This window comes from Delphinapterus leucas, chromosome 7 (assembly GCF_059928025.1).
Source record: "Delphinapterus leucas isolate spDelLeu-1000000601 "Yukka" chromosome 7, BTC_Dleu_Yukka2, whole genome shotgun sequence".
NCBI classification, from domain to species: Eukaryota; Metazoa; Chordata; class Mammalia; order Artiodactyla; family Monodontidae; genus Delphinapterus; species Delphinapterus leucas.
Window position 1 is genome coordinate 47,090,216 of NC_143135.1, and position 72,089 is coordinate 47,162,304.

General features: G+C 42.7%; 3 protein-coding genes across 3 annotated transcripts; 2 read left to right on the top strand and 1 right to left on the bottom strand.

Annotated features, from left to right (window-relative positions):
• Positions 1–11,916: 11,916 nt before the first annotated feature.
• EIF3F (eukaryotic translation initiation factor 3 subunit F) lies at positions 11,917–19,334 on the bottom strand. Its single transcript, XM_022563189.3, has 8 exons — positions 18,926–19,334; positions 15,639–15,709; positions 15,319–15,398; positions 14,747–14,884; positions 13,324–13,415; positions 12,766–12,902; positions 12,524–12,637; positions 11,917–12,151 (listed from the first exon to the last, which is right to left on the bottom strand). Exons 1-8 carry the CDS (start codon positions 19,305–19,307, stop codon positions 12,074–12,076), a joined length of 1,092 nt encoding a protein of 363 aa, XP_022418897.1. The 5' UTR covers positions 19,308–19,334; the 3' UTR covers positions 11,917–12,073.
• A 2,416-nt stretch (positions 19,335–21,750) lies between these two features.
• Positions 21,751–24,903, top strand: NLRP10 (NLR family pyrin domain containing 10). The gene is given in 10 exon segments (XM_022563233.2): positions 21,751–21,954; positions 21,957–22,031; positions 22,034–22,153; positions 22,156–22,367; positions 22,370–22,542; positions 22,544–22,640; positions 22,642–22,831; positions 22,834–23,357; positions 23,359–23,423; positions 23,889–24,903. Coding segments are annotated over 10 exon segments (1,743 nt in total). The 5' UTR covers positions 21,751–21,815; the 3' UTR covers positions 24,037–24,903.
• A 13,100-nt stretch (positions 24,904–38,003) lies between these two features.
• Positions 38,004–39,779, top strand: LOC111169206 (olfactory receptor 10A3). Its single transcript, XM_022563232.2, is given in 2 exon segments — positions 38,004–38,435; positions 38,438–39,779. Coding segments are annotated over 2 exon segments (945 nt in total). The 5' UTR covers positions 38,004–38,132; the 3' UTR covers positions 39,080–39,779.
• The last annotated feature ends 32,310 nt before the right edge of the window (positions 39,780–72,089 follow it).

The window sequence follows — 72,089 nt, forward strand, 5'->3', positions numbered from 1 at the left end:
CTAGTTCAAGGTCTTCTTCCTGGTAAGAGACATAAAATCTTCTCTAGTTGCCCTGAAAGAAACTGTTATTTTGGGTTTCCCTGGTGGCGCAGTGGTTGAGAGTCCGCCTGCCGATGCAGGGGACACGGGTTCGTGCCCCGGCCCGGGAAGATCCCACATGCCGCGGAGCGGCTGGGCCCATGAACCATGACCGCTGAGCCTGCGCGTCCAGAGCCTGTGCTCCGCAACAGGAGGGGCCACAACAGTGAGAGGCCCGCATACCGCAAAAACAAAAACAACAAAAAAAAGAAACTGTTATTTTTTTGTAGCTTCAGGGCCAAGATTCCTGAAAACCAAACCCAAATCCAGAGACTAATCCCCTGGGTGGTTGAGAGTATAATGCAAATTATATTCTCAACCACTCAGAGTCTCGTTAAAGAGATGGGGGTTGGGGAGGACCTGAAAACTGGGATGAGGACACGTGAGCAGATTTTGATGAAGGTGGGGGCCTTGAACCCCTAAATTATGCTGAGGCTCCGTTGCTGGTAGAAAGAGCTCTCCCTCTCCTGATATGAATATGTTTGTGTATATATTAAGCGATATTTTTCCTTCACTTCTCCCATTCCCTTACCATCTAATACGAGACGTGTAAATAGTAATCTAATTTCAGGATTTAAGTTACATGATATCAAAAAGGGCATGTGACTCAGCTAGAAGGGATATCACTCAAAGATAGACAAAGGTCTCTGTCCTCTTTTGGAGAGTGGGTTCTCCTCTGCTTGAACGCTGTCTGATACACAGTTGTAGGCCCATGGAGAGCAAATGTGGAAGCAGAACTTGAGGCTGTTGGGCTAGGACTGGGGTGGGGAGAATTTACTGACCTGGGAGCACTCTCCCGTTTTTCGGGATTGAATGCTCAGGCAAGGGCAACGGGAACTGGTCTGACACATTTGCTGCGATCACTCCCTAAAGCTTGGATATGGTGATGGCCCTGCAGTGAGGTGTGTAGAGGACAACATTGGTGCTTTGCTCCGATCCTTTTGGGTCCCTTTTTCCTATTCCTCTGTGTGTCCTGCCCACCTTTCACTTTCACCGACAGCTTTTATGTACTCTTGCTTCTAAAATCTAAATCCTGCACCTCTTCCTCAGAGGGCTGCCTTCATACTATGAAGCTACACAAAGAGCCATAGGTACCTAGGAATTTACTTCCACCCTGGGTGGCCCTTGCCTAACACCTTTTAGGTGCAGGGGTATGAAAGTGCAGCATCCTTGCCTTGGGCACGTGCAACACGGAGGTGTAACTTGTACTCCGGAGCCTCCCTGTGGTCTCTGAGATCACATTCTTGCTTTACTTCCGTGTCCTCCTGCACCCACTCCTTTCCCTGTCTCCTGCAGAGGCATCTCAGCAGTGTGCTGGAGCTGACCAGAACCAGGAGCCAATTGTTAGCATCTCTTCTCAACTCCATGTTCAGAAACGTCCTGTTGGTAGCTTTAAATTGGCCATGGTGGGAGCATTCACCACAGAGTGTTCATGGAAATGGGCAAACGCTACAAATCAAGGCTTTCTTTCCAAAGAGCCAGTTGTTAATCATTTACCATCACACCACTAGGGCCCTTCCTTAACAAATCACTTGTACATAAGTATTCACTTCACAGTCTGGCTCTGGAGAACCCACCCTGAGAAAGGAACTACGTTGGCAGTTACTGAGTGTCGGGGGGCTCAGGGAGGTAGGTATGTTGGAATGGATTTATTACATGAGACCAGAGAACCTACTACCTCTTTTTAGTTCTAAAAGCAAGAAAGGCATCTTCAGCAGGTTCAAGCTGAGGTCCCAGCTGCCCTGACTCTCGAGTTCTATGACCTGAAAGTCCAACATTGCCAGAGGCCTCTGTGTTAGATGGGAACACTGTGTGGATGGAGTCTGCGGGAAGTTCCAAAAGGAGACCTTTCAGGTTTGAGAGCTAAGCCACGCCTTCTGCAGCACAGAGCTACTCATTTGAAAAAGCAGCTCATGGTGTGCCACCAGGCCCAAGTACAGCCTGCAAAGACCTGAAAATGGGACATCAAGACACTGTACGACTAGAAATGCCCACTGCAGTCTGGGCCACCAGTCATAAGTTGGCCCAGTCATGAACTGGGCGATTATGTTCACTAGTTCACCAGTCTTGAAAGGATGATTCATTGTATGATGACAATGGTACTTTTAGGTCAGGCTCAGAGGGCACAAGTAAGCTGCATGGAAAGGTGGCTTAGATTCCACGTCATATACCCCTGTTGCACCAACCTGCTCCCTCAGCTCACGTTCACGCATGTGGGGGGTTCCCGACCACGACAGCTGTAGGAGGAAAAGATCTGAACCTGGCATATGGACGGGTTGGCTTGACACAATGGGACAAACCAAAACTGAATTGCAGCCATACCGCACACCCACTTGGGACAAGTGCTAAAGGTGAGTGGGTGGTGACGGAAACCCTCCTCGTGGGCAGTACACTTGGCCATCAACTTTGCACGTAGGGAGGCGTGGCCTGAGGTGAGAATATACACGGACTTCTGAGCAGTGGAGAATAACTCAACTGGTTGGTCAGAGGCCTGGATGAAGGAAGTCTGGGGGAAAGGCGAGTGGATGGACTCATAGTAGAGGCGTCAGGTTGGGCAGATCTTTGTCTCCAGTCACTGCTCATCAGAAAGCACCTGCTGCTGGAGAGGAGGCCCTCAGCAACCAGGTACACAGAATGATGTGTTTGGTGGATACCAGTTGGTTTCTATCCTCAGCCAAGGAAGTGCTTGGGCCCACGAACAGAGGGGGAAGGTGGCAGAGATGGAAGCTCTGCATAGGCCCAATGACAGGGATTCCTCTCACCAAGGCTGATTTATGGATACCTACTGCTGCTACTGAACGCTCATCGCAGAGGCTGGATCCTCACTATGGTGTCATTCCTTGAGGAGACTACCCCAGCACTTGGCAAGTTGACTGCATCAGACTTCTTCTCCTTACTGGAACTCAAAGCTTTTCTGAATATGGATTTATCTTCCATGCTGTAGCGTTTCTCCAGTGACTTATAGAATGTCTCATTATCAACCTGGGATCCTGTAGAGTGAAATCTCAGCTGAAGGGTGTGTATTATGGTAAAGCACTGTGACAATGGTTCTGTAAAACAAGGGGTCTTACCATATACTTCATTACCCGGAAGCAGAAGGTAGAAAGTGGGAATGCCCTTTTAAAGGCTCAGCCAAGGAGCCAGCTTTAGGATGACACCCTGTGGATTAGGACACTATCCTCCAGGATGCAGTATATGCATTAAACTACCAGCCGATATATAGCGCTATGTCCCCGGTAGTTAGAATACACAGGGCCAAGAAGCCAAGGGGTCATCATCACCCCGGGGACCTCCTTGCAGAAACTGTTTGCCATTTCTGCGACTGGCTCTGTTATATTAGAGGACCTGACCCTGTGGGGGACATCTTCCACTGGTTAACATGGGAAGCTTTCCATTTTGGGTTCCTCGTGCCAGTGGACCATGAGGCAAAAAGAGAGTTATCATATTGGAGAGAGCAATCATCCCTGACTGTCCAGAAGAGATAAGGATACTCTGCATAATGGGGTCAGGGAGGATTCACCTGACACCTGGGTGCTGGAGTGGCTCTTGGTGCTTTCAGGCCTGGTGATGACAGTGACTAGGCAATCACAGCCAACAAAGCCTGATGACGGCAAAGAAGCCAACGGCTCAGACCCTCAGGACACGCAATCCAGACCAGCGTTGGTTGCTGGGTTTTGGGAAGGAGATGATGAATATTAATAGTGGCTTAGGAGCAACCACAGCGGGGGAACTATATTCCACTGACTCTCCTGTTGAAAGTTTTTTTTTTTTTTAAACACAGCTTGCAACTGACCACTGCCTTTAAGAGTCAATGACAGAGTGGACTTATTGTGGGTCATGAGCAGATCTGAGTGATACAAAGGGTGTAACTTCACAGACGCTTTTTGTTCCCTGTGCCATAGCCCATAACCTCCCCGACTTCAGCACAGCTGTGGTGGACAGCTCCTCGCACAGCGTTCACAGCCCACTGCAAGCTCTCCGTATCAGCTGGCGAAGTGCGCTCAGCCCACCTGTAGATGCAGCCTGTAAGTATGAGGAAGTTAACCTCCTAAGAAATTCTTCAACAAACAGGAGAACTGGTTAAATGTCCCAGCCTTCAAGTCTTTCAGCGGGAGAATTCTCAGGGGTATTTTACACAGCTCCTTAGAAGATTCTCAGTGGAATGGAAATGACCAGCTTAATACCATAGATTGTATGGCAGGCTTTCCTCCCTTCCTTGTCTCCATTCACTTCTGCTTCTTGGAGCATATTATGGGCTGATTGTGTCCCTCCCAAAAGACATGTTGAAATCCTAAGCCGTGGTATCTGGAAACGTGACCTTATTCGGCAATAGGATTCTGAAGATGTAAACAAATTAAGATGAGGTCAGTAGGGCGAGCCCTGATCCAATATGACTGGTGTCCTTACAAGAGGGATGTCTGGAAACAGACCACAAGGAGAATGCCAGATGACAACAGGGGCAGAGACTGAAGTGCTGCAGCTGCAAACCAAGGAACAGCTGGGGCTACCAGAAGCTGGGAAAGGCAAGGAAGGATCCTCCTCCAGAGGCTTCAGAGGGAGCATGACCCACAAACCCCTTGATTTCAGACTTCCAGCCTCCAGAACTGTGAGAGAATAAGTTTCTGTTGTCATGAGACACCAAGTTTGTGGTACTTTTTTATAACAACCCTAGGAATCTAATACAGATTGCCTTCCCCAACAACTACCTTCCCCACGAGTCCTTGTCACATGTTTTACTTTCAGGGGACCCAAACTATGTATGTCCCCTCTCCAGCTGCATTTTGGGGTTTCTCAGCTACCCCTTACCTCGATCCATCTCTTGCATCCCGATCAGCCAAGTAGTCTTACCTGGGACTGTTTGGACGTGATCCTGCCTTGTACCATTCTCTTTCTTCCAAGCTCCAGAGTTTGGTGAGGGTCCCTCACTCACCTGCCCAAAACTCTAGTAACATACAGAGACGCCAGGCTCTTTCATAGGGTGCCCAGGACTATATATGAGCTTTGGTACCACTCCTTCCCTGGCTGGAAAGCCCCAGAAACTTCATTTTGGTGGTCAGGGCCTGGGTTTCTCCTGGAAAGTGGAAGCTCCAGGACTTTTGTATAGAAGGGCTTGTAGATTACAATCTGATTGGAAGGAGAGCGGGCCCTAGAAGGTTTACTTAAAACTGTGTTTCCAAACCATGTTTTGAAAAGAAGTATGCTTATTTGGAGTGATATTGGGGTGGGCATAGAGTAAGACACTTGGGTGTCATCATTCTATGGCTCAAAGGTGACCAAGAGAAGACTCTCCAGCAGCTTCGGTCACTTGCTGTGTACCCATCTAGCCTCTCCAAAGCAGAAGGTGCTTTTTCTTTACCAGGCCCTTGGAAAACTACTCAGAAAAAGGAATGTAAACTGGCAACCAACAGACTTTAAGGAGCGCAAGGGCGCCCTCTGGTGGCCATGACTCAGAAAGCCTCAGACAGAGAGCAGTGCTCTCAGGGAACAAAGTGGCAGAGGGACCAACATAGTGGGACATGGAGACCATTATAAGACTGATGGCCATCATCATGAGACAGAGACATAAACACAGGACTGGCAACCCGAATAAGGTAGAAGATAGACCAGGAAGGATCAGACAGACCATCATGGAACAAACGGACTTAATCACAGCCTAGATCATCACCAAATGCAACTGTTTTCCCTTCTGGGAGACGTCACTGGGGAAAAGGGGGACATCTGAAATTTCGCTAACCCTGTTAGAGCTTGCACTACTCAAAGTGCATGTATTCCTAGACATTACAGTAAGTGTAAAGGCAACTCAGTTCCGGCAGTTGGGCCCTGTTTGAACATTCCTGGAAATGCTGACCATGGCTAGCACGTGGGAGAAATGCTAATTTCATCTACGCTTGGAACCTGATGTCACAGTCATACGCTGTGCCAAGCAAACTTGCAGTAAGAAAGGGCTCCTTGATTCTTCAAAGAGGCCTGAGTGAGACCTGCTGTGGAGTAGAGCCTGGCCATTGCTGGAAATTCTGTGGGTGCTGGAAGGTGAAATGGTCTCTCTGCCTAGAACGAGCTGAGCAGAAACAAGCAAGACGCCAATCCCCTGCTGAAGCCCTTGCCTCAGACTCCCTGCTTCAGCGGGTAGGACGGCTCAGTTTACCTGTTCCATCCTTCTTGACCAGAGCAAGAATCCAGTTAAGACCCCACACCTGCTGCCTTCAAGAGTCCACCAGTGGCTGTGGGCCATGTTCTTCACAGAATCCAGAGCTTCCTGCTCTTGCCAGAGACCTCTCCGTATCGGCCTCCCAGCAGTCTCCTGGCCCACCAGGGACAAAGCTCTAAAGTAATTCTCTCTCTTGGGACTCCAGCAGAGCCCCAGGCCTCTCTTGCGGCCAAGGAGCCCACAGGCTCAAGAGAGCAGATAGGCTGGAGTTAGGAACAGGGAACCGTGTCCAGATTTCCACGTCCCTAGACTCTCCCGTGCTCTCCAAGGCTACTTTGATTGAGTTCATTTTTACTGGGACTCTGGTTTGGGCTGATGGAGGAGAGTTTTATGGTGATTATGGACCCATGGAGGGCAGAGGGGGATCATATTGTGTCTGGTCCCCTCAGTTTCCCACTCCCTCCCTCCACAGTGGAGAGAGGGCAAGAGGAAGCTGTGATTTACTCTCACAAAGGTGTTCTTCACATGCAGAGGTTGGATGGCACTGTGTGGGCTTCCCAGGTGACAATGTGTGACACAAAGTAGGGGACACAGATGATCCCAAAGAAATGGAAAGCCAGACATTCATGTCTGCACACAGCTGGTCACCATGAAATGATGTTAGCACAAGACCGGAAACAACCCACAAGTCCAACACTAAAAAATTGTTTAGAGCTTGTCCACGTAATAGAAATTTATGAAACTATTCAAAATAAGGTTTTTGAAGGCTTAATGGCACGGATAATGAGTATTTTATACTGTTTATTTAAAAAATTATTTTATAAAATTTAGTTGAAATTTCAAAATACACAATCAACCCCAGGTTCAGAGAACTTGTTAAGACATGCCAGACATGCCTCCTGCTGGGGAGGATCTGAGGAAGCAGGTGACCCCACAGAGAAGGCAGGGCAACAGAAACTCTGTCGTGGCTGTTATCACAACTCAATTTTTACCTCTAGGTTGCTGTATCCTTGGAAACACAACTCCCTATAGACAGGCCATTGTAAAATTGAGTAATATTTTGATCTTCACCCCACTTTCTTCAAAGCTCTTCCTGTTTTGTGTCCAGTCAATTCCCAACGTCTTTCAAGACTGAATTCCCTCTCTAGCTCACAGGCAGATTTAAGCATGCCCTCTACTGTGCCTCCCCAAGATTTGTTCCTATTTCTTTTACAGCAATTATTCCATTTTGTCACAGTTGTTTATTTTTGTGCATCTCCACTCCAAGACTGAAACCCATAGGGGGCAGAGAGCACAGTTCATCTACTTCTGTATCCCCAGCGTCCTACACTAGGTCTGGCGTACACTAAATACTTGTAGGATAAATGAGTTAAACAAATGACCTGTCTGGCGTGCTCCTTCCATCCAGCCCCTCTCCAAAGGATCCCGGTGCCCCTGATGAACTTACTATGCCCAGAGTGTCTCGTGCTAATTATTCTACAAGCCATCCATTCATTTATTCACATCACATACATTTACTGAGAACCTAATCTGTATATGGGTTGTTCTGGGATCTAACAGCCAAAAGAACAGACAGTCCTTGCTCTCAGAGAGCTTGTGTTCTTACAGAGGATAAACAGACAAGTCCAAAATGGTGAGACAGATGCTAAGTAGGGGGAAGTTGTGTGATCGTGGTACAGGAGCATCTTCCAAGAGGAGGCAGCATCTAGACTAACCCTGAAGGAATAGTAGTACTAAGCCAGCTAAGGGGCTGTATTCTAGGCAGAGGGCAGAGCAAAGGCAGCCCAGGCTGTGAGTGTACGGGGCAGAGCTGGAGAGGCAGGCGAGGCCACGATGAGCCTACAGGTTGTGGTAGATGTCTGACTTCACCCTGGCAATAAGACACCCCTGAACTTCATCTGAGGTGTGTGCTGGTCGGATTTACAAGAGCCGTGCGCCTGCTGTGAGAATGGATGGAAGAGGGGGAATAGGGAACCTGTTTTCCTCTACTCCACGCTGACTACTCACATCAAACACTTCTGTGACCAGATATGCAGCTGATTTCCTCACACCAAGCAATGCCGACACTAGCTGAGCGTCCTCTGGTCTAACTCAGTTCTGACATCATCTACCTGGAGACAGCACCAGATCCTAAGGCTAAAGACTCAGTCCCACAAGACTGCTCCCCGCCCCCCGCCCCCCCATTAAGACGCCAGTCACAAGTCCAGGTTGGCACCAGTGCTTCTCATCCACCAGCTATAAACGCGAGGCTCCCAAAACGCCCTCCTCGGGTTTAATTAATTTGCCAGAGCAGCTCACAGAACTCAGGAGAAGTCTACTTACCATTTCTGCTTTGTTACAGGGTAACAAAGGGTATGACTGAACAGCAGGTGAAGAGGCACACAGGGTCCCAGGCACAAGAGCAACTGTCCCTGTGGAGTTTGGGGTACACTGTCTTCCTGGCACGTGTCTTGCTCCTGGACACATTCTCGTTCACCAACCCAGCTCTCCAAACTTTGTCCTTTTGGGCTTTTAATGGAGGCCCCATCACACAGGCGCAATTGATTAAACCTGTGGTCACTGTGATCCAACCTTCAGCCCCTCTCCCCACCCTGGGCTGAAAGTTCCAATCTCCAATCACATTGTCGGTTCACATGGCAACCAGCCCCCATCCTGCGGTTATCTAGGAGCTTTCCAAAAATCACGTCATTAACATAAACTCAGGTGTGGTTGAAAGAGGCTGGTTAGGAATAACAAGAGTCTCTTTACATCTTTGTCTGTCTTATCACTTACGAAATTCCAAAGAGTTTAAGAGCTGCATGCCAGGAACCTAGGAACGTGGATGAAAATATGTATTTCTTATTATATCACAGAGGGCAAGAGTGATGGCAGAGTTGTGATAAATTGGTTGAGGCATGATGGGGGCAGGGGGAATCAAGGATTCATCCAAGGTTTCTGGCTTTGACAACTGGGGACATGGTTGCATCATCACCTGAGAAAGTGATTTGTGGGTGAGGAAGAGACAATCAATTCAATATGAAAAGTGCTGAATTTAAGATGCTTCTGAGACATCCAGGTGAGAGATATGATGTTCATTTAACTAGTCTGGAATCAGGAAACCAGTTCTGAATTTGGGCCGGAGCTGGAACCTGGGGATCTTTAACGCACAGGCAGTAATCGGTCCCAGGCTTCCCTGAGCTCCTCCAGGCAGAGGACCCAGGCCGGAACCCTGGGGTATGGAACGGTTATGGGGGGGGCGATGTCAGAGGAGGAGGGACCAGTTAGTTACCAGATGTCGTGCCCAGACACACCCTGCAGTGTTCTCAGCACAGGCACAACCACATACAAAGAGAACGTGTGAACACACGTATCACAGGAAAGACAAACTTGTGCACATAGAAGCAAAGGCTGGGGGAAAAAGCCAGCATCCTTTTAGGCGCAGAGGAGTGTCTCTGACTTATGAACACCTCCATAGACGGGAGTGGGCAACGGTGAAGTGACACTGGTGACACTGAGCCTTTGCACACCCTATTTTCTGTGCATAGAATGCCTTATTTTCCTCTCTCTTCTTTTTCGGTCTCTTTTTCATTCTTCAAGTCCAGCTTAGATTTCACTCCCTAACTGGAAGCTTTCCACGACCTACACCTTGTGATTCCCAAGGTGACGGTCTCTTTGCTGTCTGTCCCTCCCATAGGTTCTAAGCAGGCATGACCTACAACACCTTGTGATTCCCAAGGTGACGGTCTCCTTGCTGTCTGTCCCTCCCATAGGTTCTAAGCAGGCATGACCTACAACACCTTGTGATTCCCAAGGTGACGGTCTCCTTGCTGTCTGTCCCTCCCATAGGTTCTAAGCAGGCATGACCTACAACACCTTGTGATTCCCAAGGTGATGGTCTCTTTGCTGTCTGTCCCTCCCATAGGTTCTAAGCAGGCATGACCTACAACACCTTGTGATTCCCAAGGTGACGGTCTTTGCTGTCTGTCCCTCCCATAGGTTCTAAGCACCAGGACCTTTTGCTTAGCACACTGATTAGCATTTGGTTAAATATTAACACAAGCAAACAGGTAACTTGAATTCTTCAGCCTTTCCTCAAAAGATATGGTGCGGTCCCACAGTTTACCAAATAAGCCACAATTATTTATTTGCATTTAAAACTTCATTTGGTAAGCGACCCCTGTAACCTTAACTCTGGACACACCTCTGCATCCTCAGCTCCCACCACGCTCGAGTAGCCAGGGTTTCCATACACCACTGCCCTTTCAATCACCTTTACCAGAAACCAGACAGCATCCTAGACTCGTCCCATCCCTCACCATCCAGGTGTCAACCAGACTCCAAGTCCCCCTGAATCCAAGTCTCCGTCACCATCCCCACTGCCCCTGCCTTAGTCTGGGCGCTCATCACCTCTCACCAATCACGGCGACTCTCTGTCTCCCTGCCTTCTGTTTCTCTCCCTTTCCCTCCTTCCTCTATACCAGGGCTTTCCCCCACGACTTCCAGGATAAAAATCCAACCTCCACAGGCTGACGGCCTTACGGTCTGGCTCCTGCATACGTCTCCTTGGATTCTGAACAGGTTCAGCTTTTTAACATCTATTTCCTCTGTCCCGATCACCCTTTCCTGATTTCCTGGTTTAAAACCAAAAAACACCAGCTCGGATATCACATCCTAGGTAGACTCTCTCTGACAGAGCTGGTCCATCCTTATATATTCGTTATGTTGCATTTTTGCTTTATTAATTTCATCGGGCCGCTAAACTGTGAAGCAGAGGGTGGCACATGAAAAAAAATCCAGACCTGGATTCATATCCTGTTTCATCACTTACTAATTGTGTCGCCTCAAGCAACGTACTCAACTCCTCTGAACCCTAGCTCCTTTTGCAATATAAAGATAATTAAAACTGCCCCCAAACATAGTAAGAGCTCAAAAAATGTTAGACCCAGCACTGACTTTCTGTTTTTCAACTGCTTATTCACTTTTCTGTTTTCCCTACCAAAATGGAGGGAAACAACCTACAGATCTTAATCCTACCTCCCTGGACCACATGGCAAACAGCTCTGTCCTATGATTCAGGCGCTTTAAAACACTGACCACACCCTTTACTCTTTCAGTTCAGGTTAAGTACCCAAGTCTCTCAATTATTCTCCCTCCGTGGATTCTCATCTTCATTTCCTGTGGAAACCACATGACCCATCAAGAAATGGTTCACAGTACTGTCAGTGGACACCTTTCCAGGTTGAAAATCAAAGGAAAAAATTTGGTAAAGCACAGTTATCCTCACCACAGAGAAGGCTCTTTCCACCAGCGCACACTCATGGGTCTCAGGGCAGAGGTCTGTATCCACTCCTTCCCTTCTCTCCCACCCCTCTCCCTTCACTAGCACACCTCCAGGTACTTCAAACTGCACAAAGCAACTCTTTATACTGCCATCCATTTAAGATGCTATGGAAGAAAAGTGGTAAAAATCATTTTTGGGGGAGATAGTTTGCTCTGAACGTAGGCAAAAGAGCGGGGAGCAAGTGTCCCTGTACCACCTGGTCTCAGGTCAGAAGCAGCTAAAGCAGCTAGGGCTGTGGGTGCGACTACTGAAGACGAGTGAGGCCACACACACAACCAATTTCCACCAGGGTACTCACTTCCTGGTTTCCGTGTGAGCTCCAGAACTGTCTTCTCCCTTCCACCCAGAGGTAAACTCACATAATATGGAATTCATTTACAAAAGGTAGGCTATGTTTATTTACAGTCACAAGCAGTTGTCTGACTCAGTGTGACTCAAACCACAGAGAAACCATTTCTCCTTCACTCCACTCTGAGTCCCAGGGTTGGCTGGGGCCCAGCCTGGTAGGAGGGCTGCTTGCGGACCATTCACAGGTTCACAAGTTTCTCATTGAGGGCAATTTGTGACTGCGTGAGATTGGCCAGGTAGGTCACCATCAGCAGGTCCTGGAATAGAAGGAATCCAGGATGAGTGAGGGGCTGGGTAAAGAGTGAGCAGAGAGGCTGGTCTTGGCCAGCTGTACGATGGACACTGGGTGAGGGCAGTCCTGGGGAAACAAGAGCTGGGAGAGGCTGAGCAAGAGTGGAGGTGGAAGGCAGGAAAGAAATGCCCGAGAACACTTTCTCATCTCCACTGATACACCTGAGCCACAGGAAGCAAGGAAACAGCAGGAGGGGCATCTCTGAGCACCTGTGCTCTCTTCCCCCGAGCCTGGACTCCTCTATCCCCTCCAGGTCACCTTTCCCAACCCCCTCCACAGGTGTACGGCTGAGGTGGGGGAAGGCACAGGCTCCCAGAAGCCCAGGGATGGCACTCACATTGATGTTGCTGTTGAGCATGGTCTCGAAGTCCTCAGGAACTATTTTGGGTACTTGGTTAACCAGACTCATCAAGAAGCGGCCCACGGTATTGTCAGCTGACACCTTTCCAGACTGAGCACCAAAGAGTCAACGAGGAACAGTTAATTCTCACCACCGAGACCGTCACTTCACCAGCACATCCCCAGCCATCTCAGAGTGGAGATCATGCCCTCCTCCTTCCTTTTCCCTCCGCTGCTCACCAGCACGTCCTCCGCATACTGCAACACTGTGCTGAGGGCATCCTGGATGCGGGCCGATGCCCCTCCCACTTGCTGCAAGTCACTGGAGAGGCCGATTACCCGGTTGGGGCTAAAACAGGTCTTCATGATCAGGTCAACTGTGGGAGTGGGTTGGGGGTAGGAGTGACACAGAGAATTCAGTCATCCCAACAGGAAAGAGATCTCTAACCACCTCCCTTTGGACTGAGTCAGCCTCCCCAAACCCCCCTGCCCTGCCCTTATTAGCTTTTCTTTCTCCGGAAAGAGTTCAACTCCTACACCCAGTATGCTAATCACTGGTGCTGGTCTCATATGAATGGCCGTGTAGCCTCTGGTGCTGATGACTTCCCACCTCTAACAATTTCACAAATAATTCCTTGAGTCCCATTTCTATAGAAGAATGACTTCTAGTCATCACAAACCTTACAACAACCATTCCTCTTAACACACTCAAGGCCCTCCATCCTTGTTACAGAACAGAGACACCCTCCCCTGAAAAATGCCCAAGACCTAGAAAGCGGGTATGGGCAAGTCACTCACCTCCAATGCGTTCAGTGTCATAATATGCGTATTTCACTGTCAGAGGGGTGAACATCACCCCCATGGTCCTCCCAGGAACACCCATTAAAGTGCTGGGGAGAGAAAAGCCAAGGTTAACAGATGGACCTGGGAGGGACTTTCATGTCTAGTTCAGGCTGGGAAAGCAGTCATACCAAGAGTATGGCTTCCACGGTTCTGAAAGCAGAAAGCTGGGCCACTTGAAGCCCAGAGGGCTAAAGGGAACAAGTCGCTTTCTTCCCTTAGCTCATTCCACACACCAAACCCTTGGCCTGAGAGAAGGGACTCAGCTTTTGGACTGGGCCTGGACCCTTTATAGAGAATTACTTCACACACTGAAATCTCAGTGTTGAGGACAGGACACTGGATTTCCCTGTGGAACTAGCTGCCTAGACATCCTTCCTCACAGAAAGAAGTGACAGGACAGGTCTTCTCTGGGACCGAGTTCCTCAACAGTACTGAAAAAAAAAGAGTCGACTCCGGCCCATCAAGGTCAGACTGGGCGCTGTAAGTAATCTTAGCAAAGGTGACTGCCTTTACTGTGTCGACTATACCTTCACTGCATCTTGAGGAGTCTGAAATACCTGGAAAGGCTAAGGAATCAGGCAACAGCTAGAGGTTCGTGGTAACCAACTGGCCCATGAGGACTTGACAGCCACCATCTTTGTCCTACCACATAATAGGTAACTGGTCATCTCAGTGTCAGACACAAAAATGGCACAAAGTTAAAGTAAGAGATGTGCTAACAAAGGGCTTCATTCTAAGCAGAAAATATAATCCTTCCAAGGCCTACAGCCGCCCCTTCTTCGGCATGCCTCTAGAGCCTTTCCCGATATCTCCCATCAACCAGCATTCTAGCTGCTTAATGTGCCAACAGGGTAATGTTACTGTCATCCAAACTGTACTCTATCCCCGGTTAATAGACATGTTCCAAACAAGGACAGCCATTCTTTAATCTGTACCGCCCTGTGTCCTATGCACAGTTTTAGTGATAATGACAAACTGAAGGGCAACTCAGAAAATCAGTGAATGTGGAGAAGAAATCATGGCCAGAACACTGTGTGAGGATCGGCTGTAGGAGTTGTGTAACAGTTAACTTCTAGAAAAGATGACAGGAAAAACGAGCTTGCTCAAATACCTAAAGGGCTGCCCTTTGAAGTTGGTTATGAGCAATGAGCACAAATCTGGGTAGGCAAGGATCAGTGAGTGGAAATTTCAGGGACAGAGTTTGTTTCAGAATAAAATCTCTCCAGTGATAACTCCTGAAAGTGAGGAAGGGGCTTCCTTAGGCAGCGAGCTGCACACTGAAGGATGACACCTGCGGCGGGTGGAGGCGGGGGTGGCACCCAGACACAGTATGAACGAGGTAGCTTTTCATGCCCTTGTTGCCCAAGACTCTGGTCACCTGACGTAGGCCTTAATGCTCATGCGGCCGTTCTGTAGGCTCGTGTCCACTGTGAGGTGAATGGGGTTGGGGGCTTCCCGGCTGTAGTACTCATGGATCAGCACGGAGTGCTCTGTGATGTCATGGCCCGTAGCATACCTGGAAAATGGAACACAGTTGTGGACTCATGTCTACGTGCGACATCAATACCAAACAGGATGGTGGCATGGGTGTCTCTAGGCACCCAACACCCCTAGTCGGGGTGTAGTTATACCCCCAGGGACAACACATGCCAAAAAAATACGCACACTGAAAATTGTATCACATCAAATAAGGGCTGCCTTAGAGCTCTTGAAAATTCTAAGTCACCAGCAAGGCAAAAAAGACTTGCTCAGTAAAAGCTGCAGTCCAAAATAAGTATTCTTGGCCTCACAGGATCAGAACCGCCAGCAAAACACACTGAACTCATAGCTCCTTGAGATAATACACTTTCAATACTCTGTCTCCAAAAGAGGGTGTACGATACCTAGTCAGGTGACAAAAGATGTTGGCACTCAACCACTGAGACTTTCCATCCCCTCGTCCCAACTTACCAGCCCAGGATGAGCTCATTTGGAGAGACTTTCTTGTGCAATTCATACATGTTCTTAGCAAATTCCATGTCAACAGCCACCTGAGAAGGAAGGCAGGAACGGAAGCTAAGAAGCCAAGAGTCCACAGCAAATGGATAAACAGGACAAGAGGCCACTCCCAACAGACAGAAGAGGCCCGGGAAATGTGTACAAATGGAACGAAGCTCTTTAACTGCAGCTCTAGTTATGAGCACAACACACTGTGGCGCAGGAGGGGCCTCACAAAGAGTCCAGCAAATGAGTAGCTACAGACCGCACGGGGGTCTCAAATTCCCACTCACCTCATCTTCTGACTCATTGTGCGGCACTGAAAAGCAGTTGGTGACTTCCACTGAGTGCTTGTCAACGGTTCCTGTGAGAGAGTATTGTCCATGTGTTATAAAACCTTGGGCTCCCAACTGTCCCAAATGCTTTCAAGAGGTCTCCTCAAAGTCAGGGAAACAAAAACCCAAACTGGGCTCAGAAGCTCCAAGTTCAGCCACGAGCACCAATGGAACCAGGATCTTCCAGAGAAGTGAAACTCTGGGGCAATCTCCAACTCTCTTCCTTAACTGTCAGCAAACAGGGTCTGTTCTTACTTCGCAAGGTCTCCTTTTGCCTGTCTGTCACTTCCTGCTACCAGCCCTACTCCAGATCTTCACTCTGTGACCTTCATTTTTCAGCCTCCAGACTTTCTCCTTAATATAATTTCATCTGCAGAGCTCCCTGGAAGATTCTAATCATGTCTACAGAGACCACATATATAGTAGCCTATCCTGAGAGCTCAATCTTAGGGAGCTTCCCCTGTACCTCCCTTCAGCCATGGTCCCACAGTCATAACCTTAACCCTACCATCAACCAGAAACCTTCTCCCTGTGAACCTTAAACATCATACCACAAACTTTTATTCTTCTAGTTCTGATGATACTTTTACTCCAGCTACATTTGTTTCTTGTCCTCACTAAAACTGCTGGCCCCTTGACCTCTCCATTTTTTTTCTCATCTACTGGCCTGCCCACCCAGGCTTCAAGTGCTTCCCTCTCCACCACAGACCACAAATGTTGCCTATACCCATCAGCGTCTGTTTAATTCTACTTCACTATGGTTTCTGCCCCCTTAGCTGAAACTATGCCCCCAAACCAAATGGATAAATACTTCTTTTTTTTAATTTAAGTAGTTGATTTACAATGTTACATGTGTACAGAAAAGTGATTCAGTTATGTATGTATACACATACACCACACATATACATTCTTTTTCAGATCCTTTTCCATTTTGTTATTACAAGATATTGAGGACTTCCCTGCTGGCACAGTGGTTAAGAATCTGCCTGCCAATGCAGGGGACATGGGTTCGAGCCCTGGTCCAGGAAGATCCCACATGCCGTGGAGCAACTAAGCCCGTGTGCCACAACTAGTGAGCCTGCGCTCTAAAGCCCAAGAGACACAGCTACTGAAGCCCTCGCGTCTAGAGCCGGTGCTCCGTAACAAGAGAAGCCACTGCAATGAGAAGCCCACACACCGCAACGAAGAGTAGCCCCCGCTTGCCACAACTAGAGAAACCCCGCGCGCTGCAACGAAGACCCGATGCAGCCATAAATAAACAAACAAATAATAAATTAAAAAAAATATATACTGAGTACAGTTCCCTGTGCTATACAGCAAGCCCTTGTTCTTCATTTTATATACAGGAGTGTGGATACATACTCTTTATCCTATTTGACCTCTTGTCAACAGACTTGACCACTTCGAGCATCTGAAATAGTTAAGTCTTCTATATTTGCATGCCACCATAACACTCTTGTGCTAGAGCATTTATCACATTATATTCTAATTATTTGCCTATGGGAGTATATCTTCATCTTGAATTTAAGGTTAAGAGTAGATAGAGCTTGTTTGATCAAACTTTGAATTCTAAGTACCTGATTGTTTTATGGTACATAAAAGGCACCACTGATTTCATTTTAACCAAATGGAATGTCTCGTGAATTGATTTCTAACTGAAAATGTCTAAGTTCCTAGCAAGCAGAATCTATGCTTCATTCTTCAGTAAGCAATGCCTCTGTAACACCTAGCCTTGTACCATGACTCCATTCTGAAAGAGGATCTGAAAAATCTAGACTACAGTTGTTCTAACTAGGGTCACTAATATTTGGGGGCACTTAGCACAAACCTAGGGTGGAAAATTGTTTATTTCGTTAAACAGCTCTAGTGAGTTTGGAAAATTTGACAGTGCAGCTGAAAGAGCAAGCTAGTATTTATCGAGTGCCAAGTCAGTGACGCAAGAACCATTTACTACAGAAGCTCAAAGCAGGGCAGTCACAGAATGATGGCATACTTTGGAAGGTTAAGAACAGGGGTGAGGGTGGGGATATGGGATGAAGGACTGACAGTGAAAACTCTTCCTGGGAACCTGGAAGATGAGTGAAACTTAAAGGATAAAATAAGGGAGAAGAGGCAAAGAGAATACAAAGGCTTGATCTGAGCCAACTATGGCAATGCTTGAAAGATAATGGATCAACTGAAGTTTCTGTAAAATGCTACACCCTCAAAGATAAAGAGGGAGACAATGTGTGTCTGTGTCAGGAGGGTGCCTGATGTGGTGGAAGATGGCAACCAACAGCTGTTTTGTACCTAGTCTGTGCCAGCACAGTTAGACGCCTTCTGTGATAACTTAGTGCTCACAGACTAAATCTAAAGGAGGCCCTGAAGGAAAGACTTAGCTAATATGTGCTGGAGCCTGCCGACAACTGTCATCCTCTTCGCAACACACCAATTGTCTCCTACGATGGAAACTATTACACGTTCAAGGGTAAGAAAAAGAAACATGTGACTAAATTGGATTCACAGAAGTGTCCAAATTCTGTGACCAAGATGCAGTGCAAATTAAACGGATGGGACCAGCAGTCCCCAGAGAAAGGGATATATTGTCAGAAATCCCTCTTTACGGCTTCTCAGTTTTACTGTAACATGAAATATCCATTTCCCAAATTTGGAACATGGGCAGGGAAAAGGTTATTTCTCCATGTGCATGTTAATACAAATAATAGATGATACAATTGTCTGTGTCCAAATGGAGAATCGGAGACTGCACTGGGGGAACGGGGTCCATATCTCACTGGGGACTAATATTAGGGAGACTGAGAAACAGAGGCTCAGGCTTAGACGTTTAGGAAAGCAGAACATTACTGAAACCCTAAATGGGTTCCTGCCAAACCGGTCTACTTGGTGAGAGGGATATCTTTTTACAGGTGTCCCCACTCCAATGCCAAGTGGTTAGGAAAAACTTCTCTTTTAACACCTGGAAAATAAAGACATTTACCAGTAGATAAGGGGGGAAAACGTGGTCACTGGGCTTAGGGAGTCAAAGGTTTTTGACGTCCTAGTCAGAGTTTGAATTCATTTTTCGTAGACTGGAACTAGTTATACTTGACGTGAAATGCTACTGGGAAGACTAAAGATAAAATGTAAATCACTTGGCACACACTATTTATTCAATAACTAACTACAATGGGGGTGGGAAGTGAGGGGAACAAGATAAACGGGAGGTGGGAAGTAGAAGAGAACGTCAATTTTCTCTGACCACTCACCCAGCAGGGTCCCGATGACTCGGGCAGCGCCCTCGTTGCGTCGCTCGTAGCTGTCCACGATGGAGGCCAAAATGACCGGGTGCAGCCGGACCACGCGACCGCCAGGGAAGGGGCCTGGGAGAGCCGGACCAGGCAGCGACTGTGCCGGGGCCTGCGCTGGGGCTGGCGCTGAGGCCGGGGTCTGGCCCGGAGCCGCGGTCGTAGCCGCTGCTGCCGCCGGGTCTGAGGATGAGGCTGGAGCCGCCGTTGCAGCTGGAACCGGCGCTGGAGCCGGCGCCGAGACTGAGGCTGGGGCTGGAGCCGGGGCCGGGTCTGAGGCCGCAGCCGGGGTTTCGGTTGGGGTGGCGGGAGGCGTGCTCGGCGGTACCGCCGGTGTGGCCATCTTGTCGAGAAGGAAGGAGCCAGGCGCGGAAGGGAGTGAGTTGACAAAGATTAGGAGCACTATACGCTGAACCTGCACCACGTGAACTAGATCTTTGTGCTTATTGGTTTCTGATGATGCTACTCACGGCTACAATTTTCTGCACTGAGTTTGTGCTCTTTGATTTCGGTCCGATGCGCACTCAGTGAGAAACGAGCTAAGTAGTTCCGAGTAAACTTGGAACCTCACTGAGAGGAGAGAAACAGCTGCCACCAGATGGAGCCAGAGAGCGGCGCAAGGGTCTCAATTGGTACTTCAATGGGATAATCGACATCAAGGTACCTTTTAAAGGACTTTGTTCTTGACAGCATCCTAAGGTGTCAACGCAGTGAGTCATTCATTCAACAATTTGAATATGTGCCAGATGCTCTTTTGGAGCTTTGGGATATATCAGTGAACAAAACAAAGATCACTGTCCTTGAAAAGTATACATTCTACTGGAGAGAGACAAATAAGTACATTATAGAATGTATTAGGTGATAAGTGCTATGAAAAAGGAAAAATTAGCTGAAAATAAGGAGGAAATCAGGAGTTGTGAGGAGTTAGAGCAGGTCAAAATGGGAATGTGAGATTTGAGTGGATTTAAAGGAGACGAGGGGTATGACCATTATTGGGGGGAAGAGCCTCCAGGTAGAGGGAACAGAGTGCAAAGGCCTTAAGGCAGGAGCAGGCCTGGTGTGTTTGAGGCTATTTCATGGCTGGAGTGTTAGGATCAAGGCGGGGAGTAGCAGGACATGGACCTCTCCATAGGGCTTGGGGAGCAGATCATTAAGGACTTCCCAGGCCATGTAAGGACTTTGAGTATTAGTCTGAGTCAGATGGAGTTTTGAGCCGGGAGGGTCATGCTCTGTCTTAGTTTTAAAAGAATCACACTGGCTGCTTTGAGAAGAATAGAAAGGGGGAGTAGTTACTGGGCAGAGTGAGGTGAGAGAGAAAGAGCAGAGAGACACGTTAGATTACCAGGTAATCTAAATGAAAAATGAGGGTGGCTGGGACCAGGACAGCAGCAGTGGAAGCGATGAGAAGTAGGGAAATGATGGACATATTTTGAGGGTAGAGGCAATAGGACTTTCTGAGAAATTTTATGTGAGGTGTGAGAGGAGTCAAGGATGACTCCAATTTTTTGTGTTGAGCGACTAGTATGAAGAGGCTGTTGTCAATTGAGATGGTGAAACCTACAAGTGGAGCAGGTTTTGGGGAAAAGATCCCAAGCTCACTTTGGGATGTGTCACCCTTGAGATGTCGATTAGACATGCAAGCAGAAGTGTGGAGTGATCTGGTGGAGATACTTGTCTGTACTATGGGAGAGGATTAAATGAGGTGATGCTCTGTAAAGTTCTTAGCATATGCCAGAAGTACATTAGTTATTAGTATTACAAGGTTGCTATGCCCATTACTACGTGTGGAAGGAGCTCCGACCCTAACTTCCTGTGTAACTTTGGGCAATCTATAGGTTTGTTTGTTTGTTTTCCCTGAGCCTCAGTTTCCTTCTTGGTGTGGTGAGGATGATAACATCTGTCCGTCAGGAACTTGTCCACTCCCTTGGCTGGGTCAAGTGCCAGCATCCAGCCGGCAAGGTGGATGGGTGAAGTTGGATTACGTAGCCCTGACTCTCATGCCCAAGAGCTGCTTTCTTCTTGGATCTACCTTTTCTAGTTAGAATTCACATGATCCTGCTCCCCTGTCAGTACTCTGGGTGGGCACGCATTCTTTCTTTTCATTTCTCCAAACTCAGGTAAACAGCGTATCCAGAAAGGATTGAAAAGCGAGCCTTGAATTTGATGACTTGGATCTTTACCAACCCTGGTAGAGCAGTGCCAGTGGAACTGCGGGGAGGGGGTGGGCATGGAAACCAGAATTTGGGAGTGAGAGAATGATCAGGTTGACTCATGGTAGTGAGTACTGGCTACTCTCTCAAGGAAACTGCCTGGGAAGGAAAGGAGACATTTAAGGCAGTAGCAAGGGGAACAGTAGGATTGAAATGGGGACAATTTAGGCTGACTCAGAGTCAGGAGCTGGTTCATCTTTAGCACCTGGCTTGATCTTTACCAGGAAAAGGTTCCTGTGACTTCGCCGTTCTCCAGTTTCCCTTTCCTTTCTCCTCTCTCTCTGTCCTCACCATCTCACATGGGGACACTTCACATGAACACTCAGACATTCACACACGCGGTGACTTTTGCATGTATACGTATTCTTACAAACACACGTGCCATTGCACACTGACACGCCTTCCCCACACAAAAATACACAAGCGTCCATAGCACACTCCCGTGAGCACATGGGGAAATAAGCATTCACTCACACCCCACGGACACCACCCCCCCCACAGAACATACCCTCACACACTCGTACAGATGGGCACGTGCACATCACACATGCATACACACCCTCATACACACGAGCAGCGGTCCCTCCCCATGCCCCTAGAAGTATAACTTTCAGAGAGATACAAGTTCTGGGGCACAGAAGATGAAACCAAAGAGCAGAGGCCGAGGTCTGTCTCTTTTTATTCCCATCTCACCCCTAATACCTCACTTGTATAGTGCAGATTATGGAGAAATGTACCGAGAGCATGTGCACGGCCTAGAGGAGCGGCAAGAAGGGGGCATCAGGGCGGCTACAACCAGCTGCTCCTGGTGGCCACGCCCAGCTCAGGGAGCCCAGCGTCATCTGCCTGTCTGCCCCAGCCCACTGTGACTCTGTTACAGTGGAGGTTCTATTAGATCCAGGGGGAAAGTCCTCCCAGGTCCCACCCACAGTGGTGCTACAGGGGTCGGCTGGCATGGGAAAGACAACACTGGCCAGAAAATAGTGCTGGACTGGACCACTGGCACCCTGTATCCGGGCCAGTTGGATGATGTCTTTTATGTGAGCTGCAGAGAAGTGGTCCTGCTGCCGGAGGGCAGACTGGACCAGCTCCTCTTCTGGCGTTGTGGGGAAAATCAAGGGCCCATCATAGAGACTCTGAGGCAGCTGGAGTGGCTCCTGTTCATCCTGGATGACTGTGATGAGCTGCAGAGGGGCCCTTTGCAGAGAGGTTGAAGAGGCCGAGGTCCAGTCCCACGGAGGATGTGCTGCACCTTCTGTTGGGGAGGAATGCTAATGCTCCCAGGTCCGCCCTTCTCGTCACCACCTGGGTGCTGGCTTTGTGAAATCTGGAGTCCTTGCTGAGAGAACCACCCCATGTCCACATCCTCAGAGAACCCTGAGAGGAGGAGGTATTTCAACTCCTACTTCACAGATAAGGAGCAAGCCAGAAATGCCCTTGACATTGTACAAAGAAATGATGTTCTCTAACAAAGCATGTCAGGTTCCAGGCATTTGCTGCATGGTCTGCTCCTGGCTGAAGGGGCAGATAGAGCGAGGCAGAGAGGTCTTGGAGATGCCCGGTAATTGTACTGACATCTTCATGGCCTACATCTCCACCTTCCTGCCCCACAGTGCCCCTGGGGTCTGCTCTGAGCTTACCCGGGACAAGGTCCTGAGGGACTGTGCCCCTTGGCAGCTGAGGGCATTGTGTTTGAAGAAGGTGACGTCAGGAAGCACAGTTTAGATGGGCTCAGCCTTGCTGCTTTCGTGAGCAGCAACAGCTACCAAGAGGGACTTGACATCAAGAAGCACAGCTTTTACCGCATTGGCTTATAGGAATTTTTTCATGCCATGTCCTACCTGGTGGAAGAGGACCGGAGCCAGCTGGCGGGGGGGAGGGAGTGCTGCAGAGAAGTGAATAGGCTGCTAGATGAAAAGAAGCAGACAGGGGGTGAGGCGATGGCCCTCAGAATGCAGTTTTTATTGGACATATCGAAAAAAGAGGGCTCCTCGACCTGGGAGCTAAAGATCTGCCTCAAAATTTCTCCCTCGATAAAGCAGGATCTGAAATGCCTCAAAGAACGAATGGATTCTATAAAGCATTTCAGGACTTGGGATTTGGAATTCTCCCTGTATGAAACTAAAGTAAAGGGTTTGATAAAGGGTGTTCAGATGAGTGATGTATCGTTTAAGATGGAACATTTTCAGTGAAAAGAAATTCCATAGAAGGAACTCATTTTCTGTCAAAACCAGCTTGAGTAATGGACAGTGATGAAATAAAATTTATACTTTAAGGCAGGACGAGAACATTTAAACATAAAATTCTCTCTGCCCGTTTGGACCTCCTCCCTCCCTCCCTGACGTGTGGTGTGAATCTGCATTACATGTTAACCAGAGCTCCTCAACTGCCTGCTCAAAAGATCATTTCTTTCCCTTTCTTCTGATGCTAGCAATGTAACTTCTTAAAAGATTCGCTTTCTTTCCCAACTCGTATGTGGGTCATGGTGGCTTACCACTCGCTTTGTACATGCTTACCTGAACTACTTATCTTTGGTGAACTTTATGTAGAATATCAGTATGTCATTTTGATGTACGATCCTTTGTCTCAAAAATCTATGACTGTGCCTTCGACTTCTAACATGTGGAACAGTTCTCAGAGCTTCTGAGAGCCTGTCTCGTGGGTTATAAGCTTCAGTTTGGCTTAACTTGATTGTCAATTTTCATTGACAACAGAAAGGAGAAAAAATGTCCAATTGTGGGCAAAAGTAATAGAGCAGGGATCCAAAAGTCAACGTCTAATGGAAAAGGCAGAGGGACAGAGGAACTAGAGACAAGGAGATTAGGAGCAACAGGACGTGGGGCAGAGAAGTGGGGACAGTAGAGATGAAGGGTCAGGAGAATGGTGGGGTGGAGGGACAGGAGGATGGGGGAAGACAGAGAGTAGGAAGGAATGGAGAGATGTGAGATTAGACTAATGCATACTGGAAGGGGTATAAGGACAGAGGAGCAAAAAGAAAGAGATTAGATAATAGGGGATCAGAAGACTTGGAACATAGGACATGGGGAAAGGCCGTGTGGAATGAGCCCTTAGGAACAACCACTTTTGCCATCAATGGCTCAAATTCACTTATTTAGCACCCATCCCCCCACTCCAGGCTGTTTCGATAGTGCAGAGTCTTATTTCAGTAGCTCCTCTTATATGTTAATGTCAGTGACCAAGCATGTGATTCTGACATTTGACTCTTTCCTGTGAAATAAACTCCCTGATATAATAAAATGTGAACTGTGCTCATTCCACAATATTGGAAAATGTGAAGCATATCAGTGCTAACATCTAAAACAAGTATTGGGCTTCCCTCGTGGCGCAGTGGTTAGGAATCCGCCTGCCAGTGCAGGGGACACGGGTTTGATCCCTGGTCCGGGAAGATCCCACATGCCGTGGAGCAACGAGGCCCGTGCGCCACAACTACTGAGCCTGTGCTCTAGAGCTCGTGAGCCACAACTACTGAAGCCCGCGCGCCTAGAGCCGGTGCTCCGAAACAAGAGAGGCCACCGCAATGAGAGGCCCGTACACCACAAAGAAGAGTAGCCCCTGCTCACTGCAACTAGAGAAAGCCCATGTGCAGCAATGAAGACCCAACGCAGCCAAAAATAAATAAATAAATAAATAAAAGAAGTATTGTACTGTGGTATAATGGAATGTCCATTTGACTCTGTATTTGTGACTTATTGCTGCTTAAACAGTAGCTTCCCATCTTTCTAGAAACTCCTCAATTTTCCATGTTGGGAATGAACCATGGCTTGTCACAGACCTCTAGTCTTGGAAGCTCTAATGTGATTCGATTTAGCTCCATGCTAATAACATGTCATGACTGTCCCCAGAGGTGCCGTTAACTGACTTTTCTTTCTGGAAATGTCAGTCAGTTCTAAGTGCTAACTCATAATCCCTTTTTTCTGCTTTGGTTCCCTCTGTAGAGAAAAGAAGAAAAAAGGAATTCTAGATGTAGGTGTGGTCAGTTCCCAGCCCTCATTTTACAGATGAGGAAATTGAAGGTCAGTCAGGAGCCCCATCAGTTTCTGGGGTTCCTCAGGGAGCTCTCTTAGCTCCCACACCTCAGCCCACTGTGTAGAGGTCCTCAAGGACTGTGCAGGCACCGCAAACCTACCCTCACCCAGCAGTTGCTGCAGAAGGCTGATGCTGCCTCAGACCCTCAGTGCCCCTTCCTGTAACAGGAAGGTTACAGACACCCCTCTTTTTGTTTTTCACACAGTTTTATTGTTGTCATGACTTCTCACAAGTTGATTCCACGTGTACCAATTCCAGAAATCTGCTGGACGTGCCCAGATACCTGAATCCAAGGTAACTCAGCCTTGACTGATCAACTTGGGACCCCATGACACTAATTATTATGAACTCTTCTTCACACAGGAAGTTTGGTGTCTCCACATTTGATAATTATATACGTAGCCTGTTGAGCACGTAGATTGTGTGTATATACAGAATCTGTGTAAGAAACTGCATGTCTGCCCATGTACTAAATTAAAGAGCAATTTGTACTGGGTTACTGAAGAGGCTGGTGGAACCTACTGAGCTAGGCTGTGTTGTCCCCTAGAGAGCCTGAATGCTCCCAGCTGACCAACTCCTGAGTATCATAGAGATTTTTTTGTGAACAGCGAAACAGGTGCCCAGCCACATTGCTGGATTTTCATGGGGCCAAGGAGGTCTGTTTAAAAAAACGTGGATGTAATATCCAGTTGATGTTTAGACATGTTATTTCACTTAGGATTCACATTCAAATCAAACACGATTAAGCAAAAATTAAATGACCAACTATATTCTCTTTTTTTTTCTTTTTTTTTAAGCTGATTTCTAGTTAGGTCTGTCTGGCTCTTTCTAACAATGTCATCTGGGCTTCCACTCTCTCCCCTCTGTTGCTCTTTCTATAGTTGCCTTTTGCTCTTATTTCGGAGAGTGACCCTTATGTGTCAGAGAAGATGGCCATAAGAGGAGTCAACATAAACCACCCTTACAGCCAATAATCCCATAGGGAGGGAATAGTCTTTATCTCCCACAGGGAAATTGGGGAAGGATTCTGACCTGACCCTGAGCAGGTGTCAAGTCTTGAACAATCTCTTTGGTCTGGAAGATGAACTTCTCTGGCTTGGGTGAATCTCATGGCCTAGGCCACATTCCAAGGGCTGAGTAAGAAAGGACCAGCACCTCCTGAAACACAGGGAATGGAAGAGTGGATCTCCAAAGGAAAGGGTTCTGAGTAGACAAAATAATATATCATACTGTATACAGATAACGTGTGTCTGATGGACTGCGGTACCCTGAGAGGGCTGGGTAAGAGGGAGAACCAATGCGATCCCCATGTGTAGAAGTCTTGAAGAATGGGCCCAACCAGGCTACGGGACCTGGTGGCTGGAAGGAGTAGTGATTCCAGGTGCAGAGAGAAGCTGGGCTCATCTGGTCCTTTTATTTATTTATGTTTCCTTTTCTATTCAGTAGCAGTGATTTCTGTCTTTCAGCTCACTGATCTTCTGTATCATTTAGTTTGTTATTGATTCTTTCTAGTGCATTTTTCATTTCAGTTATTGTATTCTTCATCTCTATTTGGTTGTTCTCTATATTTTCTAACTCTTTGTTAAAAACTTCTAATTTCTTACTCTGTGCATCTGTTCTCCCTTTGAGTTCTTTAATCATCTTTATGATCATTACTCTGAACTCTTTCTCTGGGCGATTGCCTGTCTCCACTTCATTTAGTTCTTCTTCTGGGGTTTTACCTTGTTCCTTAGTCTGAAACATATTCCTCTGCTGCTTCATTCTAAGTTGCTATTTGTATTTTTATGTATGCGGTAGGTTAGTTATGTTTCTCGACCTTGGAGAAGTGGCCCTCTGCAGGAGGCGTCCTGTGCATCCCAGCAGTGCACTCCCCTCTCATTCCCCAAGCTATACGCTCTAGGGATGCCCCCTAAGAGGGCCGTGTGGGTCCTTCTGTTGTGGCGGGTTGACTGTGTGGGTGGTCTGGTGGGCTTGGTTGGCCCCTAGTCTGGTTGGCTGCCAGGCCCTCCCTCGTGCAGATGCCGCTGGCTGCTGTTTAGCGGGGCCTGGTCACGAGGTGGCTGGTCGCGGAACCCTAGGAGGCCCCGGGGCTAGGGCTGGCTCACTGGTGGGCAGAGTCAGGGTCCCGAAGATTCTGGGGCTGCTGCCCACCCACTGGCAGGTGAAGCCAGGGCCTGGGGTTAGTGCGGGACTACTGGCAGGCAGAGCTGGTTCCTGGAGTCTGGCTGCAGGATCCAGGCATCCCAGGGCCCATTTCAGATCATTGGTGGGTGTGGGAAGCTGTTCCTGACACTGTTGGGTATGGGGTCGGGGGTGTCCTGAAGGTTGCATGGGCCTGCTGGTGGGCAAAGGCCAGGGCCCAGCTGGTCCCAGGGTAGGGTGTGGGTAGGGTCTGGCCTGCGTTGGGGAATCATAGTTTTCTGCTTCTGGTGTCTGCCCCCTGGTGGCTGAGGCTTGTGCAGGCTTCCTGGTGGGGCTGGTGAGTGGAGCGGGATCTTGGCCGTCTGGTGGACAGGGCAGCTGTGGGCTCTTTAGTCTTTAGGCAGCCCGTCTGCAGGTGACTGGGGCTGTGTCCCCGCCCCATTGGTTGTATGGCCTGGGGCGTCCCAGCAGCACCTGCAGGCTGTTGGGCGGGGCCACGTCTTGGTGCTAAACGCGAGAGGGAGGAGCCCACACAATGGCGCCCGCCGTCAGCGCCTTCCTCACGGTAGAACGAGCTCCCAAATACGGCTGCTGCCGGTGTCTATGTTCCCAGGGTGAGCAGCACCCGCCTCTCCAGAAGTCTCTCCAAGACCAGCAGGTAGGTCTGGCCCAGGCTCTTATCAATTACTGCTCTTGCCCTGGGTCCCTGTGCACGTGAGATTTTTGCGTGCGCCCTCTGAGAGTGGAGTCTCTATTTCCCCGGTCCTGAGGGGCTCCTGCAATTAAGCCCAGCTGGCCTTCAAAGCCAAATGCTCTGGGGGCTCATCTTCCCGGTGCCAGACCCCCGGGCTGGGGAGCCCGACGTGGGGCTCAGAACTCTCGCTCCTGTGGGAGAACCTCTGCCCTATAATTATTCCCCAGTTTGTGTATCGCCCACCTGAGGGGTATAGGGTTTGATTTGTTTGAGTTTCCCCCTCCTACCGCTGGTCTTGGTTTCACTGTGGTTCCTTCTTTATGTCTTAGCTGTAGAAGATCCCTTCTGGTAGGTTCCAGTCTTTTTCACTGATGGTTGCTCTGCAGATAATTGTGATTTGGATGTGCTCCCGAGAGGAGGTGAGCTCTGAGTCTCTCTACTCCACCGTCTTGGCTGCTCTCCTCATCTGGTCCTTACTTAGCTTCCCTTTGGGGGGCGGGAGGTGTGAACCATGGGAAAGAAAAGGCAGTGGTCAAAAGGAAAGAACTGGGCTTCCCTGGTGGCGCAGTGGTTGAGAGTCCGCCTGCCGATGCAGGGGACACGGTTTCGTGCCCCGGTCCGGGAAGATCCCACATGCCGCGGAGCGGCTGGGCCCGAGAGCCATGGCCGCTGAGCCTGCGCGTCCGGAGACTGTGCTCCGCAGCGGGAGAGGCCACAACAGTAAAAGGCCCGCGTACCGCAAAAAAAAAAAAAAAAAAAAAAAAAGGAAAGAACTCCGTCCCTAGATAACAGCTGTGGGAACCTCTTCTGAAAGAGTGGGGTTTGAGAGTGGCAGGTGGAAGAGGGTATCAGACAAAATACAAGATGCCCAGTTAAATTTGAATTTCAGATGGACAATGAATAATTTTTTTTACATGGGACATCCTTACATTAAAAGATTATTTGTCGTGTATCTGAAACTCAAATTCAGACTGGGCATCCGATATTTTTACTTGCTCAATCTGGCTGCCCTATGTGGAGCAGGGTGGTGGTAGAACAGGCAGCAGCCATGAGTCATGTGGAGTAAGATATCAGCTGCCATAGCTCCAACTACTGCTGAAATCCCCCGCCTCTCCTTGCCTTCCCTGGGACTGTTAAAAGGAAAGAGGCCCCTTGTACAACTCATAAACTGGTGAGGATCCTGTAGCAGGTTAAAATGTGAACGCTTCTGGGTAGTCTTGGGAATATTTGGGGAAGGGTTACCAGGAAAAGACTGAACTTATGTTAGTAAATCCATGGCAGCCTTGAGATTGGGTTGATATGCCACACTTGACGATAGCCTGCACTGTCCAGTGACATCTGGGACATGGTTACCAGGTAGGGAGTGATTGGCAGAGAATACATGAAGTCGGATATGTGTGAGGTGGCTGGGCACTTACAAAGATCACCCAACTCTGCCTGTTTCTTGCTTTTAGTATGTCTTTTTCACATCAGCATGTGGACAGATATGGATAAAACTGGAATTAAGTTCACTAGACCCAGGGTACAGAGGCAGAAAATTGGTTATAAATTTTGATCCCTCCCCAGATGTACAAAGGCACTGCCACCCATGGGCCTTCCGTCCTTAAATATAATATGGGGATAACCTCTTTATCCTTTTCTGTTGTTTAATCCAGAGGCTAAAGATTTTTGTCCACCTCTCTGAAATGGGGTTTGCATTGTTGCTGTCATTTCTGAGGAGCCATTTTAGGGTCACTTTTGAAGCTCCGAACCTCATTCCTAGGACTACTTCTGACTCTCTTTGCCTAAGGTTTGGACTATTCCCCTATTGCTCCTCATATATTATTCTGCATAAAGCAACTGGGAGGTTTTCCTCCTGCTAAAATTTCTTAGGAAATATAATAAGAGGTCTGGGGAAAACTGTGCTCCTCCTTTTATATAAAAGGTGGTTCAGGATTCCTGGAGGGTCAGAGATGCTAACCTTGATCATTCCTTCCTTCCTGAAATTTTCTGTGACTACAGGGACACTATTCTTGTCTAGTTCTTCTCATGTGTCTGATCAACTCCTTCGCGGTCTTCTGAGACTTAAATGTTAATGTTCCCTGTGATTCTCTTTTGGCCCCTTTCTCTCCTTACATCCTAACTTTAGGGGATGCTCCCTGTTGCTAGTGGTGTAACTGGACCTGTATGGCAGTGACTCCTCAAATCTGGAGTTCAGGAAATTCCCTGGCGGTCCAGTGGTTAGGACTTGGCACTTTCACTGCCGTGGGCCCAGGTTCAATCCCTGGTCACAGAACTAAGATCCCGAAAACCACACGGTGTGGCCAAAAAAAAAAAAAAAAAAAAGAAATTCTGCAGTGATAGGAAATACATTAAGACAAGTAGATTGAAGTTACCTTGTGGAAAGCCTGGATGTCGTTACCAAAATGTTTAATATTTTCTAGTACGAATATGGTAACACTGAAAATTTAAGTGGGAAAAAGTCATTCAGATGATTTTATAGTTGGTGCTTTTTAACTTGAAGTTAAAACTTCTGGACTAGCTATGTAACTTTGAGCAAATACGTAACTTCTCTGGCTCTATTACTTTTCTGCTAAAATAAAGATAATGTTATTACTCTCACAGGGTATGTGTTAGAACCAGAGGACTCAGTGTTCAGTCTACACTGACTTGAATAGTCAATAAGATCGTTGCTTCAGTCCCAGCAGAATATAGGGATGAATGAACCTGCAGGCTTGGCTTTATCCAGAACTCTGATTATATAACCATGACCTGCGTTCCCTTTCTGTATTTCTCATCTCTGTTTCCTTAGGGTAGATTCCATTCTCAAGGAAACTCTCCCCTCCTAGAGGCAATAGGCTGTCAACAACACTTAGGGATACATTTTCTCTAATCTGTGTCTTGTGGGAAACATACCAGTTATCCAGCGGAACAAAGGTTTTCATTCACAAAAACCCATTCAAGGACCCCTCCCATATTGTTCACTGTAGTGGGATCACCTGTGAAGCCACGAACAAGACACTGTGATGGTGACTAGAATGGGAAATGCTGCTAATATGCACTTCTCATGGCCCCTACTCCATAACTGGGAATAGCGTCAATCCCAGCTATGCACACCTGAAATGGTTTAATGAAAAGATTCCCCAAGAGAAATAAAGGTATTGTTGGCAGGGGAAGGAGGCCAATGAATGATGGTGAGTCAATACTCAAATGTCCCTATACATATGAGAAAGCACATTGTCTACTTTAAATTATTGTATAAATACAAGGAGGTAAGGTGAAAGCTGAGACCCATTCAAATTTCATGAGTTGTTTTTGCAAGACACTGGAAAGAAGTATAGATAGGGTAGAATGGATGGGAAAACAAGAAACCTTACAAACAGTTTCATCGATAGTCCTGAAGGACATGGATGTGGTGGGTGAAGAAGAGAGGATTTCAAATCTTGGTGAAAGGGAGGATGGGGAACAAATGGAAACAGAGTAAGGGAAGTCCATAAATGAATCACTTCAAGGACTTTTCACACTTTAGGAGTTAGTTCCCAAGTCCAGGAGTGAGGGAGAAAGGGATACAAAGGAAGTCAAGGGGCGAATAGTCACTCCTCCTACTAATGAGAAGACCTTCTTGGAATTGACCATTCCTTCATTGAACAATCTGAACGTCTGACTATAAAAGGCATTGCTAGGAACGCTGTGTGGATTTTCCAGTCACCTTCTATCATGGTAAGAAACCTGGAAGTGGGGAAAAGGAAGTGTGACACAAAGATATTATTTTCTTCCTGAGTCTCTTACGAACTAAGAAGAAAAACAACAGAGTAAGTACCATCAGTAGCCACTTTTTAAAGGTAAAGATGGGGTAGTATTTCTGCCAGTGTTCCAAAAAGGGAAGAGAAAATTCTAACTTATCTGAGAAGGAACATTGTCAGTGACAATCATGACAAAAGTGGATGCAGAAAACCCTCAGTACAATGCCGGAGGGGTCTAGAGGCACATCAGCCATGATAGAACAAGAGTCTGATAAGTATTCATGATGATGCTTCTGCCAGGGTTCAAGATTGGAGCAGTAACCCTCAACAAATTTGGTATAGAAAGAACATACCTCAACATAATAAAGTCCATATGCAACAAACACAGATGACATCATACTCAATGGTGAAAGATGGAAAGCTTTTCTTCTAATGTCAGAAACAACACAGTGGTGCCCATTTTCACCACTCTTACTCAACATGGTACTGGAAGTCCTAGCTAGAGCAATCAGGCAAGATAAAGAAACAAAAGACAACCAAATCAAAAGGAATGAGTAAAATTGTCCTTATTTGCAGATAATATGATCTTATATATAGGAAATATTAATGACTCAACCAAGAAACTGTTGGAACTAACCAACAAATTCAATAACGTTGCAGGATGTAAAATCAACATACAGAAATCAGTTTCTGATTCTATACACTAACAATGAAATATCTGAAAAAGATATAAAGAAAACAATCCCATTCACAGTAACATCAAAAATACTAAAATATTAGGAATAAATTTAACCAAGGAAGTAAAAGATCTGTATAATGAAAACTGTAAGATTCTGATGAAAGAAACTGAAGACACAAATAAATGGAAAGATACCTCATGTTCATGAATTGGAAGAATTAATTTTTTTTAACTGTCTGTACTATCCAAAGTCACCTTTAGATTCAATGCAGTCCCTATCAAAATTCCAATGACATTTTTCGCAGAAATAGAAAAACAATCCTGAATTTTATATGGAACCACAAAAGACCCCAAATAGCCAAAGCAATCCTAAGAAAGAACAAAGCTGGAGGCATCACACTTCCTGATTTCAAACTATAATACAAAGCTATAGTAATTAAAACAGTATGTTACTGGCATTCAAAATTGATACATAGACCAATAGAACAGAACAGATATCCTAGAAATAAACCCCCACATATACAGTCAACTAGTACTTGATAAGGGAGCCAAGAAGACCCAATGCAGAAAGGATAATCTCTTCAATAAATGGTGTTCAAAAATGTGGATAACCATATGCTGAAAAATGAAATTGGACCCCTATTTTATACCACTCACAAAAATTAACTCAAGATGGATTAAAGACTTAAACATAAGACCTGAAACCATAAATCTCTTATTAGAAAACTTAGGGAAGAAATTCCTTGATTTTGATCTTGGCAATTATTTTATTTATTTATTTTTTTAACATCTTTATTGGAGTACAATTGCTTTACAACGGTGTGTTAGTTTCTGCTTTATAACAGAGTGAATCAGCTATACATATACATATATCCCCATATCTCTTCCCTCTTGCATCTCCCTCCCTCCCACCCTTCCTATCCCACCCCTCTAGGTGGTCACAAAGCACCGAGCTGATCTCCCTGTGCTATGCGGCTGCTTCCCACTAGCTATCGGTTTTACGTTTGGTAGTGTATATATGTCCGTGCCACTCTCTCACTTTGTCTCAGCTTACCCTTCCCCCTCCCCATGTCCTCAAGTCCATTCTCTAGTAGGTCTGTGTCTTTATTCCCATCCTGCCCCTAGGTTCTTCATGACCTTTTTTTTTTTTTTTTTAGATTCCATACATATGTGTTAGCATATGGTATTTGTTTTTCTCTTTCTGACTTACTTCACTCTGTATGACAGACTCTAGGTCCATCCACCTCACTGCAAATAACTCAGTTTTGTTCCTTTTTATGGCTGAGTAATATTCCATTGTATATATGTGCCACATCTTCTTTATCCATTCATCTGTTGATGGACACTTAGGTTGCTTCCATGTCCTGGCTATCGTAAATAGAGCTGCAATGAACATTGTGGTACATGACTCTTTTTGAATTATGGTTTTCTCAGGGTATATTTGGCAATTATTTTTTGTATACGACACCAAAAGTACAAGCAACAAAAGCAAAAATGAACAAGTGGGCCTAATCAAACTAAAAAAACTCTACACAGCAAAAGAAATAATCAACAAAATGAAAAGGCAGCCTACAGAATGGGATAATGAATTTGCAAACTATATATCTGAAAAGGGGTTAATATTCAAAATATGTAAAGAATGCACACAACTCTATAACAGCAACAGCAACAACAGAAATCCAGTTTAAAAATGGGCAGAGGGACTTCCCTGGTGGCACAGTGGTTAAGAATCTGCCTGCCAATTCAGGGGACACGGGTTCGATCCTTGCTCTGGGAAGATCCCACATACTGCGGAGCAACTAAGCCCATGCGCCACAACTACTGAGCCTGTGCTCTAGAGCCCGCGAGCCACAACTACTGAGCCCATGTGCCACAACTACTGAAGCCCGCATGCCTAGAGCCTGTGCTCTGCAACAAGAGAAGCCACCGCAATAAGAAGCCCATGCACTGCAATGAAGGCTAGCCCCCGCTCTCTGCAACTAGAGAAAGCCCATGCAGCAATGAAGACCCAATGCAGCCAAAATTAAATAAATAAAAAATAAAAATGGGCAGAGAAACTGAATAGACAGTCTTAAACCACTGGACCTCCAGGGAATTCCCTGAAGAATTTCTTAATGGGGGAGGTCATGGTGGAATTAAGCCTCCTGAGTGAAGAGGTGTTTATTCTCTGTAGAAACTGAGAACATTGCTCCAAGTTTGTGCAACTGAGCTTTCTTATGTCCGTATGGGAAAATCTATAAAAATTGTTAGTAAGTCCTTCAGAGAAAGATTCTCCCAAGGCAAACAATTCAATGTCATCTAATGTTATAAAATCAGTGCATTGAATCACTGAGTTGTATTTATGGGAGGGTTTCTTAACTAAAGAAGTGAAACATCTGTTTAAATGGGATGAAAATCAGAGGCAATCATTAGGTAAGGAACTGGAGATTCTGCTTACGTACCTGTCAGTGAGTTTACCACTTATAGTTCTTCTTGCTGATTATTGGAGATGCCTATCAGTGCTCACGTAAGAATGCCAAGTACTCGGCCTTTCACATTCACATCAAAGTTTGAGTAATAATTAGAGCTATAAGTAGTTTGCTTGCACTACTCATTAATTCATAAAAGTTTGTAGCTGGGGTGGAAAGTGGTTATAAATAAGGCCAGTCATGGAGAAAGATGAAACCCAGAAGAGGAAGTGATTTGCCCAAGGTCATACAAAAAGTTAACATTAGAGCCAGAAGAACATGTCAGTGAATGTCAGGCCAGCATTTGTAGTTCGTGTTAAAGGGAAAAGGTGGAGACTTTGGGTATGTTTTTTTTTTCCTTCTCCTTCTTTTTTTGTTTTTCTTTGCGGTACGCGGACCTCTCACTGTCGAGGCCTCTGCCGTTGCGGAGCACAGGCTCCGGACGCGCAGGCTCAGCGGCCATGGCTCACGGGCCCAGCCGCTCCGCGGCATGTGGGATCTTCCCGGACCAGGGCACGAACCCGTGCATCGGCAGGCGGACTCTCAACCACTGTGCCACCAGGGAAGCCCTTTTTCTTCTTTTTTTAATCTCTCATGAAGACAGCAACTTAGCTTTGTTTTCTAACTTTATCAGCCCCAGAAGTGTGTGTGTGTGTGTGTGTGTGTGTGTGTGTGTATATTTTTTGGGCACTCCGTGTAGCCTGTGGGATTTTAGTTCCCCAACCAGGGATTGAACCCGGGCCCTTGGCAGTGAGAGCGTGGAGTCCTAACAACTGGACAGCCAGGGAATTCCTCAAGTTTGTATGTTTTTAATAGGATACTCTAAATTTTCTTATTTTCAAAACTAATTTGGTTTTATACACCTGGAGCTTAATACATACTTTTGTCTACTAGAAATGGTCCTTAAAAAGGGTTGGGTTTTTTTCCTGTAGAGTTCACTTTACTAATTTTGGGAGATTTTTTGATATCCAAAATATAACTATTAAAGTTAATATAGACATTTGATTTTAATATATTGCTATGGCAAAATTCAGTAAATCGACTTACCTTTTTATTCTCTGCTATTGTCCTAATGATCTGAGCTCAAGACAACATTACATTGTCTTCAGCTTGCTTGTCCTTTTGTCCTGCTGGCTTCCTCATGTAACTACAGTGAAATTCTGCTAATTTTCAAAGCACCCTCCAAAGGCCAAGTCTAGTACTAAGATGTCATCGAATACTTTTGATTTCAGCAAGCCAGCCTTCCCCCTTCCACTTAATGGCCCTTTTACCATGACATCCTGTGCTTATGGTTGTTCACTCTCGCACTCCATTCAGAAGTAATATTTCCCTCTTTAAATTTCTAGAATACTTACTCTGACTCGTTTCCCTTAAATGGCAGCCTGAGAAGTGGGTGTTTTATTTTACTGATAAAAGGAGACTGTGAAGGTTCGGGGAGGGGGGATGATCTTATTTTGGTTGAGGTATGAAGGATAGGTTGGAGGAGAAGTTACAAAACCTGGAGAAGCCAGTTAGGAAACCATTTAACAATGGGGGGAGTTTGAAGGGGGAGGAAAAGAGGCAGTGAGCTGGAGCAGTGTCAGTGGTGATGAACTTGCTGAGCCCAGAGGGACTCCAGATTTTAAAGATCCAAGCGTCCAACAGTGAGTAGGATGCTGGGGACAGGGGAGAATTGGTTTGGGTGACTGGAGGAGAGATCAAGGGAGAAGTGAGGTGCTCTGCCCAGAGAGGGGCTCAGGAAGAGCAGCTGGACTGGTAGGAAGATGGTCAGCTCTGCTTGGGGCTGGCTGGCCCCTAGGACCCAGGCAGCACGTGTTCCTTCTACGTGCTGCCCACCCACCACTATTCCTTCAGCCTGGCTGTCATCTGAATGGAGGGGAAGCCTTGCAGCCTGCAGTTTTCCCTGAATAAATCAGAGAAACACACATCAGAGCCAGAAGAGATGTCCTGGGTTATTTTCCTGCCCCCAACCACACCGGGGAACCTGAGTGCAGGGAGAAGCAGAGACTCACTTTGGAGGTAGTAGCAAAGTCAGGACTAAAGCTCAATCTGCCAGTGTAGTGGTATTTCCAATCCCACAGGGGGCCTCAAACTTCTACAGAAGCCATGGATTAATTCTGGGGCTCTCTATTTGTTTGAATTTGATTTATTTTTCCTTCAGACACTGTATTCCTTAAGGGCAGATTCTGGGTTTTCCCAATTTTAATATTTATTATTCCATCTCTTCAATAAATATTGGTGTAGCATCTATTATATAAGTTAGTATCTACTCTAGGCTCTGAGAATACAATGCACACCTGAACAAAGTTTCTGTCCTCCTGGAGCTTACATTCCAGAAGGGGGGGTTAAATAATAAGCATAAAACTCAAATAAATATGTGTTATTTCAGTTGGTGATGAGTTATGGCAAAAAATAAAACAGGGAGATGTGGGACTCAAAGAATGCTGGTGTAGGGGGGAAGAGAGAGAGAGTTAAACCACAGGATCAGAAAGATAGAAATGGCATTTTTATAGCCTTGGTAGCTACTTTATGGTCACAAGGATAGTCCATGGAGAACTGACCTCTGAACTTTCCCATTCAGGCAAATTTCAGTATAATTAGGCAAATCCACTCTGACCAGAAACCAGTGTGCTTAAAGCAATTTACTTATGTTCATCTGAGATAAGTGCATTTAAATTCAACCCCTTTTTAGTGTTTCTGTATTTGTTGGGGTGTATTATTCATATATTTCATTCTAAACAAAGTATTATAAATGCATTTTGAACATTAACATTTATAGTAAATATTCACCACATATTTGTTTTAGTTTTGAATTATTAGTTGTAATTTTTTCTGGATATTTTTTACTATTTGTTTATTTGAAACACTTTATTTGAGAATTCATATATAAACGTACAATTGAAAAGAACAGAGATGCATACATCAATGTAATAGACAATAGATTCTAAGTAATATAATGTCTGTTTGTGTTTTAAGGAAAGGATTAATTTTCCACCTGGCAAAAAAGTTGCCAGAGAATACCTGCTGTTATTTTGTACTTTTGAAACAAGATTTCTGAGCCAAAATTCTTCACTTCTTTATTTGTGTTTGAAAGATTCACTATTCCAGTAACTGGCCATTCTCAAAATTTTTAGGTTGATTTGTCAAAATGAGCTCATCATTATATCTTCTGTCAAGAATATCAGACTTGAACTCTCAGCTATTGGATTACTTTATAATTTACATACATGGTCCATAAAAACAATATACACTCCACTACTGAAATGAAAAGGCAAAACCAAAGCTCTGTGGTTGAATTCATCCTCTTGGGCTTTTCTAATTTTCCTGAACTCCAAGGGCAGCTCTTTGGGGTTTTCTTGGTTGATTACCTGGTGACTCTGATGGGAAATGCCATCATTATAGTCATCATCTCCCTGGAACAGAGCTTACACGTTCCCATGTATTTGTTTCTCCTGAACTTGTCTGTGGTGCATGTGAGTTTCAGTGCAGTCATTATGCCTGAAATGCTGGTGGCCCTCTCCAATGAAAAAACAGTATGATCACCTTTGCAGGCTGTTTTGCACAGACGTATTTCATTCTTCTTTTTGGTGGGACCGAATGTTTTCTCCTGGGGGCAATGGCTTATGACCAATTTGCTGCAATCTGCCGTCCTCTGAGCTACCCAATGATTATGAACAAAAGGGTTTTCATGAAATTAGTTATATTCTCATGGGTCTCAGGGATCATGGTGGCTACTGTGCAGACCTCATGGGTTTTTAGTTTTCCCTTCTGTGGCCCCAATGAAATTAATCATCTCTTCTGTGAGACTCCCCCAAGGCTAGAGCTTGCATGTGCAGACATCCTTTTATTTGAAATCTATGCATTCACTGGCGCCGTTTTGATTGTTATGCTTCCTTTCTTGTTGATACTCCTGTCTTACATTCGAATCCTCTTTGCCATCCTGAAGATGTCATCAACCACTGGGAGGCAAAAGGCCTTTTCCACCTGTGCCTCCCATCTCATGTCTGTTACCCTCTTCTGTGGCACAGCCAGTATGACTTACTTACAACCCAAATCTGGCTACTCCCCAGAAACCAAGAAGCTGATGCCCTTGTCTTACTCACTTCTTAACGCCTCTGCATTAAGAGCTTTGATGAAATTATGGCTAAGAAAAGTAGATTTATATACATTCTGACTGTGCTGAGAAGCCATGTGATATTTGGTCAATGCTGGACTGAACTTTATTTAAATTTAATAAATGGTAGAAACAATTTGCATTTCTTGGTACGAATATGTTTGATTTTTTGAGTTCTACAAATCTGATAATATATTAGGGCATCTTTATATATTAATGTTTTTATTCTTTTTTCATAGATGCATAATATTCCTTAATATTAGGTATAACACAGTTTCTTCAAAAAATTGTTTATTGGTGGCCGTATGGGTATGTGTTAACTTTTTGTCTCTTTAGAGAAAGCTAAATAAAGAAACTAGTTTTATACATTCAGAAACATTGTTGCTTTAATTTCTGCAGAATAGGTTCCACAGCAGGGTTTTGATGGATCAAATAAACTGTGAGTGTGCCAACTTTCATCAATAATACCAAAATACTTTAAAAAATGATGTTAACAATTTCAGATTGATTTTGAAAACCCACTCTGCCCCACTGACTGGTTTGAGCTCCAGGAAGCCAACAAATAGAAAGATGAGCTTTTTATTTTTTGAGTGAAAATATGTCCATGTGTGAGTTGAAAAGAACAGCTATTTATTGAGAGGACCACACTGGTTCTATTCAAGGACCTAAAGACATTATAATCCACAGCTGGATTTCATCTGGTTATTTTAGAATATATTCGTCCATTGTGTTACTGTTTTTGAGGGTCATTTATCATACTGCTTTTTCACTTATAAACCATTGTTTTGGAAATCTGGTCAAATTTCTGTTATAGGGCAAAAATGCCCTCAACATTTGTCAAACAATATATGAATTTTTTTCTTGTAGAACATAAATATGATAAATTGTGCCTATTTTCTATTATCCATGAATCGTATCAATCTGTGTGTATCTTTCCCAGAAAGAATAGACACTGTGACAAATATAATACTTCATTCTTGCTTCTTATTTTAATATTGCTAGTAGGCAATAGAAAGTGTCCGACTCATTGAACCTACATCAAAGGAGCACCACAATTCATTTATGCTTTGGGTGAGATAAAAAAGAGGTTGGAGCATTTTCTCTTTATGAAACATTCCTTTTGATGGAAAAAAACTTTTTTCTTTATATTCATACCTACGCCTGCCAAAAATGGGAGTGGAGTGCAAATCTGATTCAACTTTCAAACAAAACAAAACAAAACAAAGAAATTACATTAGCAGATTGCTGAAATCTTGTGGAAAATATCTGAATGCTGTATAATAATGTTCTCAGACATCAAAGGAGCATCAGCAAAAAACTGATTGAATCTCATCCCTTGATATCCTGAAATTTCTTTCTCATAGCTCTTAAAAGGACCAATTAAGTAAGGCTTATCTAAAACAAACAAGCAATCAAATGAAACTAAATACAGTTTCCTTTTAATCATTCTTTAGTTCATTTGTTCATTTATTGATTATATAAACCAATTTTTCTTTTTAAAATGCCTGTATTTTAGTCTTTTTCCCAGTTTTATTGAGATATAGTTGACAAATAAAATTGTATGTATTTATAGTGTACAAAATGATGATTTGACACACATATACGTTGTGAAATGATTACCACAATCAAGTTAATTAACACATCCATTACCTCACATAGTTACCTTTTTGGGGGGTTTGAGAACACCTGAGATCTACTCTCTTAGCAAATTTCAAGTATACAATACATTATTGTTGACTGTAGTTACCATGTGGTACATTATTCACTTTGTAACTGAAAGTTTGTACCCTTTCACCAAAATCTCCCCATCTCCCCACAACGTCCCCCCTACCCCGCCCCAGCCAGCCCCTGGCAACCACCATTCTACTCTCTATTTCTATGAGCTAGACTTTTAAATAACATGAATTCTCTAACCAAGATGGCCTTCACAGTCCCCCCTCAGCTTGAGTAAACTTTAGACAGGCTTTTTTCCTGACCATAGACTCTGACCTTCCTTTTCTCAGAGCGCTTTAGAAAACTTGTAAGCACACATTCTTTCTCTGCCTCCTTTGAAACTACCCCTGTCATGAAGATACGAGAAAGTTTATTTTTCCTTCGGGTAGCCATTTAGCAAGCACAAGTAGCTTATGGTTTTCCTCCTTCCAGCTTTTAAAATCTCTCCAGCTCTTTGTTTCAGCAGAGGTTGAGGCAGTCTCTCTCCCCTGTTGCAATAATCTTGAATAAAGTCTCTTTTGCCTGTTTAACTTTGTCCAGTACAATTCTTACTTTGACAGCTCTTTAAATATTAATTTCATATAGAATGAAAACTGAAAGAACTGAAACTACCAACCCACTAGGCAGGTAACAGTATACCTGTACACAGTTTTACCATTTCATTGTCTTCATTAGCATAACTTTACTATTCCCGGACACTCTTGACTGACAGGGCCCCAGGCAAATAACTTGATTGTTCAGTTCAGTAATTTCCCAAAGACCTACTGAGTCTTCAATAGGGAGCATGAACAAACAGTTGATTCCCCAAGACTGTTCCAACCCCTCTTCTCAAAACTGAGACACCACAGTAGGTGATGATTCCCCAAGACTGTTCCAACCCCTCTTCTCAAAACTGAGACCACAGTAGGTGAACAGTCTGGAAGGCCCAGTCACTCAAGCCCTGAGGCCATGAGCTGGTACAGCTTCAGTTCCACAGCATTCTGTTGATCAAGCAGGGACAGAGCTCTTTTATTTATTTATTATTAATTTATTTTTTATTGATTGATTGATTGATTTGCTGTGTCGCACCGCTTGTGATCCTGACCAGAGATTGAACCCGGGGCCGGCTGCAGCAGTGAAAGCACCAGGACCTCCAGGAAACTCCCAACTGAGCTCTTTTTAAATCATTTTAAATCCTTCTGAGGTTTTAACAAAGGGTTTTACCACCACTCCCCAGATTTGATCTTTGCCCTAAAGCCATTTCTTTCTTTGAAAATTGTTTTTTGGTTGAGACTGGAAGTGAGAAACAGTTTTATATTTGAATCTAGCCAGTCCTGGCTCCTTTCTGTTTTCTTTAAATTCTGCTGAAAAAGTTAGTAGTCTGTCCTTTAGTTCATTTTTCTCTCCTAGTATTTTAATATATGTAGCTGAAAGAAACAAGTTAGCACTTGTGATATTCTGCCTGGAAATCTCCTTAGATTTGCTACTTTATTGGTATATTTTCTATTTTCTACATTGTTCCAAATTACAGTTTTGCTAACTATTCTGCCAATACATCATTTGGGTGCCCTTTTATCCAACGTCCAATATCATTTTCCTCACTGTCTTCTTGTAACTGAGCAGGACCCCACGGGGGCCTTCTCGGGACAGGCCTTCTCCCATATCCTCTGCTTTAGCTCCTCTCTGAAGTACCTAGATAATAGTATTTGATGCACATTTCCTGAGTTGTTTTGCAGATGTGTAAAACTCCCCTCTCCAACAAATGGAAGATGTTAACTACTTGATGACCATGAGCACATAGCCCCAGGCCTCCTGGAGCCTAAGGACTGATAATGTTAACCTCTGTGACACCACTCTGTTACCTCACCATCGGCCAGAGAATTGTGCACAAGCTGATCACATACCCCACGACTCTCCTCCCTCGCCTGCCTTTTTAAAAGTGCTTTGCTGAAACCCTTTGGGGGCTTTTGGGGCTTTTTAGGGCATGAGCCACCTCATCTCCTTGCATGGCCTTGCAGTAAACCTTTCTCTGCTTCAAACTCTGACATTTCAGTTTCTTTGGCCTCACTGTGCGTCAGGCACACGAACTTGTGTTAACTTTGTTAAAAAACAAAACTTCAGTTGAGTAAATTTGAAGAACTAACTGTTTTTATCCATCCGTTCATGAATGGGGCAGCGTCCCATCTAGCAACTAGAAGGGCACTCCGAGGGGTTGTACAAAAAGGATAGTTTTTATAGGAAAAAGAGTGAGGCAAGGGAGCTATTAGCAAAAGAAAAGAAAGGATTATTTTTAGGCCAGGACATCTTTTTTTTGGAGGAAGGGAATAGCAATGCACATTGCCTCTTTTTCCTCTGCAGGAGGTTGCGATGGAGAAGGCCCATATGACAGATAACCTCTGTGGACTTAAAGAAAAATGCACAGCATGAGAGCTGTGGATTTAAGTTTTATTCAGGGTCTTACTGAGGACTATAGCCCGGAGCCACTCAGTAGCTCTGAGTCAACTGCTCCAAAGAGGTAGGAGAGAAGCCAGTCTATGTATGACTGTTTGACTAGGAAAAACATACAGTCAAACAGACATCTGGGTAAAAGATTACTGCTAATCACAAAGAACGAATATCTCAAGTTAGTGATTTTAGTGCTTTTCTGTGTATGGGAAGATGCAAGAATCTGGGGTCATTGAAATTCCTCCTGAGGTACAGGTCTTAACTATCTAGGGGCCCATTTATCCAAAGCACGGGATATCTCATCCTGTTCTTTCCATCCAGAATTCCCCTCAGGGTGCATGGTCGGTTGCAAAGTTGCAGCAAACAACCCTTTATATAACTGGATGAGGAGTGACACTCTTTGTTCTTTTTGTGTTTACATCTCATAGGTTCTGACCGGAAAATCCAAGCTGGCTGATTAAGATTGCATTTCTGGCAAAAGTCAAAAGCTGCAATTAAGTTAGGTATTAAATCTAGGTTTGTTTTTGTGGGCTTTAGCTAAACTGATGCCATTTTAGGCCTGTGGCTTTTCTCTTTAATTGTTAAGTCCTACCTGAACAATCTCCCTAAAACCCTTCAAACCCATCAACAATATCCTCAAGACACCTTTTGATTCTGCCCTTTGCTCCCATCCTGGAGCCAATGTCAACTTCTAGTGTTTCATTATAGTTGCATTGATGGTGTGATATTTGAATTAAGAATGGAAGGATGAGTGCTATCTTATTTGTATAGGGCCAATTTTGAGTGTGGGAAGCTTATACAAAGATCCTGGTGGGAGGGAGAATGACCAGTTTGAGAAAGGGAAAGAAAGCCATTAATATTTATTCACCAACAGTTGTTGAATGACTTCTATGTACCAGGCACTGTGCCAGGTGCTGGGAACACAAAGATAACAAGATAGTGTAATGAGAGAGACAACTATTGTAGGGAAGCAGGGTTTGTCACCCCAAAATATGTCTCTTTGGCATATTAATTATTTTAAGCTGGTTATTTTCTAAGAAACCGCAGATAGGGGAAAAGCTGAAAACCCAGAAGGAATTACCCTTTTGTAAGAAACATTTGTAAGGGAAATCTCCATCTGTTAGGGTGCTTTCCTGGCTGTACCTGGAAGAAGAGGATGACCGAATCTCTAGAAACTCTTATAATAGACCGGGCAAGGATTTGAATCTGCATAACAACGCAACCCTACCCTTATTTACTGTGCTTTTCCTGGTAAGCTCCCATAACTGACTCTCCCCACGCTCAACATCCTTTTTTGTCTTTAGCTGAGGATGGTATTTAAGAGGAGGGCTTTGGCCATTTTGATGAGTTGCTCAGTTCTCCTTGGGTCTCTCCCATGTATATATGTTATTAAATTTTTGTCTGATTTTCTCCTGTTAATCATGTCAATTTAATTCTTAGACCAGCCAGAAGAGTTTAGAAGGGTAGAGGAAAATGTCTTTCTCCCGCCTCTATTAAACAAACTTGCACTTTAAAATGTCTTTCTGGCTGCTAAGTAGATAATTGATGGGAAGTTTTCAAGAGTGGAAATAGGCAAGGAAGAGGCAATTGCTATAGCACAGGTGAGAGTGATGTGGCTTGGGCTAGGACAGTGGCAGTGGGAATGGAGCAGTGTGAAGGATTCTACCCATATTTCAGAAATCAAATTGCAGGACTTGGTAATGGATTGTATGTGGGGGGCGGAGGGGTAGAACAGAAAGAGGTGTCAAGGATGAACTCATATTTCTGATTGGAGCAGAGTGGATGAGGGTTCTGTTTTTTTGAGATGTGGAACACTGGAAGAGAAGACTTTTTGGGGTGAAATCCAGTTTTGGATGAGTAAAGTTTGAGATGCCTGTGTGAAATCAAAGTCAAGTAGATAGCTTATAGGGATATATAGGTCAGGCTCAGAATGGAGGTCTGAATTAGGGAAACAGCTACAGGGCACCAGATAGAGAGGAATTCATGATTCAGGGAGGGTCTTAAAATGGAGAGACTGCAGAATCAAGTTCCATGGAAAGAATCCAAAAGAGAAGGAGATATACTGAACGAATGTGGCTCAGGCTTTGTGTTGATGCGTTTCTATTTGAGGAAGAGATAGACACAAATGGATAAAGTAATAACATGGGTAACAGAGAAAGCGTGAAGTTACAGGGATTCCAGGGACCAAGGAATTCATATTAGGAGGTTGGGGGACAGGGTACCTGGGACAGAGGAGGTGGATCTAGGAAGCAGCCTCCAGGCACTAAATGAATGAAAGCTCCAGGAGAAATTGGGTTAATTATGCCAAAAGATGGACTAACTTCTCACTGTCATCTAGTGACTCAAGCATGTAATTGCTATAATCTCACCCCTGAAGGTCCAGGGAGCTAAGCTTGTTCATGGTTCATCAAATCATCCCTAATGAACTCACGGAATGTAATAGAATCAATCACATCACAGTGGATTTGGGCAGATAGTAAATGCAGTGACAAGTTTCATGTCTTTAGTAGGTGTAGGTGTATCTATCTTTTTGTTAGGCTTAGAAGCAGAAGGGCTGAGGCTCATCCTTCCTCCTTCCCCTCTTTTCCCACCTCCTTTCCCAATCTTGCGCTCTTCTTTCGCCACCACCACCATGACCACCACCACCACCAGCATCGTATCATCACCATCATCAATACCCGACACGTTACACACTCATGGATTGTGCCTGTTACCTCATTTGAGTATCTGTTCATAAATTAAAAATCACTTATTGGGTAGCCAGCGTGTGCCAGCTGCTGTGCTAGATGTTAGGCACGAAGATCAGGTACAGTAACTCATTTCTAGGGGCTTACAATCAAATACTGAAGCAGATAAATTAACTTTTACCACATTGTGTGGTGTTACAACTGTGGTTAACACTTGTACTGGGTAAGTCAGGGAAGGCTTCCTGGAGGAGGTGATTATGATCATAGTTTGTAGGACTAGTGTTAGTTATGTGGCAAAATCCAAAAAAAGGACTCTACATTTAGAGAAAACCTAGTGTCTAAAAAGCATGCTGTATTTTAAGTAGAATTCTATCTCAAGTAGAATTGTGTGATGGCTCTGTAGAATACTTGAGGAGTGGCAGGAAGTGAAGCCCGACTGTGAATGACTTTATGAGCCAATGGAAGGAGTTTGAATTCAATTTTGAAAGTTATTGGGGAGTCACTGAAGGATGTTACATAGGGGAGAAACAAAATCAAATTTGCCTTTTAAAAATAACTAGTATTTATTGGACACTTATTATATACCCAGCTAAGTTCCCTGCATGGATGAGCCCATTTTATTCTTCATAATACCATTTAATAGAAGAGCTGAGAGATACTAAATAATCTGTTCAAGTATTCAAAATTATTTGGTGGCTGGATGGGATTAGAACACAGGTTTCTTGGACTTCAGAGTTGACGCTTTCTGCCCCTGTGCTTGCTTTACTGAGTCTCATGTGACAGGACTTAGAAATACGCTCAGATTGGGTTTACGTGCCCCAGGCATTTCTCCAGTGGCCATGCACTGAGCTGTTGTCTCCACCGTACATCCCAGGCCGGAGGACGGCCACATCTGATAGGACTGTCTGCTTGGAATAGGTCATGAGCAGAGATTGTGGGCAGGATCGTTCAGATCAACACTGGCTGTTCTTGCAGGAGAGACACACCACCCGAGATCATCATGTATCATTGTGCAGCTCTTCTGGGATCAAAACGATCCCATCAACATGAGTCATGTGGGTGTAAGATACAGTTTCTTTGGGGAGCTAAAAAAGACAATTCTTAGAGAGTTCATGTTCCCCCTTTATCTGACTTCTCAACTAGGTCTTAAGAGGAGAAAACCAGGCATTCATTGCACATGAAAATTCTTTCAACCTTTGTTATTACTGTTTCCAAGTATTATGTGCTTTTTTTCCCCTAACATTGTAGACTTTGTTAACACTATGGATTTATGATATTTGGCAATTTACAGAATATCAAGTCATGTTTCAAAATAAAATTATAGCAAATCTGTTTTTGGTGTTAGGGTTTCTATATGGGCTATTTCTCTGCTTTTCTCATTATCATCCAGAAATGGGGCAGACCATCTTAGGGGTCATTATAAGGATGTCCCGGCATCAGGCTGGAACTCCTTGTAGGTTAGGATGGCCTAAATATCAAGAATATCAAGAATAGTGCAATAACTATCAAGAATAGGGCACAGACACTTCCATCTTAGTAACTGCAACTTTTCTCTTGGTCTCTTGTTTTGCTTTACGTTTCAGATATAGAGCTATTCAATGACCATGTTTTACTCTGATTTTGTTTAGAGTAGTGGTTCTCAAAGTTGCTTTGTGGACTTTAGGGAGACCCTGAGATCTTTTTAGGTGTCCTGTGAGGTCAAAAATTATTTTCATAGTAGCATTAAGATATTATCTGCGGGCTTCCCTGGTGGCGCAGTGGTTGAGAGTCCACCTGCCGATGCAGGGGACACGGGTTCGTGCCCCGGTCCGGGAAGATCCCACGTGCCGCGGAGTGGCTGGGCCCATGAGCCATGGCCGCTGAGCCTGCGCGTCCGGAGCCTGTGCTCCGCAACGGGAGAGGCCCCAACAGTGAGAGGCCAGCGTACCGCAAAAAAAAAAAAAAAAAAAAAAAAAAGATATTATTTGCCTTTATCTCTTTCTCTCAGCAATGTAGAGTTTTCCAGAAGCTACATGATGCATTATCTCATATGTAATATATACGTTATATTTTATAAGACTGAGTGCAGAATTCAGTTGCAGAATTGTATGAGAATTCAGCTATATCCTATTAAACCAGACATTAATTTGAAAAAATGTAAAAGTGCCACTCTTCTAAATATTTTTTGAAAATATAATTATTTTCTATCAAAATATGTTATTTCTCTTAACATGTAGTGGGCCATTATTGTCATTTTAAAACAAATTAATAAATATTTTAAAATGTCAGTTTTAATTTCTAATATAGTAAATATCAATTACTATAATCTGTATGTATAAACAAAAGCTCTCTGAGGTTCTCTATAAACTGTCAGAGTGCAGAGGGGTCCTGAGACTGAAAAAGTTTGAGAATAGTGGTTTAGAGAATTCTGTAGACAGTTTCTCAATGATTTTAAGAGGAGGATATATGTGCTGACTTACTGGGCACCAACCCCCTCTTGCTAAAAGAAAACAAGAGATAGCAGAAATACATGTGTTTACAGGTCCCTGGGCTCTTGATGTCAAACATGCCTCTCTGTACAGTTCATCTGTTTCCTTGGTAACTCAACTGTAGCCACCACCTGTGGCATATTAATAGCCTCCCCCGGCTGGCTGGATTTCACAGGGCAATGACTGCCTGGGAATAATTAGGGAACTTGGTAAGGAAGTTTCCTCAGGCAGGAAATTGGTTCCTCAGGAACTTGTTAAGCATTAACTCCATAGCCAAGATCGTGAAAACATTTATTGAAATTAGTAAGAGTGTTCAGGTCCTCTGGGGAGCACTTATCAAGGGTGAACAGTGTCAGGAGTCAGAGACTATGAGTTAGTTCTTAAAGGTTTAGGTGTCAATTTTAAGCAGTGATGAGGGAGCAATTAGGTTAAAATGACTCCTGAGTTTCTAATGAAGCCACACTTTTAAGCCCCTCCCTGGGGTTAAACGTTGGTCTAGAGCAGGGTTGTGAGCTGTAATTAGTCTCCTTTAAATCCAATGTTCCCCATTACTGATCCCCTTTTGCCATCACAGACTTTAGTAAGAGTAACACAGGCTATCAAACTTGGAGAAGTTGGCCCACCTTCAGACAATCTCAGTCAGTCATGAGTTTCTGACAACTTGATCAGTCTCAACTCTTAAAAAGCGATAGGGTTGGGGCTTCCCTGGTGGCGCAGTGGTTGAGAGTCCGCCTGCCGATGCAGGGGACACGGTTTCGTGCCCCGGTCCGGGAAGATCCCACGTGCCGCGGAGCGGCTGGGCCCATGAGCCATGGCCGCTGAGCCTGCGCGTCCGGAGCCTGTGCTCCGCAACGGGAGAGGCCACAACAGTGAGAGGCCCGCGTACCAAAAAAAAAAAAAAAAAAAAGGATTTTCCCTAGCTAACACTTTGAGGCTTTAAGACTGGTCTAATGTAAGCACATGGATGTAAGGTAAAAACAAAACAGAACAAATCTATAAGCAGAACACAGCTATGTTTTCCTTGAAAAAAAATGCTGAGAACTCAACAGAAGTGAAAGGAATGAACAAAGGGTAGAGCATAGAGGCCTCCAGCCCAATGACACATCCTGTCACCCCCAGGACGATTCCCTGCTTGGGTCTGCAGCCTGTGGATCCAGTTCTGTACCAGCTAAACCCAGTGCCTTACAGAGAGTGGCAGCTCAGACAGATAGAATGGTGGTGCTGACCTCTCCTCTTCCTGACATTCAGATGCTTTTCAGATGACCTGAAATGGAAAGCAGTTTCAGTAGCACCTAAAAGATCATCAAATTACATTCAGAAGAGTATGAGCACATAGGGAGAACATGTCAGTAGAAAAATTTCACAACAATAGAAGAAGAAAAATATAATAAATTATACTTTGAGTGCATACTATGAGCTGGGCACTGTGCGAGCGCTTTGCACTCTCTCAGTTAATATTCTTAACAGTCCTGTAGCTTGGGTTTGGCTCTGACCTTCATTTTACTCGAGGACACCTAGCTGTGGAGGGCGAACACACATTAATGGTCCAAGGCTAAGCAGCAAAAGTGGAAATAGGGCATCTTTCCCTTTAACTCCAAGTGCCGAGTTCTTTGACCCTCGCCTACACCCATCATGTGCCATTTACTTATTCATTCAACTAATGTTTACGGAGGGGTCACTCCATGCCAGACCTTAAAAGAGGGAGACAAAACAGACATTGTTCCTGCCCGCATGGGGCTTATGGTAAATAGCAAAAGACCTAAATCAAATAATACACAAATCAGCATGTCATTAGAAGTCAAGATATGTGTTTGAAGGAATATATAATGCAAATGAATTATATGTATATAACGTACATACATTTTATATATGTGCACATGAACTTGACCTAGGCTGGAGAAGTCAAGAAAGGCAGCTTCAAGAAAGGGATATTTACATTAAAATCTGAAGTTTGAGTAGGAATTAACCAGGGAGTTTGTGGAGGGCAGGCGGTGGAGAGAGTGTCATGGACAGAAACAACAGGGACTCTGTGGCAGCAAGAAGCAAACCCCAGACAAAGAACACAAAGAAGTTCAGTGTGTGGTATATGACTGGAGAGGGAGCAGGGATCAGGCATGTAGAATCTTAATGCCGTGTTAAGGAAGCTATTGAAAAGGCTCTCTTGCTGTATTTTATTTTGAGGTTTTGTTTGTTTTGAAAATTTTCTGGCTGTTTTTCTTGTGTGAGAGATATTTCACATGCGGAGTATAAAGAAGAATGTTAAGAATATTCATGTAACCACTACCAAATTAAAGCATTATAACTGAATCATGGTTTTAAATAACATGAATTCAATTACACTTGAAGTCTCTCGTATACCCCATTGAAAAATTTTAAGCCGAGGGCAGACATGACCAGATTTGCGTTTTGAAAACATCTTTGCAAAGTTGGGGGCATAGAGAATGAATAAGAACGAAATGATATGGATGCAGAGATTCCCTTTAGCTGATTACTGAGGCTGTCCACATGAGGGGTGTGGTGGGCTGGGCCAGGGTGGTGGCAGAGGGACAGGGAGAATAGACAGATGGGGAGTTATTAGGATGCAAATGGCATGACTGTGAGTGATGGCTTGGTAAAGAGAAGTAAGGGAGTAGAAGGAGGGCTGAAGATAACTTCTGAAATATCTTTCATGAAATGAATTAACATTTCTTGGGGGAAAATGATCTGTCCTTAATGATTATCTCCAGAATTAAGAAAGAAGTGCAATCAAATTAGAATGGAAACAGAGTAAGGTGATGTCGAAGGCAGTACAGTTAGATTATGTATATTTAAAATTTTTCTGGATAATGCTAAAATGTATTTCAAAATGGTTGTAGCAATTTACATTCCAGTGTAAATTGATGAGTTAAGGTTTTTAAAAAAATTTTTTATATTGGAGTACAGTTGATTAACAGTGTTCTGTTAGTTTCAGGTGTACAGCAAAGTGATTCAGTTATACATATACACCTATCTATTCTTTTTCAAATTCTTTTCCCATTTAGGTTATTACAGAATATTGAGCAGAGTTCCCTGGGCTATACAGCAGGTCCTGTTGGTTATCTATTTTAAATATGGCAGTGTGTACATGTCAATCGATGAGTTAAGTTTTTTGTTTTGTTTTGTTTTGTTTTTTGCTGTACGCGGGCCTCTCGCTGTTGTGGCCTCTCTCGTTGCGGAGCACAGGCTCCGGACGCGCAGGCTCAGCGGCCATGGCTCACGGGCCCAGCCGCTCCGTGGCATGTGGGATCTTCCCGGACTGGGGCACGAACCCGCATCCCCTGCATTGGCAGGGGGACTATCAACCACTGCGCCACCAGGGAAGCCCGATGAGTTAAGTTTTTCAATGAGTTAAATTCTTAAAAATTTTAGCTTCTATTTTAGATTGATGTGTGTAAATAATCAATATCTCCATGTACCATGTCCTTCTCCTTCAATGAGATCTGGATTTGGGCTTCTATTACATTCACCACACTTATCATTCAGTGGGACTTTTGAACTTGAAGATTTTGTTCCTTCAGCTGTGTGAAATTTTCTTAAGGTTATCTTGGACTATTGCCTCTCTTCCACTTTCTTTCTTTGCCTTTCTTTGCTCCTTTTGGAACTCCTCTTAAATAGGGGCTGAGTTTCTGGATGTATCTTTCATATATCAACTTTTCTCTTACGTTTTCCAAACCTTTTTTTCTTTTTTCTCTGTATTGCTTTTACTTTTTTACTTCAATTATTTATTTATTTATTGGTTGCAGCATGCAGGATCTTAATTCCCCAACCAGGGAGCGAACCGTGCCCCTTGCATGGAAGCGCAGAGTCCTAACCACTGGACCGCTAGGGAATTCCCTCTCTGTATTGCTTTTAGGGGAGAATGACTCAATTTACTTTTGTAGTCCCCCCCCAATCCCTTCTTCAACCATGATTATTCTCTTATTCAGCCCATTCTATTTCTTATCTGTAAGTTCAACTATTTTTTTTCAGTGATCATAATCTAAAGTATTTCATGTTTAATGGAAGGATCATCTTGTAAAATGTGTGGTCATGTTAATTGAAGTAATTTTAAGATCGTTTTGTAATATGTTTTGTAGGTATTCTCTTTTCTATTTATGAAATTGGGCTCCTCTTTTACAAAGTATAGGTTTTGCTTAATGTTTGGTGGTTCTTGATTGTCATCTCACCTTTGGATTGAAAATCGCTGTTTGTTTATCTGGATATAGTTTCTGATGAGCTTCCTTTTACTGTTTGGAGGAGCAGAACATGCTGCCACATGGAGGATGTCAATGGTTTTAAATTTTGGGGGATTTTTTGGTGTAATACATCCATCTTGGTTTTTCTAAGCTATGTGGAAAACTATCATGAGTCTCTATTCCCAGTGTCCACATTCTCTGCTTTAGTCTTGAGATTGTAGCCTACTGCTCAGCTTAAGCAGGGGAAAAGGGACTGGCCAACTTTTGGAAATTCCTTGTTAATCATTCTGATAATCATTAATCACTCACTGATTCCAAACTATTTAGAGTTCCACTGAACCACTCCTGACTCTTCTGCTTATGGTTTTTACCTGGGGGTGTTCCCCATTTTTTTTCCTCCGTCATCTTAATTAGATAATAATATCCACAAAAACTGATAATTCTGATCATCTGTCTCCTCCTTTTAACATTTCCTTCCTCACTGTCTCCCCTGGCCCTTGCCTTTGCATACTGCATTGACTGGGACTTCAAGAACACAGCTCCCAACCAGTCTACCATAAATGGGTTACAGATGTGTTGGGAAGGCCAGAGTTTGAGTCCTAGTGCCTCCTGGCACAAGTAAAATTTTTTACACCATTATGTCATAAACATGATCATTTTTCAAATATGCTATGATGTGAAAAAGATTGGAAACTACTGCTCTAGAACAACATGAAAAAATAAACCCCTTAAAAAATTTTTACAAAATGGTACATATGGTATCATATTGAACCTAGTGAATTATTTTTATCTCCATTTATATATCTTTTCCTCATTCTAATTTTGTTTGTGGTTTCTGCTCTTTCTACATCTTTCTTTTCTTTTTCTTTTTTTAAAAATAGATATTTCTCTATATGAGGTTTCTTTTTTTTTAATATTTATTTTATTTACTTTGGCTGTGCTGGGTCTTAGCTGTGGCACACAGGATCTTCGTTGCAGCATGCAGACTTCTTAGTTGCAGCATGCGGACTCTTAGTTGCAGTGTGCGGACTTCTTAGTTGTGGCATGCATCTGGGATCTAGTTCCCTGACCAGGCATCGAACCTGGGCCTCCTGAATTGGGAGCGTGGAGCCTTATCCACTGCGCCACCAGGGAAGTCCCTCTTTTTTTTCTTTTCTTTTCTTTAAAATTCTCCATTGGGCAGAGTTGCCCAGGAGGTGCCAATTATGTATTGGTCATTTCAAAGTAGATTTTTTTCCCTTTAAGTATACTGTTTTTCTGTAATTCACCTAATTCATGCCTTTATATGCTTTAGTTTATTCTATTCTTTTGCTATATTTTTGTTAGTATTTTCTAGCCCTTTTGGTTGAATCTTTTATTTTGTAAGTCATTCTCATTTTAAAATAATTAGTGTTAAGGCTACAAATTTTCTCAGCTTACCACATTGAGTAATTAGTTACATGCAATGTTTTCATTTGATGTCAATGACTCATTTCTAATTATGCCATAAGATAGAGGTTATTTTTAAAAACTCAGGTCATTTATGAGTTGTATTTATTTCTAAGAGCTTAAGACCTTTGTTTTTCTTTGTTTTCTGTTATCGATTTTTAGTTTTATTTATTTTGGTGAAATGCTGTACTCTGTATGATTTCTGTTTTTTGAAGTTTATTGAGATCTTTGTAGCCTAATATATGATCAACTTATGTAAGTGTGTTATAGGCATTTGAAGAGCATATGTGTTCCCACTGGGATCTAAAGTTAAGCACACACACTCATACACATGCATTCATGTATACATCCAGTGTTTCCTGCTTCATCATAATGGCCATGCATCAGCCTGCTTGATCAGTTGTTCGCTGCCCCCTGCTGGCCCAGCAGGAGCTCTGATGCTTTTGTCCTGCTGTTGACCTCCAGACAGCCTCTCTGATCATCTTGGCTGACTGCAGCGCCTCCCTGGGGATTGCTGCTGTTGCAGAGAGGCCTTGCTTGCTGCTGGAACCTGGATAGTCTGGGCAGTTCAAGACAAAAATGGAGTCATGTGGAGAGATTCTAGAAATGTTAGCTAGAATTGCTAAAACTTAGTATTTGATAGGTCATGGGGTATTAGGAGGAAGGAAGAATCAAGAATAATATATGATTTATGACCATTATGGAACCAGCCAACTTACAGAAAAACTATTTCTAACAAATTTTTTTAGTCAATTTTCTTGGACTTCACAGGCACCATCAGCAAGTAATAATAATTTGATGTTTCTTTTCAATATTTAGTCTCATAAGTCTGATGATAGCTAAAATTGCAGAGACTTTTCTAGGTCTCAAGGAGTTAGAGGAGCCCTGCTGAGATCTGGGTTAAAATGGCAAGTCCCCTCTGACTCTGGGTGCTTCCACTGTGCTGGCATTGTGGAGTTTAGTGTCATCCAGATACAGCCTGAGCTCAATGACTTACTTCCTTGGAGTTCATCTAAAGATGATTAGGGAGATAGATCACCTCTAACAAAGATCATTCTGATTGGCAAGAATTTCCCACCAAACCAACTCAGAGGAGATTGCAGCCCCTCCATGTTGGAGGTCATCAAGAGGACTTGACAACCAGCTGACCCTGGTCCAGAGAGCTGGACGTTGGCAATTGGAAGCTCTTCATCTCCTTCCCATCCTTGGAATGTACATTCCCCCCACTGTTCCCACAGTAGGAGCCAGTTTCAAAGACGTAGCCTTGAAAGAGCAATGTGTTGTTGAGACCATCTGGACGGTATATGTGACTGGACCCAACTAAGGCCTCCCTCTATATAAACTTTAAAGACTCTGGCAGCCCAAGACAAGCCTCTTATGTAAGTTCCCTTGCTTGTTAAAACTGTCACCTACCAATCTGAAGTGCTCTGCCTCTTTGTTTGGCCTCTCCTTTCCATCATGTATGAGGGCTAGTTAGCGAACAAACACTTGCCAACTTTCAATACCCTTGGGTTCATCCACTCTTTTAGTCTTGCAGGAAATAGAAGGCACATTCATGGGGATTTTTTTTTTTTAAACATCCTTATTGGAGTATAATTGCTTTACAATGGTGTGTTATTCCTGGGGATTTTGAAGAGAATTGAAAGAAGGGACTATTTACCAAGGTAAAGGAAGGTTAAGGGAACCCACAAAGGATGTTGAGATTCAGAGCCTAGTAAAAGCATTAAATAAAAATAAAGCTATTAACACCTCTAGACAGGAAATGGTAAAAAAGGAATGAGAGTTACCAGAGAGCAGTGAAGGCTGGAGCTGTAGAGCTGTGGCAGAGAGTTCTCTGACAGGAGTGCAAATTGTAGTGGTACCAGGCACTTCCAGAACCATAGTGTCAGGGCAGGGAGGAAGTCAGACACACCTATGCTGGCCTGTCTTTCCCCAGTCCTCTCATCGGCTGGATCCAACCAGAAACTAGAGGCCGGAGCCTGAATGACGCAGTGTGTGTGTGTGACTGTGTGTGTGTGTGTCCACAGCCCACTCAGACACAGAGCAGAGCGGAGAAGAGCAAGAATAGATTGCTGTGATGTCATAAAGAGAATACCCGGGCTTCCCTGGTGGCGCAGTGGTTGAGAGTCCGCCTGCCGATGCAGGGGACACGGGTTCGTGCCCCGGTCCGGGAAGATCCCACATCTTCCGCTGCGGAGCGGCTGGGCCCATGAGCCATGGCCGTTGAGCCTGTGCGTCCGGAGCCTGTGCTCCGCAATGGGAGAGGCCACAACAGTGAGAGGCCCGCGTACCGGAAAAAAAAAAAAAGAGAATACCCAGTGCATATACTGGTGTTTGTTTCAATTAGTTGGGGCCAGGGTACAGGATATGTTTTATATAATATACTGTATTAAAAATTGTAGTACCTGAGCAGAAGAATCAACCCAGGACTGCTGTTCTCTGATGGGGGGGATTGTGGATGTGAAAGACACTAACTAATAGAGATACAATTATAATTAAATTTTTATTTTACGTAAACTTTGTATATTTATATATTAAGAACATTAACCCTTCATTTCCTAACAAATCTGTATTTTAACTTGCATTTTATTTTTAATTTGGCTATTTTCCTTAGCATATAGAACATTTTAAGTTATATTGTTATATCTGTCATTTTTACCTTCATGATTCTACCTTTTCACCTAGTAATCTGGTACTTTTCTAAAAAAATCTACTGTGTTATTGAAATATCCATAAATTTATATGTATCCGTGTATATCAGTTTATAAATATTTATGTCAGATATATATTCATATATAGATCAATTTCTTTTCCATTTATATGCTTATTATTTCCCTTGGCCAGTATACCCCCCATTTAAATTATTACATTGTTATTTTTATGATATATTTTTAATCTAATAAGGAAAAGTGACTTTCATTACTCCTTTTTTCTCTTTAAAATTTTTATCTTGCAAAATTAACAGAGAAATATTTGTACATTATTTTAAAAATCTAGAAAATACAGTGAATCAACATAAGCATGGAGAATATCCATACTCCCACCAGCTTAGAGAAATATTGGTACTATCTTAGAGAAATATTGATAATTGGGCGTATGATCTCCCAATCCCCCTTTTTTGTTTATAGTCTTTCTGAATTTTAGGCATACATATTTTTATTTACATAACTTTAATTCAGAAACTTGTCTGAATCCTCTCTTTAAAATTTAATAAAAGACCACGGACATCTTTCTATGCAAATACAGATAGTATTCCATTGTGTAGATGGTCCTGAATTTATTTACACATGTTCTTAATGTTGGGCAATTAAGTAGTTTCTAATTTCTTTCTCACTATTTTACAGAAAATTGCAGTGGATATCCTTGTTCTTTGTACTAGTTAGGGTTCTCCGTAGAAAGAGAACCGACAGGATTGATTGATTGATTGATTGACTTATTAGAATTGGCTTATATGTTGGCTCATATATTTTCATGGAGATTGAGAAGTCCCAAGATCTGCAGTCAACAGCCTAGAGACCCAGGAGGGAGATGGTGTAAGTTACAGGGAGAACCAGAAGGTTTAAGAACCAGGAGAGCTGATAGTGTATGTTCCAGTCTGAAAACTAGCAGGTTTGAGACCCAAGAACTGATGGCTCAGTTTGAGTCTGAAGGAAGGACAAGATTGCTATACAACCTCAGAATAGGAAGAGTTTTCTCATTTGTGGGAGGGTCAGCCCTTTTGGTCTCTCCAGGCCTTCAACTGATTGGGTGAGGCCCACCCACATTAAGGAAGACAATCTGCTTTACTCACTCTACCAATTCAAATCTTAATCTCCAGAAACACTCTCACAGACACACTCAGAATAATGTTTGACCAAATATCTGGGCACCCTATGGCCCAGTCAAGTTGACACATAAAATTAACCATCACATGCTTGTATGACCTTTTTCCTTAGAATAAATTCTTAGAAGTGCTATTTTTATGTCAAAGAAATTATATTTTTAGCTTTGATAGACATTGCCAGATTATTCTCCAGGAAGGTTTTACTCCTACTGTTATGAAAATGCTGTTTCGTCCACAGTCTCACCAGCATTAGTGGTTTTTATTTTAAAATTTTGGCTAAAATGGGTGATGGGTGAGAATGAATATTTCACTATTATTTTGGTTGTATTGTTTTGGTCTGGAATAAAGTTGAACCTCTAATCCTATATGTATTTTCTTTTTTTATGTCATGTCTGTGTTTATATATAAAATAATAAACATGCAATTAAAATATGTAGATGTATTTTATATTTTTATATATTTATATTTTTATTTGTATATAAAATATATAATAAATTGGATACTTATTATTTTATTGGCTTGTGAGTACTTTTTATACAATATGAACAGCAAATTGAATTGTATAGACCAGATTTTTTCACGACTGTTGCCTTATAATTTCTTTATATTATGTCTTATATATATGTAAAACACATAAGTGATTCAAACACGTCATCATTTTCCTTTATGAATTCTAGTCTATGTGTCATCTTAGGAAAAATCATTCCTAGCTAAATACATTGAAATATTGAATAAAGCTTTCTTCATTTGCTATGCCCTTAGAACAATTTCCAGAGACTTTAAGTCATTTTTTAAGAAATTATTTTCACCACTTTTGCTGGGGAATGTGCCTTTGGAGCTCCACATGCTGTCATGCAGGAAGTAGAACCCACCCTCTCATTATTGTAGTTTTATTTGCATTTCCTTGATGGCTAATGATACTAAGCACATTTTCATATGCGAATTGTCCATTTGCATACTTTGTCAGATAAATGTCTGTTCAGGTCCTTTGCTTATTTTAAAATTGAGTTATTCATCTTTATTTTTCAGTTGTAAGGTTTTTTTTTAAATATTTTCTGGATACAAGATCTTTATAAGATACATGATTTGCATGTATTTTCTCCTATTCTTTGGTTGCCTTTTCATTTTACTGATAGTGTCCTTTAATCCTTTAATGCACAAAGGTTTTTAGTTTTGATGATGTCAAATTTATTTATTTATTTTTGGTTGCTTGTGCTTTAGGTGTCACATCTAAGAAACTGTTGCCTAATCCAAGGTTGCCAAGACTTACACTTACGTTTTCTCCTGTTTTCATAGTTTTAGCTCTTGCGTTTAGGTATTTGACTCATTTCAAGTTAATGTTTGTACATGGTGTGAGGTAGAAGTCCTAGTTCATTCTTTTATATGTGAAGATCCAGTTACCTAAGCATCATTTATTGTAATTTTACTAAAATTATTTAAATCTCTAAATTAAATCAATAAGAATTATATATTGTAATATTACATTTTCTCATTGTGGAATATGATATGTCGTCTCCATTTGTTCATAGAGAAGAGACAGTAGATAGGGTCTCTTTTTGATAAGTCAAGAAAATAGTGATGTAATAAATAGAGTTTTGGGGTGGCCAATAAAAGTACTAAAAGGGATTTATTGCTTTTTAACTTCCTACTCTGTGGTACTTTTGCAACTCTTGAAACCATGTGCTTGGTTTAGTCTTTGAATTAAAATATGAGGCAATACATAAAAGTCTATATGCTCTGTGACTTAGCAATTCTACTTTTAGGAATCTTATTCCAGAACATTCATTATCCAACTATTTACTACAGCATTATTTGTAACTGAAAACATGAAAAGTTATTATCAATAGGCAAATGATTAAATAAATTGTGGTACTTCCATGTTCTATCCTGTGTCCTGTGTAGTTGGAATCATTTAATCCTCCCCACCTTCCTGCCTTGGCCTAAGAAATAAGAATATTCATCCTTTAAGAAGTATGGGAAAATGGTTTCCACATTTCCCTCCATCTCCTAATGACATTTGGAGGTATGAGAGGAGGGATGATTTATCTGATTGGTGAGACCAGAAAAGACTGGATTAATCCTTTATTTTTTCTTTCTTAGATCTATGCATGTTCTCCTGTATCTCTGCACTAAGTCTTCTAGGGGAAGGTCTTTCATGGTGGGAAAGAACTGAAGAGGTCTAGTTGGCTGGGTATATTTAGTTGGGCTTCTCTAATTCAGACTTATAAATAGTTCAGATTCAAATTTGAGTGAAAAAAGCATATGTATGTTTATGTATACATATTTATAGATTATATTAGATATCATATTTAAGAAGGATTATATTTGCATATGAAGTACATATTTATATAAAGCAGGAGAGATTTGGAAGTATGAGTATCAAATTGTGAACTCGTTTTTTTTTTTTTTGAAGTATAGTTGATTTACAATGTTGTGTTAATTTCTGGTGTAAAGTGATTCCGTTTTATACATAAATATCTTCTTTTTCAGTTTCTTTTCCCATATAACTTATTATAAAATATTAAGCATAAGTTCCCTGTGCTATATAGTAGGTCCTTGTTGTTTATCTACTTTATATATAGTAGTGTGTATATGTTACTCCCAAATTCCTAATTTATCCCTCCACCCCTCACCTTTCCTCTTTGGTAACCATAAGTTCGTTTTCTATGTTGTGATTCTGTTTCTGTTTTGTAAATAAGTTCATTTGTATCATTTTTTTAGATTCCACATATAAGTGACATCATATATTTGTCTTCCTCTGTATGACTTACTTTACTTAGTATGATATAACTAGGTCCATCCACGTTGCTGCAAATGGCATCATTTCATTCTTTTTTATGGCTGAGTAGTATTCCATTGTTTATAAATACCACATCTTTTTTTTTTAACATCTTTATTGGAGTATAATTACTTTACAATGGTGTGTTAGTTTCTGCTTTATAACAAAGTGAATCCGTTATACATATACATATGTCCCCATATCTCCTCCCTCTTGCGTCTCCCTCCCTCCCACCCTCCCTATCCCACCCCTCTAGGTGGTCACAGAGCACCGAGCTGATCTCCCTGTGCTATGCGGCTGCTTCCCACTACCTATCTACTTTACATTTGGTAGTGTATATATGTCCATGCCACTCTCTCACTTCATCTCAGCTTACCCTTCCCCCTCCCCATGTCCTCAAGTCCATTCTCTACATCTGTGTCTTTATTCCTGTCCTGCCCCTAGGTTCTTCATGAACTTTTTTTTTTTTAGATTCCATATATATGTTTTAGCATATGGTATTTGTTTTTCTCTTTCTGACTTAATTCACTCTGTACGACAGACTCTAGGCCCATCCACCTCACTACAGATAACTCAAATTCATTTCTTTTTATGGCTGAGTAATATTCCATTGTATATATGTGCCACATCTTCTTTATCCATTCATCCGATGATGGACATTTAGGTTGCTTCTGTGTCTTGGCTATTGTAACTCTTGTAAGTAATGGTAGGAACGAGTAAGAGGAAGTTTTACTTTTTATCTCAATGTATTGTTAGAATATTTTAATTTTTACAACAGTGTATTAATTAATTTTTTGAAAAATTAAAAAATTGAAGAAAAAAGCCCTGGAGGAAAATACATGAAGGTTTTTTTTTAACATATTCATTGGAGTATAATTGCTTTACAATGTTGTGTTAGTTTCTGCTGTATAACAAAGTGAATCAGCTATACCTATACATATATCCCCATATCCCCTCCCTCTTGTGTCTCCCTCCCATCTTCCCTATCCCACCCCTCTAGGTGGTCACAAAGCACAGAGCTGATCTCTCTGTGCTATGCGGCTGCTTCCCACTAGCTATCTATTTTACATTTGGTAGTGTATATATGTCAATGCCACACTCTCACTTCTTCCCAGCTTACCATTCCCCCTCCCTGGTCCTCAAGTCCATTCTCTACGTCTGCGTCTTTATTCCTGTCCTGCCCCTAGGTTCATCAGAACCATTTTTTTTTTTAAGATTCCATATATATGTGTTAGCATACGATATTTGTTTTTCTCTTTCTGACTTACTTCACTCTGTGTGACAGACTCTAGATCTATCCACCTCACTACAAATAACTCAATTTCATTTCTTTTTATGGTGGAGTAATATTCCATTGTATATATGTGCCACATCTTTATCCATTCATCTGTCGATGGACACTTAGGTTGCTTCCATGTCCTGGCTATTGTGAATAGTGCTGCAATGAACATTGTGGTACATGACTCTTTTTGGATTATGGTTTTCTCAGGGTATATGCCCCATAGTGGGATTGCTGGGTCATATGGTAGTTCTATTTTTAGTTTTTTAAGGAACCTCCATACTGTTCTCCACAGTGGCTGTATCAATTCACATTCCTACCAACAGTGCAAAAGAGTTCCCTTTTCTCTACACCCTCTCCAGCATTTATTGTTTGTAGATTTTTTGATGGTGGCCATTCTGACTGGTGTGAGGTGATACCTCATTGTAGTTTTGATTTGCATTTCTCTAATAATTAGTGATGTTGAGCATCTTTTCATATGCCTCTTGGCCATCTGTATGTCTTCTTTGGTGAAATGTGTATTTAGGTCTTCCACCCAATTTTTAATTGGGTTGTTTGTTTTTTGATATTGAGCTGCATGAACTGTTTGTATATTTTGGAGATTAATCCTTTGTCTGTTGCTCCGTTGGCAAATATTTTCTCCCATTCTGAGGGTTGTCTTTTCATCTTGTTTATGGTTTCTTTTGCTGTGCAAAAGCTTTGAAGTTTCATTAGGTCCCATTTGTTTATTTTTGTTTTTATTTTCATTACTCTAGGAGGTGGGTCAGAAAAGCTCTTGCCATGGTTTATGTCAAAGAGTGTTTTTCCTATGTTTTCCTCTAAGAGTTTTATAGTGTCCAGTCTTAGTTTAGGTCTTTAATCCACTCTGAGTTTATTTTGTGTATGGTGTTAGGGAGTGCTCTAATTTCATTCTTTTACATGTAACTGTCCAGTTCTCCCAGTACCACTTATTGAAGAGGCTGTTTTTTCTCCATTGTATGTTCTTGCCTCCTTTGTCATAAATTAGGTGACCATATGTGTATGGGTTTATCTCTGGGCTTTCTATCCTGTTCCATTGATCTATATTTCTGTTTTTGTGCCAGTACCATACTGTCTTGATTACTGTAGCTTTGTAGTATAGTTTGAAGTCAGGGAGCCTGATTCCTCCAGCTCCAGTTTTCTTTCTCAAGATTGCTTTGGCTACTTAGGGTCTTTTGTGTTTCCACACAAATTGTAAAATTTTTTGTTCTAATTCTGTGAAGAATGCCATTGGTAATTTGATGGGATTGCATTGAATCTGTAGATTGCTTTGGGTAGTACAGTCATCTTCACAATGTTGATTCTTCCAATCCAAGAACATGGTATATCTCTCCATCTGTTTATGTCATCTTTGATTTCTTTCATCAGTGTTTTATAGTTTTCTGAGTACAGGGCTTTTGCCTCCTTAGGCAGGTTTACTCCTAGGTATTAAGCTTAACACTTTAAAATAATAACCCTGTGTTACTTTTAGTTATGATTCATAAACAATAATGAAAATGTATTAATATTTGTTTCTCATCTTAGGGAATTGCTAGCCTCTCTTGACTTGTATTGTTTATTGCATTTGGGAAAGTTTTAGTGTTTCCATTATAATTAACATGTTGCTGTTTTGGTTTTTGTTCCAATTATATTAACCTAGTTTTTATTTATTTATTTATTTTTATTTTTAAAATTTTTTTGGTACGTGGGCCTCTCACTGCTGTGGCCTCTCCCGTTGCGGAGCACAGGCTCCGGATGCGCAGGCTCAGCGGTCATGGCTCACGGGCCCAGCCGCTCCGCGGCACGCAGGATCCTCCCAGACCAGGGCACGAACCCGCGTCCCCTTCATCGGCAGGCGGACTCTCAACCACTGCACCACCAGGGAAGCCCCTGGTTTTTATTTATATGTAACCCACTGAAATAAACCTTACCTGATCATGGTGTTGAGTGTTTAATATATTGTTGAATTCAAGTGCCACATATTCAACTTAGGAGTTTTGGGTCTAGTTTGTGTGTGTGTGTGTGTGTGTGTGTGTGTGTGTGTGTGTGTGTGTGCTTGGTAATGTCATCAAGGTCGTGATAGTCTCAAAGAATAGATTTGGAAACTATGTAAATGATACTGCTGCACCTCCCACACTTCTGCTGTTTTTAACAGTGGGATATGATTAGCATTATGCATAGTTCAAGTGCCAGGCACTGTGTTCTCATATTCCTGTTAAACTGTTAGTTCCTATTATACAGCCTCTTCCTATGTAATAGTGTCTTTTCAATTTTAACTTTTTCTTTGATTAGATTTTCTAGAGGTGTTCTTATTTACTGAAGTTTTAAATTAAAAAAACCCAGCTTCTAGAATTATTTGTGTATTCTATCATTTTCCTATTTTCTAACTAGTTTCTTCTTTTATCCTAACTTCTGACTTACACATTTATATATTTTGTTCCTTTTCAAACATTTTGAGTTGAATGTGCAGTTTATTTATTTATTTATTATCTTCTAGGTTTTATAATAATAGCTTAAATAATTGTGCAGTTTTTCTGAGTACTGCTCTGATCAGAGGGGACCCTTATTTCCTTATTGTATTCATGATACAACTTTGATTTCACCCCAGTAAGGGGGTAGGAATGGAGTGAAGTGTACATGTATAAACTAAATCTAACTTGTTTGGCTTATACATTTATGGTAAAATTATTGTAAGTATTGCTTTTTTATGTTCTCCATATTGAGATTCTATTTTTCTATTTTATTTTATCTTATTTGTTTTATTTTCTTCAAGATTGCACTGTCAGATCCTCTGAGAAGATGAGATACATAAAAAATCTTATCACGGGCTTCCCTGGTGGCGCAGTGGTTGAGAGTCTGCCTGCCGATGCAGGGGACACGGGTTTGTGCCCCGGTCCAGGAAGATCCCACATGCCGTGGAGTGGCTGGGCCCGTGAGCCATGGCCCCTGAGCCTGCGTGTCCGGAGCCTGTGTTCTGCAACAGTAGAGGCCACAACAGTGAGAGGCCCGTGTACTGCAAAAAAAAAAACAAAAAACAAAACACTTATCATTTCTGCCTGCATCTATCTAGAGCAGTTTAAATGCCTGGTGGTTGCCACCATTGTTATGACACTCCTAGCCCCACTTCTTGCAGAAACCACATACTTTAAATTCTCAAATATTTAAAATATGTACTAAATGAAATATATTCACTGCACATAAATGAATACACAAATGTTTTCCCTGCATTTCACAAACAAACTGTGTGTACTTATCTTTGTCTCAGTGTCTGCCTCTAGGGAGCCCAACCTTCACTTTATATGGACTAATGGTACAATACAGAGTGAAGATATAAAACCCATTAATATTGTTCTATTTTTATTATGGAAAAGTTCACAGTGATCCAAAAGTAGACAGATTGTGGTAATGAACTGCTATTACACAGCCCTCAGATTCAACAATTACCAAGTTAATAAGCAAGAACACCTGTGGGCCAAAATACATAGAATCAAAGTATATAAAGCAAAATATCAAAAATGGGAAAGATGTCAGAATAATGGTGAAAGATTTTAATATATTTGACTCATAAATTAGCCAAAACCAAATAAAGATATAAGTATCTTTGAATAATTTAACATTTATTCTTTCAATAATTTTATAAAAATATTTGCCATTCAAATAGATAACACTCCTTTTTAAATATTTTTCTAAAAATTGGTAATGTAATAGCCATATAGAATATGTAATTAATTCCATGAAGTGGAAATGTGACACATAACACACTCTCTGACTATAATTCAATAAAGCCAGATTTATTAATAAAATGTTAGTTAAAAGCAATCTAACCACTTGGAAATGGAAGAAGATTCTTCTGGTTTATTTTTGGTCAAAATGGAAATAAAAATTCCAATAAACTATTTTAAAGTTATCATCAATGCTAGAAGTACAAATCAAAGTTTATGGGCTGAGGCCAAAAGTATTCTCAGAAAAAGAGTTTGTAGCCATATTTAATAGACAGTGGTTATTCTTTTTTGGCCTTTTAGCATCTAAATCCCCTTCCAATGCTTTGGAAATTCTGGTCTTTCTCATTGTACTTGGAGGAAGAATACACCTTCCACTGAAGAGGTGGAAAATGCCAGGTATTTTTGTAACTTCCTCTGCCGTTAGAGCACAGACGTGCATCCCATGTTTCATCAATCAAACATACCTTATGCAAACTTTGCATCAGAAGCTCTTGATACAAAGACACAGGGTAGCAGAGGATTCACTCACTGCTAGTGGCAGTAGTTGCAGCAAGATCTAGTGGACAGGACAGCCTTCTGAGGGATCTGTTCTGCCTGAGGATGACCACATGATCCCTTCTGCATCTTCTTTCACCTCTTCTTGGAACCATAGTTTGGGTTTGGTGGGCCCCTGAACCAAGGTCATTTCTTCAATAGGGTGGTCTGTGACATGGCATCTGGTTTGACAAAAAGAGTTAGTCCAAATGAACTGAGTCAGACCACATTGGGAACTGAAGTTAAACCAATGAGGTAAAGAAGGGGCCATGTGGTATCATGCCACCAATCAATCATTATGAAGATGTGGAAATTATTAATATAATGAAGGTGAAAGAGTAGAAGTCATGAAATATGTGAAAGATATACAAAGTAGATGGAAAAACGAGTTAATGGTGAAAGGAGGTGGCTTGGGTGTGTAACAGGTCGCTAACTGAATCATGTAAATGGCACCCACATACTCACATACTGGACACCCTTTTGCTCAAAACTTTCCAATGGTTTCCCTGCTCACTCAGAATCATTATCATGGTTACAAGGCCTGCATGCTCTGACCTCTGCTATGTCTCTATCTCATTTCCTGTCACTCTCTTTCCTGCTAACTCCACTTAACCACATCTATTATACATCCTTGTTGTTCCTCCAGTATACCAACCACACTTCTGTCTCTGGGTCTGTGTACTTTCTATTTCCCCACTGCTTGGAGTACTTTCTTCAGATGCTCTCCTGACTCACTTCCTTCAGGTTTCTCTTCAAACACCACCTTTTCAGAGAGGCCTTGCCTGACCATCCTATCTAAAATAGCTGCTCCATCCCCATCACTTTCTGTGATGGGGATGGAATAGCTTTATCCTACTTTATTTTTCTTCTTAGTCCTTATAACCACCTATTTATTTGTTTGTTTGTTTATTGTTTGCTTCCCCAATTAGAATGAGATCTTTATTTTTTGTTTTGGGGAGAAGGGGGAGCTGAAACAGAACTGTGCCTGGAATACAGTAGGTACTCAATAAATATTTATCAAATGAATAAATGGACTGAAAATAGATTAATTACAAGATCTTTTTATCCTTCTTTACAGGTAGCTGATCTCCTCCCCGACTATTACCATGTTTACAGAATGTTCATTAGCAAGGCTTCCAGGTCCCAGGTAAAATATTGAAAATTTATTAAAGCTTTTAAAAAAGCATTTTCGTTCTGATATTAAAGGTCAATTAGAGAGAAAGTCTTTTCACTAATCACCTTAAAGCAAAGCATATCCGTTGAAACTCTTCCCTACATACACAGAGTTGCTAAACAACATTTTAGTGCCTTACTTTTAAGGATGGACCAGAGAGGATCATCAGGCATTTGATAAAATCCTCTATGAAAGAGAAGCCAAGAGTAACAAACAGGAAGAAAGTCTTTGGGGAAAGTGGAGATAATACAAAGAACAGAAGAAAGCTGAGACAATATTGTATCTGTAAAATAAGAACAAGGGCTTCCCTGGTGGCGCAGTGGTTGAGAGTCCGCCTGCCGATGGCAGGAGACATGGGTTCGTGCCCTGGTCTGGGAAAATCTTACATGCCGTGGAGCGGCTGGGCCCGTGAGCCATGGCCGCTGAGCCTGCGCGTCCGGAGCTGTGCTCCGCAACAGGAGAGGCCACAACAGTGAGAGGCCCGCGTACCACACACACACACACACACACACACACACACACACACTAAATAAATAAAATAAGAACAAAAAACTATTAAAAAGTAATGACTGGAGAATAAGAGTAAACTGCTATAAATTAATAATCATTGGAAAGAATATCAATAGAAAGATTGAAAAATAAAAATGAGTAAGTTTTTCAGGAAGAGGGGCAAAAAAACAAAAAAAAGAAAAAAGAATAGTGATAGAAAACCAATTGATGTGCCTCACTGGTTTCTCCACCCTCTGCTGTCTGGTTGTGATAGGCAGAATTTTGGCCCCCAGGTTTTTGCTCCCTGATATTACTCCTGTGGTTATGCTGTATTAATTGGCCAAAGAGGCTTTGCAGATGTAATTAGTTTACTAATCGATTGACCTTAAAATAGGGATACTGTCTGAGTAGGTTCAGTGTAATTATGTGAGCCCTTAAAAGCTGAAGGCAGAAGGGCAACGCAGAGAGATTCCAAGCGTGAGAAGGATTTAGTATGCTGTTGCTGGCTCTGAGATAGAGGGGCCATGTGCAAGGACCAGGGAGAGGCCTTTGAGAGCTAAGGGTAGCTGACAGTCAGCAGAGAAACCTTAGTCCTACAACAGCAAGAGACTGGAAAGAAAACCAATTGATGAGTTGCCACTTTTTCAATACCAATTTTAGAAACAGAAATGAAAACAAAGAAGAAAAATTCTTACAAAAATTATGCAGGAAAATCCCAATGGTAAGAATGTGAGTCTTCAGACTGAAATGATTCTTTAGATAAGGACCTCATTTAGGAAGAAAACTGGAAAATATAAGAACAGAATGTGAATATTATTAACTTTGACAATGCAAGGATAAATTTGGAGATGATTGTTTTTGGGAGGTGGTGGGTGGAAGAACTGGAAGGTAGCACAGGGGGGTTAATGTTTTCATTAAAAAAAATGAAGCATTAGAGTATGTGAAGCAAGAAATAAAGTCTTTAGTAGATTACTCAATGTTACAAAAATATCAGTGGAGGATGGAGAAAAAGGCAGTGATTGTGGAATAAGTGAGCAACATATCTTGTCATATCAGAAGTTCATAGAAAATGCTTAAAGTGGATTAATAAATGGTAGTATAAGTGTGTTATTTAGAAATATGATATTAATCACCAGAAAATGTAGCTAGAAGAGAAATGGTTGCTTCTGAGAAACAGAAAAGTTGTGGATCAGAGGGACTCTTGCTTATAACCATGTGCATGAGTTACTCTGAAATATGTGTGTGTATCTTTATTACACATATATGTTAATATCTTCATTTTTGGTACACTTATATGCACATTGTAAAGAGTTAGTAGATGTATAAAGAATCAGTATATGATAATGATGGTGCAAATTAATGTGAGAAAAAGTTGGATAATTCAGTAATTGGTGCTTGTTCTGTAGGCTTGCAATATAGAAAAAAAAACTAGGGTGTTAATTTCATAGCATGCTCTAAAATAAATTCTAGCTGATTAACTAGAACTGTCGAAGTTAAATATAAAAAACTAAACTTCATAAATCCCAGCAGTAAAAAACAACAAAAAGGAGGTAAGTACCTTTTCAGTGGATAAGAAAGGAATTTCCATGAAAGTAATGAAATTATAAACAATGTGGCAGATCACTTTTATTACTTAAAAATGTAAAAATCCCTTGTGCCAAAATTAAAAGGCGAACCACAAACTAGGAAATATTGTTATTAAATGTGACATAAAATGGACTAATATCTCTCATAATCAAAGATCTCTTATACATTTTTCAGGTTATTCTGTTTGTCCTACCAGGTCCACCTACCCAGCCTGCTCTGTGTCCTGGGAGGCTAAACCTTATGGACTGTGTCAACCAGGCTCCCTTGACCTCTGTCTTCCAGTTGGGTTCAGCCAATGGGAGACATGGCAGGAAACTGGGGAACAGGAGGGGAGAGGGACCAGGATATTTATTCCTCTGGTTCCCTCCCTTCCGGATTACATGGTTTGCAGTGATTGTGTTCTTCTCCCCAAAGTCATGGTTCTTGATGGTTGTCCCTTCCAGAAAGCTACTAATTTTGCTGGGTTCTGGTTCCCTGTCCCCACCCCCATGTCTCTCATGGTGGTAGTGGCTTTCCAGTGATATTAGCCCTGTGTGCTCCCCCATCTCTTGTTGCTTTCCTATAATACTGCCCGCACCACCATTGTAAAAGCTTCCTTCATTAAGCCGTTCTAGCCACTCTCCTGTGTGTCCTTCCAGACCTTGACTGTTATACAAGAAAGAAACTAAAACTGCGAAACAAAATACGTGTTGGTAAAACTCTACAAATTGCTACCCAAAGTTTGGGAAATGTTCAGTCTTTCTAACCACATCATTTCACACAGTAAAAAAAGACTATGACATAACATTATTTTCACCTATCAAATTGAGTCATATTAAGGCAAATGACAATTCTTGAGGCCTGCGAGTTATTCCCAGACTATCTTGTTCAAAATATAAATTGTTATATCCTTTTTGGAAAACAATGTCAGTACGTGTGAAAGATCCTTACAAAATAGCTGTACTTTTTAACCTAGGAATTTTATTTCTAGGAACCCAAACCAAGGATAATAATCAGAAGTTACAGATGACGATCTACGTCTAAAATGTTATAAATAACAGTGGAAGAGATGGAAATGAACCAAGTGAACCACAATAATTGGCTATATGAAAAATTTTTTAAATTTACATAATGAATAGATTATGCAGTCATATAGAATTTTTTTCATAATTTGCTAGAATGCTCACAAGATAATATAAAGTAATATAGCAGGATATAAGAGAGTACATAGGGCTTCCCTGGTGGCACAGTGGTTGAGAGTCCGCCTGCCAATGCAGGGGACACGGGTTCGTGCCCCGGTCCGGGAAGATCCCACATGCCGCGGAGCAGCTGGACCCGTGAACCATGGTCGCTGAGCCTGCGCGTCCGGAGCCTGTGCTCCACAACGGGAGAGGCCACAACGGTGAGGGGCCCACGTACCGCAAAAAAAAAAAAAAAAAAAAAAAAAAGAGTACATAAACTTACATGTCACCCAATCTGCCCCTAGAGCTGACAGTCATTTCCTCTGGTTAAATTGGGCCCTCCCCCTAGGACTATAGCACTGCTACCTCTTCCTGAATTTCTCAATAAACTTAAAAATAGAGAACTATACTAAACATAAATAAATGAATAAATCTGTGCTCTACTCACCCTGAAACACATCTAAAAGTTTTGGACTTAAGACAGAACTGCTCCATTGCATGTCAGGATCTGCAGATGCCGGAGAGAATGGTTGTTACGTCTTCAAGATGCTTTCTTACTTTTTGTGAGTCACTCACTCAAAAGTGAATTTTATGTGAACCACACAGTTCATATTTTATATGAGACCATTCCATTATGTACTACTAATTTATAAAGCTCCTTTCAGCTGGTTTTATCTAATGTTGTTACCAGAAACGTAAATTTAATTTTATTTATGTTATACACACATTTTAGGAAAAACTGGAAGGAATGAAGCAATATTATTTACAATGTATTCTTCTGGGCTGATGAGGTTACAGGTCATTTATATCATTTAAAATACTTTCTGATATTTTCAAGTATTTTCTAATGAGCATGGTTAACTATTACAATATGAGATAAAACTTTGAGAAATATAAAAGAGAATGGAATTCAGAGTAACTGAGAACCTTGGGTGTGGTAAAGCCCGAGGCATTTCTTTAGCCTCAGTCACCACACAAATCCTTGTCTGTCACTTTTAGTCCCACTCAGAGTAATTTTGGGTTCATTTCTCCTCTTTACTCTGTCTTTGTTTTCCTCTGTCTCTTCTATTCCTTTTTCTTTATTTGTTTGATTCTTTTTTCTTTTCTCTTGCACTGTGATGTTTTCTTTTCATGCCATTTTTTCCCCTCTTCATTTCATTTTCTGACTGTAAAGAGCCCCAGTGGGTGGAAAAAAAAAAGAAACCCATGCATTAAATTGGGCTTTATCTCTTGTTCTGTAATCTGCGAGATTGCAGAGGCCAGCGGTCACACTTATGTGGAGAGTGCGCATTTATTGAGTGCTTACCATGTGCCAGGTACTGCTGGAAGTGCTTTACACATTTTATCTCATTTAATCCTCCGTACACCTATGAAGTTGGTACTACCATTGATCCTATCAGTATTTTATGAAGTTGAAACAGAGTTGACATGAATGGTGGACCCAAGATTTGAACCCAGGCTGCCTGATTCTACAGCCTTTAATGACTCTGTGATCCTGCCCCTTGTTCTGGTCGGTGGGCTGCTGGCTGCTGGCCCCGCATCTGACAGGGTGGTATGAAATTCTTCCCAGTGAAGGGGAAGGTTTGTTGTTTTAGGGGAAAGAATTCTACCGT

Excerpts from the sequence above, each read along its gene's own strand:
- EIF3F (XM_022563189.3), bottom strand. The coding sequence starts at position 19,307 with ATGGCCACACCGGCGGTACCGCCGAGCACGCCTCCCGCCACCCCAACC. Across the intron at positions 14,885-15,318 it reads AATGAGCTCATCCTGGGCTG|GTATGCTACGGGCCATGACA; the intron begins GTAAGTTGGGAC and ends TCCATTTTCCAG. Across the intron at positions 13,416-14,746 it reads AGCATTAAGGCCTACGTCAG|CACTTTAATGGGTGTTCCTG; the intron begins GTGACCAGAGTC and ends TTCTCTCCCCAG.